The sequence below is a fragment of the Chelonoidis abingdonii genome, chromosome 1 (assembly GCF_003597395.2).
Source record: "Chelonoidis abingdonii isolate Lonesome George chromosome 1, CheloAbing_2.0, whole genome shotgun sequence".
Classification (NCBI taxonomy): Eukaryota; Metazoa; Chordata; order Testudines; family Testudinidae; genus Chelonoidis; species Chelonoidis abingdonii.
The window spans coordinates 372,090,840-372,147,191 of NC_133769.1; the positions used below are offsets into that span (position 1 = coordinate 372,090,840).

At 46.2% G+C, this 56,352-nt stretch overlaps 2 protein-coding genes and 1 pseudogene across 2 annotated transcripts; 2 read left to right on the forward strand and 1 right to left on the reverse strand.

Moving 5' to 3' along the window:
* The first annotated feature begins 13,635 nt into the window (after positions 1–13,635).
* Positions 13,636–14,764, forward strand: LOC116825128 (olfactory receptor 52K2-like). Its single transcript, XM_032780871.2, has one exon. The coding sequence runs from the start codon at positions 13,636–13,638 to the stop codon at positions 14,629–14,631; it is 996 nt and encodes a 331-aa protein (XP_032636762.2). The 3' UTR covers positions 14,632–14,764.
* Positions 14,765–33,190: 18,426 nt separating this feature from the next.
* Positions 33,191–34,319, forward strand: LOC116825132 (olfactory receptor 52R1-like). The gene is given in 1 exon segment (XM_075063382.1): positions 33,191–34,319. A coding segment is annotated over 1 exon segment (996 nt). The 3' UTR covers positions 34,187–34,319.
* Positions 34,320–42,861: 8,542 nt separating this feature from the next.
* Positions 42,862–50,551, reverse strand: LOC116825129 (olfactory receptor 52E8-like; annotated as a pseudogene).
* Between the last annotated feature and the right edge of the window lie 5,801 nt (positions 50,552–56,352).

Below are 56,352 nucleotides of genomic sequence, written 5' to 3' on the forward strand. Positions count from 1 at the left end.
CCCTCAGAACCCCCAACTCATCCAACTCCACCTGCTCCTTGTCCCCTGACCACCCCCTCCCAGGGCCCTGCCCACTATCCAAACACCCTTCTCCCTGTCCCCTGACTGCCAACCCTATCCACAAACCCTCCCTTGGCAGCCCCCCCAGGACTCACACTCCCAACTCTTCCTATTCCTCATCCCCTGACCATTCCCCTCACAGGTCCTCCGCCCTCTCCTCTCTGACTGCCCCCCAGGATCGTCAGTTCCTTTACTTAACCCCCCCACTCCCAATCCCCTTACCAGCAGCAGGAGCTAGTAGCTGTAACACCTGGCTGTGGGGGGAAGAAGGACAACGGTGGAGGGGCCGGGGACTAGTTTCCCTGGCTGTGGGCTCATGGACTGGGCAGAAAGTTCCCGCAGGCCGGATGTGGCCCGTGGACTATAGTTTGGCCAAGCCTGTTTTACAGTGTGAGAAGAGCAAACAATCTGTTTGACCCATGAGAACAGCTTCCAGTAGTAACATTGCGTCTCCATCCAGACACTTCTACTGTGACTATTGTCTTAGACCCTGGGCACATAAAGGAAGTGAGGAGACTATAACCCGGAAAATGAGAGAATCAGAGTCAAATCCCTGCTCCATTGAACGTTTATTTGTACAAGAGCTCCAGCTGGAGATACTGAGAGCTCAGTTCAGAATAGCCATTTGCCTGGTGCTCAGGGGACTCACATGGGTTGCGGAAGTCCTCTGTTTATGTCTCTTCTGCAAATCGGGTAGAGCAGAGATTTTAGATATGGGTCCCCCACATCTCTCTCGAGTCTCTCACGAGAAAGTGTTGATGCACCTGGCTCCAGGAGAGGGCTCACAGCTCTCAATCCCACATGGAAATAGTCACCTTTCTCCAGTCCCTCAGCCAGGCCCCTAGAGACATGAAGTGGGGGTTAGGTGCTTAAGGACCTTTCTGAACCACTAGAAAATCTCTTGTTGAATGATTCCCCATGGACGTCTCCGTGCTGAGCTCTGATGGTGGTTCAGCCGGGATCCCACTATTGTTGGGCTTGTTGAGCTGGCACACAGAAACACATGGAGAATGGAGTCTTTGGTTACGAGATTACCATTTATTGTAGCAGGGACTTAGCCAAAAGTGAAAGTAAAGCTGTATCACTCGTTCACCTCCCCCACATCCCAAGCAGTGATCCTGAGGTGTCTTTGCATTTCCCCTTTATTGTAAGGATTAGCCCTCCCCCTACCCAGGCAGGCAGTTCTGGCCTTGGTCTTGGCCCAATAATTATCCTCTAATTACCCTGCTAAATTCTCCACCCCTGTTTGTATTTTCCTTAGCTTATGCCAACTGCTGTCTTATAAGGGCTCCAATTGAGCGCTTCAGCTGTTTTTGTCAGTGCACACCTGCAAGCTTGTGGTTTGAGGGTTTTCCACGTGTGTCACAGATCGTCTCTTTCAGCATTTTACCAGACAGACTCAATGAAGCCTAGAGAAAACTCCCCACAAGATCCGTCAGTTAGCCAGTTCTCACTCCATCTAATGAGTGCTCTAGTGACACTGGCTAGGTCTAGTTTGGTCATCTGAATGTCACGTGGTGTAAAGCTATTCCATCTCCCCACTTCCCTTTATCATCCACATTTCTGATTCCCTAAAACAATCGTGAACTGTAGTACTCCTTCAATTGCTTATTTTCTAAATATATTTTTCCATTATTATGCCCAGGACCGATGTCAAGCTAGCCACCTTTAATATCTAAAGTCATCCCTTTTTGAATACTTTCATAACATTAGCAGTCTAGCAGCCTTCTGCGATGTTCTCTATTATTTATTAAAAATGAACTTCACCAGTTCAGAGATCTCCTCAGAAAACACTTTTAGGACTCCTTGGATGCTTTATATCTGGGAATGCTGATTTAAAAATACCAATCCCTAGTAGGTGCTATTTACCATCCACCATATTACCAGTGGAAGGAAAAGACATTCATGTGAACTGAATGCATCATCCTGCTTCTTTCCAAATGCAGCATAGAAAGCTTTATTGAATTTTTTTCCCATTTCTGCATCATTATGAACAGTGTTACCATCCTCATCTAGTAAAAATCTATACCACTCTGTAGATTTCCTTTGTTTCTAATAAACTAAAAAATATTCTCCTTGTTTCCTAAGCCCTGCCAGCCATGGATTTGTCTCTGATGTCTTTTGCTTCCCTTATCCATTTTCAGTATTTTATAATTTCTCCTTTCTATCAACTGCTGTCCACTTTGCCTGGTTTAAATGCACCAATGGACAATCTCTTCCTGTCAATAGATAGAGGACTTTGTGTTCATTCTCCTGGATTTCTTTGCATTATTTGACTCTGTTGGCAATGAGATACTGCTGTGTCACCCAAGAGGCAGCAGGAGTCTAGAAGGATGCACTAAAATGGTCTGAATCCAGGGAGGGACACAACCAATTATTGGTAATGGGAAACTGCAACTGCAGCACTATATCCCTCCTTGGTGGAGTCCCACGAGGATCAGTTCCCTCTCTGGGGCCTTTCAGAATCTCCAGGCAGCCATTCTGGGAAATGATCACACAATATGGACTCAAATGCCAGCAATGTGAACATGATACCGAGCTCCTGCTCTCCTTTTTGTACAACACCACCAAGTTCACCAGGATGGAACAGGGGGCTGAAGCTGAAAACAAGAACGACAGAGGCAATGCCAGTGGGCAGAGCAAAGCATTTTGAAGGGTTGGCAGCCCCAGTACAGCCTCTTTTGGATGAAGTTTCAGGCAACATCTGAGCAAGTATTTTCCTGCTGTGATAATTAAACCATCCCGAATGAGCAGCAGTAGCTCTATCTCCCACTGACATAACACTGTCCACACTGGTGCTTTTACCAGTGAAAAGTTTGTTTGTCAAGGGAGTGTTTTTTTTCACCCCGACCAACAAAAGTTTTACAGACAAAAGTCCTAGTGTAGGCAAAGCTTGAAGACTTTCAACTCCTTGGGGGCTTTCAGTTATTCCATCTCCAGGGTGGCTCCTTCGTTCTTTCCCCACAGCCCCGTTACCTCTGCCCTCTCCTCTGGTCTCCCCTCCAGAACTGGGGGTTCTCCTGGGAATTCATGAGAAGGAGGCTCAGTCTGCACTGGACGGAGGGAGGCGTGAGTAGAACTAAAGCAGGTTACAAAAGCTAAGGGAGGCACTCCCAGCTGTGTGTCTGCTGCAGCCGCCACTCAATGGCCGGTTCTCGCTCGCCCCAGTCTAGTTCCCCAAACACGTGATCTGCTCTTAAAGGCCCAGGAGACACTTCCAGCAGCCAGGGCAGAGCTGTGCATTTCTGCTGTCTCACACCCACCCAATAGCCTATGGAACCACCCAGTCTCAATGCTGTTACTCCCCCACCTTCCTGCACACTCCTTTTCCGGTTGGTTACACACAGTAGCTGTGTCTTCAATAAGCTTCTTGGGACAGGGTGTGCACCATACACCAGTAGAAAGAAAAAAAAAAGTCTGCTCGATCCCAATGGATCAAGCCCAGGCCCCGTCAATATATTAATTCAAGTTTTCACCAACAAATCACGCTGTTGACTCAATCTTTAAGACTTATACTGAATATCTAGGTTAGTCAAAAAGAAGAAATATAGATTGAGTTAAACAGGTTAAATGGAAACAAAACACACAACAAATTGTGAATTCTAGTTCAGGCTTGTTTCAGCTGGATGGGAGTAGTACTGCTGATGGATTAACCGAGTCAAGTCTCATGGGTACAAACATTTCAGCTTGGATGGGTTCTCAATCCTTTAGTTCAGAGATCAGTTTGTTAGTAAGTTCCTCCAGAGATCAGAAGGTATAAAGAGAAATGGATGGGTTTCAAGGGCCTTTATTAATCCTCTGCATTGGAAGGAAACCCTTTTATTCCTTACGTGGAAAATCTACAGCAGCAAGATGGAAGTTTGGAGTCACACTGGGCAAGTCTATGTCCATCATGATACGTTTGCGGTATGAAGAGCCATTGCTCACCTGCTGACCTGAACTTCCAGGAAGGACTCCTAGATCGTGGATTGGAGTCTCCAAGATCCAAACTCAGCAGTTAAGTTCTTGACTGACGGCATTTACCCCAAATCGTCCTTCTCAAGAATGACTGAACCAAAAGAACTTCACGCTAATGTTACTCAGAATGAAATTATGTGATCAGAAGTAATAGCCAATTATCATAACTTCAAATACAAACTAGATACACAATTACAGACGATAATTCCTAACCAGCAAATACAACTACCTTTCCAACAACCTCCTTTGTACAATAGCTTGGGGTAACTATGGGATCTTCGGTATGCAACAATGTGTCTATACAGTCACGAGTTCCTGTCATGAACAGTCACACTGAGAGGGCTGTTTTCTCTGAGTGGCAGATAGGGCACGCACAATGGGCCCTGAACTGCAGCAGGGCTGGAAGTTCCAACACCAATAGCGATTAAGAGAAGGCTGCTAATTGCACGTATCCTATGTGCCAGGAGCACCGCCGGAATACCCCGTTGTGAAAAACACTTCAGCAGTATGGAACGGAACGAGCCGACCCATCTAAAGCACGGGTCAAAAGGATAAATATTGAGGGATAGACTGGTTTGCTTCGAATCACAATGTGCAAGGAGGACGGCTGCGCACCACAACATACAGAGGGTACTGTCAATATGTCAGGATAGAATGTGTAATATTACTGTACCTGTGTATAAATAACATCCGTCCCTGGGCAAATTCTTTGTTCCCAGCTCTGGCGGCATGGAGAGTCTCCTGCCAAAGACTGAGCTGAGTTCCATGCAGCTGAGCACATTTAGACTAGAACTGTAGATAACTGATCCGGGAGCTAGGAGACTGGTTTTTTGACAATAACCTGGCGAGTGCTCATCACTAATGGGATTGCTGTGGTCATTGGGGGATTCTCTCGAGATCTGCTGTTTTAAACTTCTGATGCAGAGCCGAAGCGTACGTCAGAGGATAATACTACGCAGTAGCCATTGTTACAACATCGAGAAGAGCAGAGCAGCCACACCGGTTGACATCTGCAACAACTCACCAAACCCAGTAGTGTCTGAAAACTTCGGATTCACCTTCAAGGACGGGGTAAGCTCAGAGGTGATCTCCTCCTCTTCCAGCCTTTCCTCTGCATCTCCACCGCAACAAGACAGTCTTAGCAAGAGCGGGAGTTATTTCCCTCCTGGCATGGAGGGCACCGTCATTAAGCAGGGATCAAGACAGTGCTGGGTTCTGCCTGTCTCCTGCTCATTCAAGATCTATGTGACCTTAACGCGTACGTTCCTCTGCCTCGGTTTACTTATCTGTTATAATGGAAGTTCACACTTGACGTACTGATGTTTCTGAATCTCTTAAAATCCTCAGTGAGAAAGTTGCTGCACAGCATGATGATAGTTTCTGAGGAGAATTACTAATCTCTGATATCTTAGCAATAACTCTGTGCGCCTGCAGAGTGTTTGTGTCTCCCCTCAGGCATCTGTCTCCAGATCTATCTGTCTATTATCTACCCCTCCATCCTGGTTATTGACAAGGTATCAGACTCTATGGAGATCTAGGACTAATCCCTAGTTTTTCTTCCTAATCAACTATAATTTTTACATATATACAAACACACAGAGCAGCAAATTTCTCTCTGACTCAGGGGAGAGCCCAAGAGTTCTCAACTCCCTTTGGGAAAGTCCCTTAATTACTGTTTACTCCTAAAGCTGGATAATTAGCACAGAAGCACAGATCAGCTGATCTCCAGCCTGTTTGCATCCAGATGCTGCTTCTCCCCTGGAGGCTGAGCGAACCCCCCTGAGATTGCACAAAGCTATATTATAAACTGTGCACACCCGCTTGTCGGCTCTCAGCATAGTACGCTGCTGCAGGTACTGGAATGAGAGAGATGCGGGACATGGCTACCTGAGGGCGATTTCCAGGGAAGACACTTCCATCTCAGCATTCACAGGTACCATCTCTTGCTGAGGAGCTCACCTCCTTGACAAACCTGGTGCAATGTGGGCATGATGAGATAGACTCTCTGCTCTGCATAGCCATTAAACATCCCAGGGCCTTTGCCACAGTGGATGAGTTTGCTCCAGTATTTTCTATGCACACCAGTCCGCCCCAGCGGAGGGCTTCCAACCCAAGGTGAATGCATGTTTTCCAGCAGCCCAGTGGATCCCCCAGGAGAAAGATATTAGTAGATGTATAATACAAAGCTGAATTCTGGGGCCCTGGCCCATAGTTTGCTCAGGCTCCACTGAGGAAAAACTCCCCTGGAACAAGAAGTGAGTAAAGACCTTAAGAACCAGCTGTGTGTTAACGTACGGAGACTGTCACCTCCTCCTCTTGTGTTTCAGGGCTCTAGTTGTTAAGTGGGGGGAGGTGGCTGGTACCTGACTTTTGTCCGCTGGAAAACATGCAGGTGGAAATGCTCCTCACTGGAATAACATGGCCAAGACATTGTCTCCTAACTTATGTCTGAAACTTTCAAAAACAAATTCACCTAGCGTAGGAAATTTCACTCTGAACACTTACAGTTTGGAAAATTTACATCCAACTGAAAATGAGGTCATCTTATTGAAGATCTCAGACAGCTTTAACTAAAGATAGTGCCACCAGTGCCACCTACAATGGCCAATCTATCTGTGAATTCCATTTAGCTAAGCACTTCACTCCAATAATGTCTGTGGCAAGGAGTTCCACAGGCCAATTGTGGAATACATAAACAATTTCCTTTTGTCGGTGTTACATGTTCAGACTTTCAAGGGAACTGAATTACCACAGCAAATATAAATGCCTGGTCTGCTTTCTTTATCCATAGATTCACAGAGTTTAAGGTGAGAAAGGACAAATGAAAGGATTTTGTGCCTCTGGCCAGGAGGGATTTTATAGTACTGTATATAGAAAGGTGGTTACCCTTCCCTTTATATTTATGACACGCCCCCCCAAATCACAAATAGTGTTGGACAGCCGGTTCCACGCTGGCTGTGATTTCTTCCTGGAGCTCTAGGAGAAACCAGAGTTAATAAGACACATGCACCTCTAGATATCCTACTGACTATGTACAAACTAACAATACTTTACACATTTCAAGGATGATTTTAACCAGTTATTCTGGGAAAATTTCACGGAAGACTGCATCAGCCATTTTGTTAGAAGCTCCCGGAATGTGTTGAATTTCAAAATCAAAACCTTGGAGAGTTAAACTCCACCAAAGAAGTTTTTTGTTATTGTCCTTGACGATGTGAAACCACTTCAGTGCAGTATGATTGGTTTGTAGCTGGAAACACCATCCCCAAACTTATGGGCAGAGCTTTTCCAGCGCGTACACAATGGCGTAGCATTTCCTTTCACTGATTGACCGGTGGCTTTCCCTCTCAGACAGTTTCTTGCTGAGAAACACGACAGGATGGAATTCTTGATTCAGTCCTTCCTGCATTAAAACTGCTCCCACACCATGCTCAGACACATCTGTGGTTACTAGGACCAGTCTGTCAAAGTCTGGGGCCCTTAGCAGAGGATCATACACGTGTGTCGCTTTAAGCTGGTTAAAGGCCTTCTGACACTCATCAGTCCAGTGAACTGCATTTGGCTGTATCTTTCTGGTCAGGTCTGTCAGTGGGGCAGTGTTTTGGCTGTAGTAAGGTACAAATCACCTGTAATATCTAGCCAAGCCTCAGAAAGATTGGACGTGTTTCTTTGACTTTGGGACAGGCCACTTTTGGATAGCATCCACCTTGGTCTGTAGAGGTTGACTGTTCCTTAACCCCTGTGGTGTCCAAGGTCAGTCACGCTGTTTAGGTCTATTTGACACTTTTTAGCCTTAACAATTAGCCTTGCCTGCCTTATGTGCTTGAAGATTTTTTGTAGATGCTCCAGGTGTTCTGCCCATGAATCAGGAAAGATGGCCACATCGTCAAGGTAGGCGACTGCAGATTCTCCCAATTCCTGTAGGAAACCATCTACAAGCTTTTGGAAGTGGCAGGTGCATTTCGCAGCACGAAAGGGAGCATATTAAATTCATACACCCCTGCATGGCTGATGAACGCTGACTTTTCCTTGGCGGGTTCATCTAGCAGTACTTGCCAGTACCCCTTGGTTAAGTCTAAGGTAGAGATGAACTGGGCACATCCCAGTTCCTCCAATAGCTCATCTGTGCATGGCATTGGATAGTTGTCTGGGCAAGTTACAGCATTTAGTTTACGATAGTCCATGCAAAAGTGAATCTCTCCATCTAGTTTGGGAACTAGAACCAATGGAGATGCCTATGCACTGTTAGAGTGGAGGATTACCCCCATCTGTAGCATGTCCTGGATCTCTGTTCTATAGCAGTTTTGGCTTGAGGAGACAGCCAGTAGGGTTGGGCTCTAATTGGGTGAGCATTACCTGTGTCAATGGAGTTGTCTTAGGTTTCACCCCCACTCTGAACCTTAGAGTATAGATGTGGGGACTTGCATGTGAACCTCCTAAGCTTAATTACCAGCTTAGGTCAATAGGCTGTCACCATCCAAATATTTGAGTCATTTGGAAAACTCTGTCTTCTCCCCCAAAACCTTCCCCTCCCTGGGTAGCCTTGACAGACACCTCCACCAATTCCCTCGTGAACACTGATCCAAATCCCTTGGATCTTAAAACAAGGAAGAATTACTCATTCCCCCTCCCTTTTTCCCCCACCAATCCCTGGTGAGTCCAGATTCAATTCTCTTGGATCTAAAAGACAAGGAAAAATCAATCAAGTTCTTAAAAAAGAAGGCTTTTAATTAAAGAAAAGAAAGGTAAAGGAAAAGAAAAATCCTCTGGGAGACAGCATACAAGCTGATCTCACAGACAACAGATTCAAAACACAGAGGATGTTCCCAATTTGATTATTCCTCTAATGCCAAGACAAGTTGCAAAAAGAAAATAAACATAAGCCTATTTATTACCTTCCTTCTTACTCCCTACTCTGGTAAGAGGATGATTCCTTGATTTTTTCTACTTTGGCTGAAACTGAAACTGACTTTAAACAAAGGAAACTTCCCTCTTTCCTTTTGAAACATCTTGTTCTCCCATTGGTTCCTCTGGTCAGGTGTCATCTAGGCTAGGTGAACTTCTTAACCCTTTACAGGTAAAAGAAGCATTAACCCTTAACTATCTGTTTATGACAGGAGTGGTATGCACATTCGGTCCATCCTGGGGTGGCTGAGAAAATTGCCATGAAGCTAGTGCACAGTTCCTTGATCTGCTATTGCTGCATGCGTCCAAGGATCATGGAGAGGTTCACCTCTTCCACACCACCATCACTTTTTCCTTCGTACGAGACACCTTAAGGCCACTCAGCATCATCGCCTCCCTGGGCTGTAAACTGAAAAACCTTTAACTCTCTGCAATAAAAGGGCTTGAGAGAATTAACATGATACACTTTAGGCTTGAGGTTTGAGATGGGGGATGCTATGAGGTAGTTAACAGCTCCCAGGTGCTCTTGGACTGTGAATGGGCCTTCCCACAACGCTTCCATCTTATGGGCGTGGAGTGCCTTCAAGACCATGACCTGGTCCCCTATTTTGAAGGAATGCTCTCCGGCATGTGTTTCATACCAGACTTTTTGCTCTTCCTGAGCATCCTTTAGGTTTTCTCTAGCAAGGGTTAAAGAGTTTCGGAGGGCGCTTTGTAGGTTGCTTAGAATGTCTAGAATATTAGTCCCTGGAGAAGGCGTAAACCCCTCCCATTGCTGTTTCACCAGCTGTAATGGCCCCTTAAACTCATGGCCATACACAAGTTCAATGGTGAAAACCCTAAACTGGGATGTGGTACAGCCCTATAGGCAAAGAGAAACTGCTGCAACACTAGGACCCAATCATTGGAGTGTTCATGTACGAATTTACATATCATGGCCCCCAAAGTTCCATTAAACCTCTCCACCAGGTCATTGGTTTGATGGTGGTAAGGGGTGGCACCAAGTGGTTCACCCCATGAATTTTCCACGGGCTTTTCATGGTCCCTGCCAGGAAATTAGTTCCTGAATCTGTAAGGACATTAGAGGGCCACCTACTCTGGCAAAAATGTCTGTTAATGCCTGGCACACACTTTTAGCCCTGGAGTTGCTTGAAGCTACTGCTTCTGGCCATTGGGTAGCAAAATCCATGAAAGTCAGTATGTACTGCTTTTCTCTGGGGGTCTTCTTTGGGAAAAACCCAGAATATCCACAGCTAGTCATTGAAAATGGACCTTAATTATGGGGAGTGGCTGGAGAGGGGCTTTGACCTGGTCTTGGGGTTTTCCCATTCTTTGGCACACCTCACAATACCGGACATAGGTAGAAACATCCTTGCCCACTCTCTCCCAGTAGAATGACTTCACCAAGCCGTCTTTGGTCCTGTTCAGCCCAGGATGGCCACTAGGATGATTGTGGGCCCAGCTCAAAAGCTTTACCCTGTACTTAGTTGGAACTATCAAATGTCTCTGAGGATGCCAGTCTTCCTGGTGCCCACCATAAAGAGTTTTCTTGTATAAAAGTCCCTGTTCTACAACAAACTGGGATCGGTTTGAAGAGCTGAGAGGCGGTGGGTTGCTCCGTGCCACCGTCCAAGCTCTCTGGAGACTTTCATCTGCTTCCTGCTTGCCCTGGAACTGTTCCCTTGATGCTGGAGACGTCAGTTCCTCACTGGATTGTGGACCAGGGCTTGGTCCCTCTGAAAGTGATAGGTGATGGGGTTGTTTCTGTTGACTGTGAACCACTCTCTGCTGGTGCACAATGTGGTATTTCAGGCTCTGACTGAGTCTCTTGTGTAGGGTTATCTGCTGCTGCTTCCAGTCCAGGCCAGCTGGTGCTCTCTGGTGTTGAAATTGTAGATAGGCTTGCAAGCACTGGACTCAATGCGGGCAATGGTGGAAAGCTCAGGAACAGGGATAGGTTTGAAGGCTTGCTTATCCTGGCTGTGGGTGACCATTCCCACCCTCTTGTCTAGCTTCAAATGGTTAGCCAAGTCTTGCCCCAGCAGCATAGAAATGGGATAATCTTCATAGATTGCAAAAATCCACATTCCTGACCAGCCTTTGTACTGGACAGGCAACTCGACTGTAGGCAAGTTTAGAGAGTTTGATTTGAAGGGTTGAATCATCACTTGGGCCTCTGATTTGATGAATTTAGGGTCCACTAAGGATTGGTGGATAGCTGACACTTGTGGTCAGTAGAGATACTGTACCCAAGACAGGCCCTTTTGAAATTTTCTAAGAAGGCCTCAGTATCATCGCCTGCCTTGTAGGTGGAGAACTTTCTGGGATGGGAAGCGGTACCTGGAGAAGGATTGCCAGGGTTGTCTGGTACATTCTGCTTAGCCCTTGCCTTCTCTAACTCCAGTTCATGCTACCTCTCTTTTTCTAGTAACTCTAGCGCTTTCTAGTGGGCTGCTTCCTGCGCCTTTATTTCTAGTTGTTTTAATTTGATCAGTCTCTTATGTTCTTTCTCTTTCTCTTTTGCTTCCAGTCGAGATAGTTCTAGTTAATTAGCTGTTTCACTGGTAGTCATGTTTCTGCTTTTTGTACTTAACCTAGCCTAACCCAAGAGCTAGAAAGGGAAAAAGAAAACAAACTAGCTTGTGAATTCCCTTGTAGAAAGTTAACTACCCTGCCCTCAGGCAGAGACAAAAATCTCCAGCTGCTCACAGCTTAAAAAAATCCCTTTGTCACAAGGACCTGATACCTCTGCTTCCAGGCAAAGAGAGATAAAATCTCTATCTGCTTTCTAACCAGCCAAAAAGAAAAAAAAATGTCCTTTTAAAATTCTACTGGGCTATTGGTTCAAAAAGATCTCTGGTTAAAATGATCCCACCGCTCTGCCACCATGTCAGGGTTCCATCCCCACTCTGAACTTTAGGGCACAGACGTGGGGACCCGCTTGAAGATCCCCTAAGCTTTTTTCTACCATCTTAGGTTAAAGACTCCCGAAGGCACAAATTCTTTCTTATACCTTGGATTAGGTAATGCTGCCACCACCAAGTGATTTAAACAAACATTTAAGGAGGGCCACTTGGAGCCTCACCCTCCACAAATATCATCCCAACCCCCTTACACCCCCTTTCCTTGGCAGGCTTGAGAATAATATCCTCACAAATTGGTACAGGTGAACACAGACTCAAACCCTTAGATCTTAAAATGATGAAAAAACAATCAGGTTCTTAAAAGATGAATGTTAATTAAAGAAAAGGTAAAAGTATCACCTCTGTAAAATCAGGATGGTAAGTACTTCACAGAATAACAAAAGACTCAAGAACCTAGAGGATCTCCCTCTAGACAAGACCTCCCTCTAGACAAGACATCCTCTAGACAAGGAAAATCACAAGCCAAAATAAAAGTAAGCTAACACGTTCCCTTATTATTACTTACTAATTCTAATGGAGTTGGATTCTTGCCTTCTTGATCTGTCTCTGGCAGGCACACAGAACAGACAGACAAAGAACAGACAAATCAAAGCCTTTTCCCCCTCCTTTGGGTCAGGTGCCAGCCAGGTTACCTGAGCTTCTTAACCCTTTACAAGTAAAAGGATTTTGTCCCATTCGCCAGGAGGGATTTTATAGTGCTCTATACAGAAAGGTGGTTACTCTTCCCTTTATATATTTGACAACACATCTGGAAAATCAGGGTGTTGCTAGATATTAAAAGAGCAACTGAAATCATTAACACCCAAGAATGCCTTCCTTGGGGTCCAGTTTAAAGGTTACAAAGAAAACAGAAGCTCCTGTGTTTAGCACAGAAGACTCCACAAGCCCGAAATAAAGCGATAAACCTGATCACGTCTAAGTAAACATTTCCTGTTCTACTTACTTATCTGTCGTTCCAAAGGAGTAATTTTTAGGTATAAATGCTGATGATTTTTCATATCCAGCCCAATCTTTACAGGACGCCTGCTGCTCTCTGTCTCTCCAGCCGAGAGAAAACAACAACCCACACAAAGACAGGAAGTTGTTTCTCAATTTTAAAAGTTTCTAGTCTTCCCATTGGTTCTTTTGCTCAGGTTCCTACTCACTTCCCCTTATCTAAGCATTTCAGTGGGACGTCTTACAGCTACTAAGAAGGATTTTTATAGCTAACTGACTGGCTGGGTGGGTGTTCATAAAAGAGGTTCTACCCCCCATCTTTTACCACAGCAGGTGTTTCCACTGAGTTGCTACCAGTGATGCCCAGGTCTTTTCCGTGCGGTGCATCTAGCTGGGATGTTCCCCCCGGAGCACGACTTGGCAAAAGTTTGTGGGTTTTTTTTCCCATTCTAAGGTTTTAAGCAACCGGGTGAATGGGAACTCCCTACAGCACAGACTCCCCAGCCTGGGTTTCATTGTATTAAGGAACAATGATGGAAAACCAGTACCCAATGTCATGTTCCTGCTATTGCTATTAAGCTTTACCACACCACGAAATGTAGGAATTGTTGACACATGCCATAACATATAGAATTGGCATTACTGGGTCAGTTGTTCATAATTTATTTCTATCAATAATGAAAATGTCTTTTTTTCAGTGTGTGAAGAGACCAATCTGCTTCACCAACAAGAACAGCCTAAAGTAGTGTATGTAGTGTCTCACATTCATATTGTCTCTCCATCCAGGCATTTGTACTGCGACCATCACCCTTGACCCTGGGCACATACAGCAAGTCAGGAGAACATACAGTGCATGCAGGAAACACCGTTCTACCTCAGAGTTGGAGACCTTCACTCATACTCCATGTCAAATTCCAGCACAACTGATTTCACCAACCCCTCCACCTTCATCCTGCTGGGCATTCCTGGCCTGGAGGCAGCCCATGTCTGGATCTCCATCCCCTTCTGCACCATGTATGCAATAGCCATCCTGGGGAACTCTGCCATCCTGTTAATTGTGAAGATGGAGCCAAGCCTCCATGGGCCCATGTACTATTTCCTCTGCATGCTGGCCATCACTGACCTGGTCCTGTCTACATCCATCCTGCCCAAAATGCTGGCAATCTTCTGGTTCAATTCCAGGGAGATCGATTTTGATGCCTGCCTTACCCAGATGTACTTCACTGCCTGCTTCTCAGTGATGGAGTCCGGGTTCATTGTGACCATGGGTTTTGATCGCTATGTGGCCATCTGCCATCCCCTGAGACATTCCACCACCCTGACAATCCCTGTGGTGGCCAAGATGGGCTTGGCCGTGGTGCTGCGCAGTAGCATGCTTGTACTGCCCTATCCCTTCCTGGTAAGACAGTGGCAATACTGCAGAACCAACATCATCCCCGAGCCATTCTGCGCACACATGGCTGTGGTGAAGCTGGCCTGTGGTGACACCCACGTCAGCAGTTACTATGGTCTCTTTGTGCTATTGTGTGTAATGGGTCTGGATGGGATTTTTATCACTGTGTCCTATATCCAGATCCTCAGGGCCATCTTCAGTCTCTCCGCAAAGGAAGCCCGGCTCAAGACTTTTGGAACCTGTGTCTCTCATCTCTGTGTCATCTTAACCTTTTGTATCCCAGGTCTCTTCTCCTCCCTCACATACCGGTTTGGAAAGAATGTGCCCCTGCATTTCCATGTTCTTATTGGCAACATGAACCTACTGGTGCCCCCCATGCTACACTCCATCATCTATGGGGTGAGGACCAAAGAGATCCGGTACAGGCTGCTCCGGTTCATTACTTATAAGGAATGATTTAGTTGGGGATTGGTTCTGATTTGAGCAGGGGGTTGGACTAGATGACCTCCTGAGGGCCATTCCAACCCTGATATTCTATGATTCTATGATTCTAACTAAAGTTTTGTCCTGGTGCTCTGGTTCCGAGACTGAGCTCCGTGAAGCACTGGCTGGTGACATGGTGCTGGGCCCTCTTCCTTCAATCCCTTACTGGGGAGTGAAAAAGATATTAAATCCTTTCCTGACCTTACTGTGCTGTGTCAGCATGACAAACTGGGGAATTGATCTGTATAGAACTTATTAATTCTTTGCAGTTAGAAAGGTGGCAACAACTGGACCCTGAGACCCTGCCCTCTGCCCTACCTGTTCCCCAAGGCCCTACTCCTACCCCACCTGCTCTAGATCCTGGATTCTCTACTCCCCTCCCTCACTCCTTCAATCTTCTCCACTTCTGTCCCTGCCTCAGCTGGGCTTCCTCTACTCTGGGGCTGGGCTGGGAGCTGCTGAAGCCTGAATAAGGGGCCTGCCTGTTGGTATGATGTGGACCCAGCTGAGCAGGGGCAGGTTAATGACCTTAAACCTCCCCCCTGCCCTTCAGGAACCAGACACAGTCCAATCCCCTTCTTGGCTGGACTTTCTAGTCCAAAACCAAGTACCTGACAACCCTGCATGGCATCCAGATACAGAAGCCAAAATTCAGAGCATCTGGATAAAACCCTAGATGGGGGAAAACCCTATTACCTCATCTTTTGTTATAGGAACCATGTGTATTGTTATGTCTTTGGGATTTCCTGTACTCTTCACTCACATACCTTGTACTAAGAGACAGCAGGTGGGGTGGAGGCATCTGTTTATAATTACATTGGTCATTAAAGACTATCAGCCCTAGCGAGATCGTACAGAGATAGAAGAAGGGAGTAAACACATTCTAAATTTAATGTTCTCCAGTTTCTCTGCAGAGGGGCGGGTGTGGAAGGAATGGAACCTCTCCAGAAGGAGGAACAGAGAGAGGAAGGGCTCATCCAGCCCTTTAAAACACAGAGACTGGTTGAGCTGGAAGAAATTGAGGCAGGAGAGAGATAATCTATAGTTGCAGCAGAGAGACAGATTCCCACTGGAGGAGAAGTTCGGCGTTGCAGAAGGTGGCCCCCGCAAACCCTAGAAGGTTCTGACCAATCACAAAGTATGTTCCAGGGTGACGTGGATTGTAGCGGGGTGGTCACCTACACCGGTCATGAAAGGGTTACAGCCAGCCCTGGGAGAGGGCTGGGGCTGAAGGAAAAGCAGAGGCTGGTTGGGGAAGTAGCCACAGCTGGGGCCACACCCTCATCAGGCCCATAGCTGACCCTATAAAAGGCCAGGAGCCAGGAGCTCAGGCAGTCTCGTTCTAGCTATTGAGAGAGACAGGTCTGGCTGCAGAGGAGCTGATCAGGGTACCTAGAGTGGAGCAGGGATAGGGGGAAGGGCCAGAGGAGCTGGGGAGCTCCAGTCTGGAAAACCCCCAGGCTGCGGGCCTTGCCAAAGGCCAAGAAGGTACTGGGGTTGCAGAGGGGCAGCCCAAGGGGAGGCAGAGGCAGCAAGTCCAAACCCTCCTTGCCGATGATGGGTGGCTTTTACACTGCAGTCCACCTCAGAGAGCTGGGGGTAGATGGGGACCGGCAGCAGCCCAAGACTGAGGTGAGGTGGGGGTTCCCCAGGGAGCAGAGACCCAGAAGACTGTGAGGTGCTGCAGGGGGCAGAACCCCGAGAGAAGGAGTATCGGGTTCCAGGAGGGATACGGGGGCCAATGGCAAATGAGACACCAGCCTGCAGAGGGCGCTCTGGAGGCTGACCAGCAGGAGGTGCCACGCCGGTGAGCCGTGGCATCTCTACAGATTGGTGGAGAATGTGGGCAGAGGCTGTCCACCCCCGATACAGGGGGCAGAGCAAGGACTGTGGACCGATCATCCAGACATTAGGAAAAGTGGGACGATGGATCCCGGGTATACTGGGGCTTTCTTTGTGGAGGGCCCAGGTGTTATCCCGGGTAGGACCCCGGTGTCAGCGCCCCGGTGGAAGGGGGTGCATGACCTGTGAGAAATCCGGGAGGCCCAGGAGGGAATATGGGAGGTGCAGAGGGCCCTCCATGAACAGATGGCCCAGCTGATGGAGAACAGTGCGCCCTAGTAAAACACCTTCAGAGGAAGTTTGGAAAGAACCGCCAAGGGCTGGGGGAGAAGCCCCGCACCAAAGCCAGGAGGCTGGGGGCAGAACTAAAGATGGGTTATCCCTGTACAAGGCACGGACCTATAAAACGGGAGACTGGGACAAGTCCCAAGGACAATCCTCCAGGCGAGAGAGTCCAGGTGTCTGCCAACTTATTGCACCTGTGGACAGAGAAGACACCTCTGGTGGGAGTGCCCAGGCCCAGTGAACCCGACCAGGGCAGCCCAAGGGGGGCTAGGCTCAAGAACAAGGATAAAAGGCCCAGGGCAGCCTGGAGGTGGGCATGGGGCTGTGTTCAGCAATACTGCCCCATCAAGAGCAGGGCGGAGGTGGCAGAGGCAGTGAGGAAGATGGAGGGGACCCCACGGAAGGTTAGGACCTACACCATCACAGAGTCAGTTACCGAGCAGGAGACCCAGACCGAGTGGGCCCAGCAGGAAGCCAGGACCCAGGTGGTTGTAGTAAAAGAGACGAAATGGACACAGATCCCGAGGCTGGAGGGTCCAGGAGATACAGACCTGAGGGTGCGGCTGGAGGCCGAGGGGTTGGCCCGCCGGAAGGTGGAGTCGCGCTCTTGAGAGATGGCCCGAGGCTGGGAGGCCTTGGACATGAGGTAAGTGGGCTGGGGCTGAAGAAGAAGCCTAGGCTGATTGGGGAAGGCAGCCACAGCTGGGCCACGCTCCAATCAGGCCATAGCTGACCCTACAAAATGCCAGGAGCCAGGAGCACAGGCAGGAGAGATGGCCCTGGTTGCTGGGGAGCTGAGCAGGGTACCTAGAGTGGAGCAGGGCTGGGAGAAGGGTAGAGGAGCTGGGGAGCTTCGGCTGGAAAACTCCAGGCTGCAGGCCTTGCCAAAGGCTGAGAAGGTACTGGGGTTGCAGAGGGGCAGCCCAAGGACAGGAAGAGGCAGCAGGTCCAAACCCTCCTTGCCAATGATGAGTGGCTTTTACACTGCAATCCACCTCAGAGAGTGGGGACTAGATGGGGACTGGCAGCAGCCCAAGAATGAGGAGAGGTGGGAATAGGGGTGTGGTGGTTCCCAGGGGAGGGGAGACCCAATGAGGCTGCAGGGTACTGCAGGGGGCAGAAACCGGACAGAAGGGGCACTGGGGTCCAGAAGGGACATGAGGCCAGCAGCAAGGCGAGACAGCAGACTGCAGAAGGCACTCCGGAGGCTGGACAGCTAATTCACTGGATGACCAGCAGGAGGCACTGTGCCGATGAGTCTTCGCCTCACTACATGGATAAAGTATATGTACTGGAAAACATCATCCCAATGATACAGAGAAAATGATGGGGTCTAAATTGTATCCAATGATTTTAGTTCATTATTCATTTTTTCTGTGATGTTATTATTAATCAATAAGTTATATTTATCTGTATATTAATTAAGGTTAAATTGTGGGATTATGGAAGTGCAAGGCTGATCCGTATTTAGAGGAACCAAATACCAGACATGAGTAGGAGAATCTGGAATGCAAGAACCTGTAGGTTGAGGTCTTCAAGACTTTAGCTTAGCTACTGTAGGCCGTGGAAACAAGAAATGAAGGCATAAGTGACTGGAAAATAATCCGATGCCCTAAAATAATGGGAAAAGAGGAACTAAGTAATAATATTGCACAAAATTACTCAGAAGATTAATATTATGTTATAAACATGCCGTAAAAGCACACCTGTCTCAGACATGTGTCTTAATCACAGGGTACAGGTTTTGAGAATGATAATGAGAATAAAGGGAACTTACCCATCCTATAGAAAATTGAGATCCCTTAAGTTTCCAAGAGACACAAACTAATAAGATAAAAAATCCACTTTTATGGACACGCACAGAATGTAGGTATAGACACACTCACATTATAAAGAGGAGATGCCCAGAGTGGGAAAATTGAGCTCCCTATGGAAGACTCCAGCAGGAATCACCTGTCTACTCATGATCAAGCTATGAGAGACCCATCAGACCCTAACACTATTGTTAAGGATGGGAATATAACTAGATTTGTAACTGGTGCATAGGTGTTGTGACAGACCCAGTCCAGTGTGGTACAGGAGTCTGGTAGAGGGCAAATATACTGGTCACTGGATGAGTAGTTTACTGTTCCCTGAGTGACTAGAGCAGGGGCTGCACTAGAGTAATCAGGAACCTGCTAGAAACAATTAAGGCAGACAGGCTGATTAGAACTCCTGCAGCCAGTCAAGGCAGGCTAATCAGGGCACCTGGGTTTAAAAGGAGCTCACTCCAGTCATGGAGGGGGGAGCCAGAGGAGAGGAAATGCGTGTTTGGAGCTGGGAGCAAGAGGCACAGGGAGCTGAGAGTGAGAAGCTGTGCTTCTGGAGGACTAAGGAGTACAAGTGTTATCAGACACCAGGAAGAAGGGACTGTGGAGAGGATAAAGAAGGTGTTTGGAGGAGGCCATGGGGAAGTAGCCCAGGGAGGTGTAGCTGTCACACAGCAGTTATAGGAGGCACTATAGACAGCTGCAATCCACAGGGCCCTGGGCTGGAACCCGGAGTAGAGGGCGAGCCCAGGTTCCCCCCAGACCTCCCAACTCCATGATCAGACACAGGAGGAGTTGACCCAGACTGTGGGGAAGATCACTGAGGTGAGCAAATCTGCCAATAAGCACAGAACCCAACAGAGTAGAGGAGGAACTTTGTCACAGTGTGTATAGAATTTCTATATGCTTGAGTAATTGTAACTTTAATAAAACTTATCAAGTAGACTAGGCCTTGTACGGATAAATGTATGTATGGTCACTACTTTGGTCTTTACGTGTTTCTAGAGACTCCAAATTTGAAGCAGGCAGCAGAGGTGACTTTCACTCTGTTAAGATTGAAACTGTAGCCACCAGAGCCAAAGCCTTAGTGGTGTAACACCACGTTAGAAAATTTACTTTAAATAAAGTAAAAGGCTACAAAATCAATTTTTCCTTTTATTTTTCCCATCCATGTGCACAATGAATTTTGTTATGTACATCAATATTGAGGTGATTTTCAGATGTGTGCCCAGTAGAAACAAAAAGCATAAATATAATATAGTTTTAAAAAGTTGCCATTGGGCTAATTACTCCAGCCAGGACAGGTTAAGTATTTTAGAACTCAGTCACTATTCGAAGAGGTCACGGGCTTGGGGAGGTATCCCGGGGGCATGGTGGGTGCTTGGTAGGGCTGCATCTGGGGAGTGGCCTGGGGTTGCCACAGGTGCTTCGGCAGGCAGTGGCTTGACAGAGTGGCCCGGGCAGCAGCACAAGTACTCAGGGGCCGCCCAGGAATGACTGCTGTTGCTGGGAGAGAGTGTTGGCAGGGCTGTGGCAAGCTCCCTGCCTGGTGCCTCAGAATCAGTGACATGTCCTTCCGTGCAAAGAGTGACAAAGGTATCTCATGAAACAGGGTCACTGGACAACACAAATGCAGATGAAATGCAATGCCAATAAATGCAAAGTATAGTCCATGGCAAAATATAATCCCAACTGTACATGCAAAATGAGAGGGTCTAAATTAGCTGTCACCCATCAAGAAAGAGAGCTTGAAGTCATTGTGGCTAGTTCTCTGAAAACATCTGCACAATGTACTGTGGCAATCAAAAAAGCTAAGAGAATGCTAGTAACCTTTAAGGAATGGATAGATAATTAAACAAAAAATATAATATTGTGTCTATACAAATCCATGATACATCCACATATTGAATACTGTATGCAGATTTGGTCACCCTGTAACCCAAGTTTTCAGAACCCTCAGCCGGGGTAACTTAACTATTGCACTCCTGGTGGTGTCAGGAATAAATCCGTGGGACCACAGCAATTCTGTCTAATAAAAGACTGAGGCAAGTAAATGAGCTGTAGACTAACATTTCAGTTCATTATATATAAGTGGACACAGGCATAAGCAGTAGGTTTAGAACTTGTCAGATGTTTACCTAAACTCTGGAATGGTACTGAGTAATTAACCAAGGGTTTGAAGTGGCTAGTTCCTCACCCACTGGGGAGAAAATGTGTAAGGAAAAGTGTCTCTCAAGATGGTGTCAGAGGACTGCTCCAAAGTACATTCTATAGCTAATCATTTTTATAACTAACTTCTACAAAATGCATAGGTCATAATGAACCCTACTGAATCCTCACTTTTCCTCACTTCCAAACGCGGCATGCCGTCCTGCTTGGGGCGGCGAAATGTCTAGAGCTGCCCCTAGATGGGAGTCTCCCAAGGTCCAATGTCAGTTAAGTGTTTCTTGACTGGGCACTTACCCAAAATAGTCCTTTCTCAAGAAGCTGACCAAATGCTTCACTTATGTTACTCAGAATGAAACACATTGGGATACAAGTACATAGTCAATATTCATAACTTCAGATACAAACAGGATACACACTTACAGACAGCATAATCCTAACCAGCAAATTACAACCTTTCCATAGACACCCCCTTTGTAGAAGCTTTGGGTAACTATGGGATCTTTGTTGCAACAATGGTCTATACACTCACAGTTCCTGTCAATGACATCACACAGGGGCTGTTTCTCCTGTGTGCGCGAAGGGCTCAGCACAATGGAACCTGAACTGCAGCGGGGTCTCTGGAGGCTTCCACATAAATAATGATCATAAATAATCAACACAATAATCCACACAAATTGGGGATTAGGTCCCACCACCCTTCATTGCATTTAGCTACAGATTAGATCAATCCATGCTTGCCAGCTACAGAGCGTTAGTCACTTGAATACAGGAGGAAATGTCCCCCTGTTCAGCTCAGAGAGGAGAATTTGTTCAGCCTCATAATAGTGCTTAAAAACCCAGGTGCTCCACACCAGAGAAATACCCCCAACTAGCCAGATGATCTGGCTGAAAGCTCAGCTGTGGAAATCCAAATGCTCTCCACCACGGCAGTCCTGGAAAGTCTGAGTCAACCTGGAACATTCGATTTCAATTCCACCTGGGAGGGACTGGGAGGAAATGAACCGAGAGGGAGAGAACAAACCCAAAGCAAACACTAATCCAATCTCTATCCCACCCATAGGGCCTGCCTTGTTTCAGGGCAGCTTTGTGGAGGGACACTCCACCCATAGGAACTGTCTGTTGCTGTTGCTTTTACTAAGCCAGTTCCCCGATAGTGACTCCGGTGGTTGTGATGCGTTGGCAGGTCTCTGAGTGGGAATGGAAGTGGAGTCCCAGAGTTCACACCTCACAGGAGCGGGGAGCCTACTGTAGTAAGATGAGGCCCTGAAACATAAATCCTTGTATAAGAGGCCCGGTATGAGGCCTGAGGCCTGAACTAAAGTAATGGTCAAGACTTTGTTCACATAAAGCAAAATGAAGCTGTGAGCCAGAGGCAGGCCCTGCTCACAGAAGCTGGCAAGAAGAAGGCTGCTTCTTGCAAGTATCCATGTGTCAGGATGGCACTGGACATCCCGGTATGAACACATTCAACAGAGATAACAAGGAACAGGCCGACCCATCTTAAAGACAGGGTCAAAAGGATAATATGATGGATAGACTGGTTTGTTCGTATCACCATGTGCGAGGAGAGAGGCAGCACCCCAACATGCAGAGGAGTTGTACCTCAATACATAGGGAGTGATATGCAACTTGTTTGTACCTGTGTATAAGAATGCATCCCTCGGGCAGTGTCTTTGTCCAGCCGAGGGGGCAATGGAAAGTCCCACCAATGACTGAGCTGTGTCCATTATTAGGGAGCACATCTGTACTAGCAGAACTGTAGATATCTGATTCAGGGAGCTAGAGACTGTGTTTCATTTGACAATAAATCTGGCCGGGTGCCTTTGTACCTTATGGGAGTCTGTGGTCATTGGGTGGTCCTCTCGGGATCTGCTGTGTTAGCTCTCTGTGCAGAGCCAGAGCAGTACGCAGAGGAAACGCACACTCTTAGCCAACTGTTATCAACACTGGATAGAGCAGAACACCATACCGGTGACACAGTAGCGTAGCTAGCAGGGTGCAGGGGAAGCAGTCACTTCCCTTCAGAACATTTTTCAAAAACGTCATCTGGGCAGGGTATCTGGGAGCTGCCGGAGTCTGGGTTCTTGTGCAGCGCGGCACGGGTCGGCTCAGTGGCGGGAGCCGAGAAGGCTGCAGTGGCGGCAGCTCAAGATATTCCTGCACTAGGCAGACTGCCAGTGGCTTCAAGGCATGGAGGGGCTGTAATGGGGCGCCCGGCTCGGAGTGCGGGAAAAGAAAGTCAGAGACAGGAGGAGGCGCTGCAGCTGTCCGGCACAGGTGCTGCTGGTGCTCCAGCTCTCCAGTAAGCGGGGTGCAAAGTGCCCCCTGAGCAGTGCCGCCCTCAGGGGGATGTACTGGCTGCTTTGTGGGTGCAGGGGACAGCAACAGCGAGGGCTGCAGCGACCGCTGTGATGGGTAGGCGAGGAAGCGCGGGTCTCCAGCCTCCTCCTAATCTCCCCAGCAGCGCTAATGTGTGCACACGGGTGGGGGTGTGCAAGTGGTGAGACTCCCTCCCAGCTCCTCTCCACGGGCGCAACTAGAGCCGTGCATAGCAGGACTCCATTGCAGCTGCCCACGCCTGGGCAGGAGCGCTGTATCCTGCCATGTGGGGCAAACGCGCCCTGCACGGCTGCTGCGAGAAGTCTGGCCACAAACAGGGGATTATCTTCAGCGTCTTCTTCTCCTCCCCATTCCCGCTCTCCCGCCAGAGCTGGACGGCCGGAGCACGGGCACCTCAAGGTAAAGACGCACTTTGGTGTTGGTGGGGGAAGAGGGGGTAGCTCATCAGCGGCACCTCGGCAGCCAGGTAAGCACAGACCAAATGAGCTGGGTGTCTGGGAGAGGGGGTGCAGCATGGCCACAAGGTGGCCAGAGGAGCCAAGGAGTGGGGGCGTGGAGTGGCTGGAGGAGGAGCCAAGGAGTGAGTAGCCAGAGGAGTAGCCAAGGGGGGGATGCCTTTTTTATGTTTGCTTCCCCTGCACTTAGAACCTGGCAATGCCACTGCGGCAACATCTGACAACACTCACAAACCTCAGCTAGTTCTGAAAACCTCAGATTCGCCTCGAGAGGATGGTGAAGGCTCCAGATCCCTCTTACAGCCCTTACTCTGCATCCCACCCAATAGACAGTCCATGCAAGAACGTGAATACCTTTCCTTCTTGGCATGAGAGAGGGACGGTGGTTACGGCAGGGAAGTCAGGACTGCTGGGTTCTGCCTGTCATCCTGCCATTCAAGATCTATGTGACCTTAACCGGTCACGTTTCCCTCTGCCTCAGTTTACTTATCTGTATAATGGAGATATGTTCACACTGACGTACTGATGTTCCAGAGCCTTTTTGAAATCCTTCAGTGAAAGTTGCTGCACAGCATGATGATAGTTTCTGAGGAGAATTACTAATCTCTGATATCTTAGCAATAACTCTGTGCGCCTGCAGAGTGTTTGTGTCTCCCCTCAGGCATCTGTCTCCAGAACTATCTGTCTATTATCTACCCCTCCATCCTGGTTATTGACAAGGTATCAGACTCTATGGAGATCTAGGACTAATCCCTAGTTTTTCTTCCTAATCAACTATAATTTTTACATATATACAAACGCACAGAGCAGCCAATTTCTCTCTGACTCAGGGGAGAGCCCAAGAGTTCTCAACTCCCTTTGGGAAAGTCCCTTAATTACTGTTTACTCCTAAAGCTGGATAATTAGCACAGAAGCACAGACCGGCTGGTCTCCAGCCTGTTTGCATCCAGATGCTGCTTCTCCCCTGGAGGCTGAGCGAACCCCCCTGAGATTGCACAAAGCTATATTATAAACTGTGCACACCCGCTTGTCGGCTCTCAGCATAGTACGCTGCTGCAGGTACTGGAATGAGAGAGATGCGGGACATGGCTACCTGAGGGCGATTTCCAGGGAAGACACTTCCATCTCAGCATTCACAGGTACCATCTCTTGCTGAGGAGCTCACCTCCTTGACAAACCTGGTGCAATGTGGGCATGATGAGATAGACTCTCTGCTCTGCATAGCCATTAAACATCCCAGGGCCTTTGCCACAGTGGATGAGTTTGCTCCAGTATTTTCTATGCACACCAGTCCGCCCCAGCGGAGGGCTTCCAACCCAAGGTGAATGCATGTTTTCCAGCAGCCCAGTGGATCCACCAGGAGAAAGATATTAGTAGATGTATAATACAAAGCTGAATTCTGGGGCCCTGGCCCATAGTTTGCTCAGGCTCCACTGAGGAAAAACTCCCCTGGAACAAGAAGTGAGTAAAGACCTTAAGAGCAGCTGTGTGCTAACGTACGGAGACTGTCACCTCCTCCTCTTGTGTTTCAGGGCTCTAGTTGTTAAGTGGGGGGAGGTGGCTGGTACCTGACTTTTATCTGTCGGAAAATATGCAGGTGGAAATGCTCCTCACTGGAATAACATGTCCAAGACATAGTCTCCTAACTTATGTCTGAAACTTTCAAAAACAAATTCACCCAGCGTAGGAAATTTCACTCTGAACACTTACAGTTTGGAAAATTTACATCCAACTGAAAATGAGGTCATCTTATTGAAGATCTCAGACAGCTTTAACTAAAGATAGTGCCGCTTGCAATAGCCAATCTATTTGTGAATCCCATTCAGCTAAGCACTTCACTCCAATAATGTCTGTGGCAAGGAGTTCCACAGGCCAATTGTGGATTACATAAACAATTTCCTTTTGTCGGTGTTACATGTTCAGACTTTCAAGGGAACTGAATTACCACAGCAAATATAAATGCCTGGTCTGCTTTCTTTATCGATAGATTCACAGAGTTTAAGGTGAGAAGGGACCATTAGATCAGCCAATCTGACCTCCTATATTAAATTTCACACAAGGTTACAGATCCCCCTGGCCTTGGTAGTAGTGCTGCAACCAGCCTTCCCTCAGGGAAGCTGAGAAAGAAAAGAAACAAAAGAAAACTCAGATGTTGTACCAGTTGATCTTGGAACCTTTATTCCACTTAACTATTTCAGTAGCGTGTGCACAGACCTCTTGCTTTCAAAAGTAAAAAATCAAATCATATTCTTAAAAAGATGATTTTATTAAAAAAAATAAAGCAAACACATGTCAGAGTTCCCTCCCCACTCTGAACTCTAGGATGTAGATGTGGGGATCCGCATGAAAACCTCCTAAACTTATTTCTAGCAGCTTAGGTTAAAAACTCCCCTATTCCTTGGATTAAGTAACGCTGCCACCACAAAGTGATTCAAACAAACATTTAGGGACAGCCACTTGGAGCCCCACCTTCCCCAAGTATCTCCCCAAGCCCCGACACCCCTTTTCAAGAATAACCTATGTAAAATCGGGATGGTAAGTACTTTACAGAATAACAAAAGTCTCAAGAACATAGAAGATCTCCCCTCTAGACAAGGAAAATCATAAGCCAAAATAAAAGAAGCTAACACATTACCTTCTTATTACTTACTAATTCTAATGGAGTTGGATTGCTTGCCTTCTTGATCTGTCTCCGGGAAGTACACAGAACAGACAAACAAAGAACAGACAAAACAAATCGCAAATAGTGTTGGACAGCCAGTTCCATGCTGGCTGTGATTTCTTCCTGGAGCTCTAGGAGAAAACAGAGATAATAAGACACATGCACCTCTAGATATCCTACTGACTATGTACAAACTAACAATACTTTCCACATTTCAAGGGTGATTTTAACCAGTTGATTTTGGGAAACTTTCATGGGAGAGTGCATCAGCCACCTTGTTAGAAGCTCCTGAAATGTGTTGTATTTCAAAATCAAAATCTTGCAGACTTAAACTCCACCAAAGAAGTTTTTTGTTATTGTCCTTGATGGTATGAAGCCACTTTAGCGCAGCATGGTTGGTTTGTAGCTGAAAACTCTATCCCCAAACATATGGGAGTAGCTTTTCCAGCGCGTACACAATGGCGTAGCATTCCTTTTCGCTAACTGACCAGTGGCTTTCCCTCTCAGACAGTTTCTTGCTGAGAAACATGACAGGATGGAATTCTTGATCCGGACCTTCCTGCATTAAAACTGTTCCCACACCATGCTTGGACGCATCTGTGGTTACTAGGAACGGTTTGTCGAAGTCTGGGGCTCTTAGCTTAGGGTCAGACATGAGTGTCACCTTAAGCTGGCTAACGGCCTTCTGACACTCATCAGTCCACTGAACTGCATTTGGCTGTGTCTTTCTGGTCAGGTCTGTTAGTGGGGCAGTGATTTGGCTGTAGTGTGGTACCTGTAATATCCGGCCAAGCCTAAGAAGGATTGGACCTGTTTCTTTGACTTTGGGACAGGCCACTTTTGGATAGCATCCACCTTGGCCTGTAGGAGATTTATCGTTCCTTGACCCACCTGGTGTCAAGGTAAGTCACTCTGTTTAGGCCTATTTGACACTTTTTCACCTTAACAGTTAGCCCTGCCTCCCTTAGGTGCTCAAAGACTTTTTGTAGATGCTCCAGGTGTTCTAGGTATTCTTCCCATGAATCAGGGAAAGATGGCCACATCATCAAGGTAGGCAACTGCAGATTCTCCCAATCCCGCTAGGAGACCATCTACAAGCATTTGGAAGGTGGCAGGTGCATTTCGCAGCCTGAGGAGCACATTAAATTCATACATCCCTGCATGGGTGATGAAGGCTGACCATTCCTTGGCGGGTTCATTTAGTGGTACTTGCCAGTATCCCTTGGTTAAGTCTAATGTAGAGATGAATTGGACACTTCCCAGTTTCTCCAATTGCTCATCAGTGCGTGGCATTGGATAGTTGTCTGGGCAAGTTACAGCATTTAGTTTACGATAGTCCATGGAAAGCATATCTCCCCATCTGGTTTGGGAACTAGGATCACTGGAGATGCCCATGCACTGTTAGAGGGCTGGATTACTCCCATCTGTAGCATGTCCTGTATCTCTTGTTCTATAGAAGTTTTGTCTTGAGGAGACAGCGGCTGGGTTGAGCTCTAATTGGGTGAGCATTACTGTGCCAATGGAGTGGTATGCCCATTCAGTCCATCCTGGGATGGCTGAGAACATCGGCATGAAGCTAGTGCAGAGCTTCTTGATCTGATGTCACTGCATACATCCAAGGATTATGAAGATGTTCACCTCTTCCACACCACCATCACTTTTTTCTTCATAGTAGACACCTTCAGGACACTCAACATCATCTCCTCCCTGAGCTGTAAACTGAAAAACCTTTAATTCTCTGGAATAGAAGGGCTTTAGACAATTAACATGATACACTTTAGGCTTGAGGTTTGAGATGGGGGACGCTATGAGGTAGTTAACAGCTCCCAGGTGCTCTTGGACTGTGAATCGCCATTCCCACAACTCTTCCATCTTATGAGCCTGGAGTGCCTTCAAGACCATGACCTGGTCCCCTACTTTGAAGGAACAATCTCTGGCATGTTTATCATACCAGATTTTTTGCTCTTCCTGAGCATCCTTTAGGTTTTCTCTAGCAAGGGCTAAAGAATGTTGGAGGGTGCTTTGTAAGTTGCTTACAAAGTCCAGAATGTTAGTTTCTGGAGAGGACGTAAACCTCTCCTATTGCTGCTTCACCAGCTGTAATGGCCCCTTAACCTCATGGCCATACACAAGTTCGAATGGTGAAAACCCTAAACTAGGATATGGTACAGCCCTGTAGGCAAAAAGCAATTGCTACAACACTAGGTCCCAATCATTGGAGTGTTCATTTATGGATTTCCATATCATGGCCCTCAAAGTTCCATTAAACCTCTCCACCAGGCCATTGGTTTGATGGTGGTAAGGGGTGGCACTAAGTGGTTCACCTCATGAGTTACCCACAGGCTTTTCATGGTCCCTGCCAGGAAATTAGTTCCTGAATCTGTAAGGATGTTGGGTGGCCAACCTACCCTGGCAAAAATGTCTCTTAGTGCCTGGTACACACTTTTACCCCTGGTGTTGCTTAACGATACTGCTTCCGGCCATCGGGTGGCAAAATCCATGAAAGTCAGTATGTATAGCTTTCCTCTGGGGGTCTTTTTCGGAAAAAGACCCAGAATATCCACAGCTACTCACTGAATAGGGACCTTAATTATGGGGAGTGGCTGGAAAGGGACTTTGAACTAGTCTTGGGGTTTTCCCACTCTTTGGCACACCTTACAAGACCGGACAGAGGTAGAAACATCCTTGCCCACCACCTACTAGTGGAATGATTTCCCCAAACGGTCTTTGGTCCTATTCACCCCAACATGGCCACAAGATTGATATTGGGCTAAGCTCAAGAGCTTTACCCAGTACTTAGCTGGAACTACCAATTGTCTTTGAGGATGCCAGTCTTCCTGGTGTCCACCAGAAGAGTTTCCTTATATAAAATCCTTATTCTATAACAAACTGGGATTGGTTAGAAGAGCTGAGAGGCAGTGGGTTGCTCCGTGCTACTGTTCAAGCTCCCTGGTGATTGTCATCTGCTTCCTGCTTGACCTGGAACTGTTCCTTTGCTGCTGGAGACATCAGTTCCTCACTGGATTGTGGACTGGGGCTTGATCCCTCTGGAAGCAAGGCAGGTGATGGAGTTGTTCCTGTTCACTGTGAACCGCTGTCCGCCGGTACACTACGTGGTATTTCAGGCTCTGGCTGAGCCTCTTGGGTAGGGTTATCTGCTGCTGCTGCCAGTGCAGGCTTGATGGTGCCCACTGGTGTTGAAGTTGTAGATGGGCTTGCAAGCGCTGGACTCAGTACTGGCCATGGTTCTGGTGATGGTTAATTCACCAGTTCTGGTTCTGGGACTGGCTTTGGCTGGGTCTCTGGGACTGGATATGCTACAGCTGTTGTAGTTGTTGGCAGGGGATCCGGGTCCACCACCTCTGTCTGGGTCTCTGGTAACACAGACGGGGCCCTGGTGGAAGGCTCAGGAACAGGGATGGGTGTGAAAGCTTGCTTAGCCTGGCTGCTGGTGACTATTCCTACCCTCTTGGCCAGCTTCACATGGTTGGCCAAGTCTTCCCCCAGCAGCATGGGGACAGGATAATCATCATAGACTGCAAAAGTCCACATTCTTGACAAGCCCTTGTACTGGACAGGCAACTCAGCTGTAGGCAAGTTTACAGATTTTGACATGAATGGGTGAATTGTCACTTGGGCCTCTGGGTTGATGAATTTGGGGTCCACTAAGGATTGGTGGATAGTTGGCACTTGTACTCCAGTGTCCCTCCATGCTGCAACCTTCTTCCTGCCCATACTCACAGTTTTCCTTCGCTCTGAGGGTACCTGGGAGGCATCTGAGCCTGAGGACCTTGGACATGACTCCGATGTAATGAACTGCAGTCTGTTGGGGTTCTTTGGGCAGTTGGCCTTCACATGCCCCAGCTCATTACATTTAAAATATCACCCAGATGACTGGTCATTGGGCCAAGGTGGGTGGCTGGAGAATGGTGTGGTGGGATGAAAAGGGGTTTGGGGTTTTCCTTGGGATGTAGGTGGGGCTTTTGGCTGCCTCCAGTGGTAGGGTGTTGTCTCGGGTTGCCCCTTCTGATATCCATTTCAGCTGCTACTCATTTTTTCTCTTTTCTGCCACCTCCACCCATTTGGTTCCAATCTCCCCCACCTCAATTACAGTTTTGAGCTTCCCATCTAGGATGTACTTTTCTATTTCCTCAGGAACACCCTCTAAGAACTGCTCCATTTTCGTTAGGAAAGAAAGATCTTCCAGAGATTTAATGCTTGCTTCTGATATCCAGGCATCCCAATTTTTTTCAATGTGGAAGGTGTGTTGGGAAAATGCAACATCCGGTTTCCACTTTAGGGCTCTGAACAACCAACAGGAATGCTCAGGTGTTAGCCTCATTCTGATTCTGGCCTTTTTTAAAAAAAAGTTCATAACTGTTCATGTGTTCCTTAGGCATTTCAGCCACCACCTCTGCTAAGGGTCCACTGAGCTGTGGTCTCAGCTGTACCATGTACTGATCTGTAGAGATGCTGTACCCAAGGCAGGACCTTTCGAAATTTTCTAAGAAGGCCTCAGTATCATCGCCTGCCTTGTAGGTGGAGAACTTTCTGGGATGGGAAGCAGTACCTGGAGAAGGATTGCCAGGGTTGTCTGGTACATTCTGCTTAGCCCTTGACTTCTCTAACTCCAGTTCATGCTGCCTCTCTTTTTCTAGTAACTCCAGCGCTTTCTTGTGGGCAGCTTCCTGTGCCTTAATTTCTAGTTGTTTTAATTCGATCAGTCTCTTATGTTCTTTCTCTTTCTCTTTTGCTTCCAGTCTAGATAGTTCTAGTTTTTTAGCTGTTTCACTGGTAGTCATGTTTCTGCTTTTTGTACTTAACCTAGCCTAACCCAAGAGCTAGAAAGGGGGAAAAAAACAAACTAGCTTGTGAATTCCCTTGTAGAAAGTTAACTACCCTGCCCTCAGGCAGAGACAAAAATCTCCAGCTGCTCACAGCTTAAAAACATCCCTTTGTTACAGGGACCTGATACCTCTGCTTCCAGGCAAAGAGAGATAAGATCTCTATCTGCTTTCTAAACATCCAAAAAGGAAAAATAAATGTCCTTTTAAAATTCTACTGGGCTTTTGATTCAAAATGATCTCTGGTTCAAAATGATCCCACCACTCTGCCACCATATCAGGTTCCATCCCTACTCTGAACTTTAGGATACAGATGTGGGGATCCGTTTGAAGATCCCCTAGGCGTATTTCTACTATTTTACGTTAAAGACTCCCAAAGGCACAAATTCTTTCTTATACCTTGGATTAGATAATGCTGCCACCACCAAGTGATTTAAACAAACATTTAGGGAGGGCCACTTGGAGCCCCACCCTCCACAAATATCATCCCAACCCCCTTACACCCCCTTTCCTTGGCAGGCTTGAGAATAATATCCTCACGAACTCATACCAGGTGAACACAGACCCAAACCCTTGGATCTTAAAATGATGAAAAAACAATCAGGTTCTTAAAAGAAGAATTTTAACTAAAGAAAAGGTGAAAGAATCACCTCTGTAAAATCAGGATGGTAAGTACTTTACAGAATAACAAAAGACTCAAGAACATAGAGGATGTCCCCTCTGGACAAAACTTCCCTATAGACAAGACCTCCCTATAGACAAGGAAAATCACAAGCCAAAATAAAAGTAAGCTAACACATTCCCTTATTATTACTTACTAATTCTAATGGAGTTGGGTTCTTGCCTTCTTGATCTGTCTCCGGCAAGCCCACAGAACAGGCAGACAAAGAACAGACAAATCAAAGCCTTTTCCCCCTCCTTTGGGTCAGGTGCCAGCCAGGTTACCTGAGCTTCTTAACCCTTTACGGGTAAAAGGATTTTGTACCTCTTGCCAGGAGGGATTTTATAGTGCTCTATACAGAAAGGTGGTTACTCTTCCCTTTATATATTTGACAACACGTCTGGAAAATCAGGGCGTTGCTAGATATTAAAAGAGCAACTGAAATCATTAACACCCAAGAATGCCTTCCTTGGGGTCCAGTTTAAAGGTTACAAAGAAAACAGAAGCTCCTGTGTTTAGCACAGAAGACTCCACAAGCCCAAAATAAAGCGATAAACCTGATCACGTCTAAGTAAACATTTCCTGTTCTACTTACTTATCTGTCGTTCCAAAGGAGTAATTTTTAGGTATAAATTCTGATGGTTTTTCATATCTGGGTCAATCTTTACAGCACACCTGCTGCTCTCTGTCTCTCCAGCCAAGAGAAAACAACAACCCACACAAAGACGGGAAGTTTTTCCTCAATTTTAAAAGTTTCTAGTCTTCCCATTGGCTCTTTTGGCCAGGTGCCAACTCACTTCCTCTTACCTAAGCATTTCAGTGAGATTTCTTAACTCTGTACAGGCAAGGCAAGTAGAGAACAGCTACTAAGAAAGATTTTTATAACTAACTGACTGGCTGGGTGTTCATAAAAGGGGTTCTACCCCCATCATTTACCACAGAACGTGTTTCCACTGAGTTGCTACCAATGACACCCAGATCTTTTCCATGGAGTGCGTCTAGCTGGGATGTTCCTCCCGGAGCACGACTTGGCAAAAGTTTGTATTTTTTTTCCCATTCTCAGGTTTTAAGCAACCAGGTGAATAGGGAACTCCCTACAGCACAGACTCCCCAGCCTGGGTTTCATTGCATTAAGGAACAATGATGGAAAACCAGTACCCAATGTCATGTTCCTGCTACTGCCCATTAAGCTTTACCACACCACGACATGTAGGAATTGTTGACACATGCCATAACATATGGAATTGGCATTAGTAGGTCAGTTGTTCATAATTTATTTCTATGAATAATGAAAATGTCTTTTTTTCAGTGTGTGAAGAGTGAGCAATCTGCTTCACCAACAAGAAATGTCTCCAGTAGTGCATGTAGTGTCTCATATTCACATTGTCTCTCCATCCAGGCATTTGTACTGCGACCATCACCCTTGACCCTGGGCTCATACAGGAAGTCAGGAGAACATACAGTGCATGCAGGAAACACCGTTCTACCTCAGAGTTGGAGACCTTCACTTGTACTCCATGTCAAACTCCAACACAACCGACTTCACCAACCCCTCCACCTTCATCCTGCTGGGCATTCCTGGCCTGGAGGCAGCCCATGTCTGGATCTCCATCCCCTTCTGCTCCATGTAAGCCATAGCCATCTTGGGGAACTTGGCCATCCTGTTAATTGTGAAAATGGAGTCGAGCCTCCATGGGCCCATGTACTATTTCCTCTGCATGCTGTCCATCACCGACTTGGTCCTGTCCACTTCCATCCTTCCCAAAATGCTGGCAATCTTCTGGTTCAATTCCAGGGAGATCGATTTCAGTGCCTGCCTCACCCAGCTATACTTCATTCACTGCTTCTCAGTGATGGAGTCCGGGTTCATTGTGACCATGGGTTTCGATCGCTACGTGGCCATCTGCCATCCCCTGAGACATTCCACCATCCTGACAATCCCTGTGGTGGCCAAGATGGGCTTGGCCGTGGTGCTGCGCAGTAGCATGCTTGTACTGCCCTATCCCTTCCTGATAAGACAGTGGCGATATTGCAGAACCAACATCATCCTTGAGCCATTCTGCACACACATATCTGTGGTGAAGCTGGCCTGTGGCGACACCCACATCAGCAGTAACTATGGTCTCTTTGTGCTATTGTGTGTAATGGGTCTGGATGGGATTTTTATCACTGTGTCCTATATCCAGATCCTCAGGGCCATCTTCAGTCTCCCCGCAAAGGAAGCCCGGCTCAAGACTTTTGGAACCTGTGTCTCACAACTCTGTGTCATCTTAACCTTTTATATCCCAGGTCTCTTCTCCTCCCTCACATACCGGTTTGGAAAGAATGTGCCCCTGCATTTCCATGTTCTTATTGGCAACATGAACCTACTGGTGCCCCCCATGCTACACTCCATCATCTATGGGGTGAGGACCAAAGAGATCCGGTACAGGCTGCTCCGGTTCATTACTTATAAGGAATGATTTAGTTGGGGATTGGTTCTGATTTGAGCAGGGGGTTGGACTAGATGACCTCCTGAGGGCCATTCCAACCCTGATATTCTATGATTCTATGATTCTAACTAAAGTTTTGTCCTGGTGCTCTGGTTCAGAGACTGAGCTCCGTGAAGCACTGGCTGGTGACATGGTGCTGGGCCCTCTTCCTTCAATCCCTTACTGGGGAGTGAAAAAGATATTAAATCCTTTCCTGACCTTACTGTGCTGTGTCAGCATGACAAACTGGGGAATTGATCTGTATAGAACTTATTAATTCTTTGCAGTTAGAAAGGTGGCAACAACTGGACCCTGAGACCCTGCCCTCTGCCCTACCTGTTCCCCAAGGCCCTACTCCTACCCCACCGGCCCTAGATCCTGGATTCTCTACTCCCCTCCCTCACTCCTTCAATCTTCTCCACTTCTGTCCCTGCCTCAGCTGGGCTTCCTCTACTCTGGGGCTGGGCTGGGAGCTGCTGAAGCCTAAATAAAGGCCCTGCCTGTTGGTATGAAGTGACCCCAGCTGAGCAGGGGCAGGCGTGGGTGAAAGACCCCAAACCTACCCCATGCCCTTCAGGAACCAGGCACAGTCTGATCCCCTTTTTGGCTGGACTTTCTAGTTCAAAACCAGGTACCTGACAACCCTGCATGGCATCAAGACACAGAAGCCAAAAATCAGAGCATCTGGATAAAACCCTAGGTGGAGGAAAACCCTATTACCTCACCTTTTTGTTTTATGAACCATGCGTATTGTTATGTCTTTGGGATTTCCTGTACTCTTCACTCACACACCTTGTACTAAGAGACAGCAGGCTGGGGTGGAGGCATCTGTTTATAAATACATTGGCTCATTAAGGACTATGAGTCCAAGCGAGATCATACAGGGATAGAAGAAGGGAGTAACTGAATTCTAACTTTAATTTTCTCCAGTTTCTCTGCAGAAGGGTGTGTGTGGAACGAGTGGAACCTCCCCAGAGGGGGGAACAGAGGGAAGAAGTGTTCATCCAGCCCTTTAAAACACAGAGACTGGATGAGCTGAAAGAAGCTGATGCAGGAGAGAGACAATCTATGGTTGCAGCAGAGAGACAGATTCCAACTAGAGGAGAAGTCAGGAGTTGCAGGAGGAGGCCCCTAGACACCCTAGAAGGTTCTGACCAATCACAAAGTATGTTCCACTGTTATGTGGATTGTAGCGGGGTGGTCACCCGCTCCAGCCCTGAAAGGGTTACAGCCAGTCCTGGAAGATGGTTGGGGCTGAAGGAAAAGCCGAGGCTGGTTGGAGAAGCAGCCACAGCTGGGGCCACACCCCAATCAGGCCATAGCTGGCCCTATAAAAGGCCAGGAGCACGGAACTCAGGCAGTCTCGTTCTAGCTATTGAGACAGATGGGCCTGGCTGCAGGGGAGCAGAATAGGGTACCTAGGGTGGAGCAGAGAAGCTGGGGAGCTCAAGCCTGGAAAACCCCCAGGCTGCAGGCCTTGCCAATGGCCGAGAAGATACTGGGGTTGCAGAGGGGCAGCCCAAGGGAAGGGCCGATGATGAGTGGCTTTTACACTGCAGTCCACCCCAGACAGTGGGGGCTAGATGGGGACTGGCAGCAGCCCAAGAATGAGGAGAGGTGGCATAGGGGGGTGGGGGTTCCCCAGGGAGGGGAGACCCAGTGAGGCTGCAAGGTACTGCAGGGGGCAGAAATCCAAGATAAGGGGCACTGGGGTCTGGGAGGGACACGGGGCCGGCAGCAAGGTGAGACACCAGACTGCAGAGGGCACTCCGGAGGCTGGACAGCTAATTCACTGGATGACCAGCAGGAGGCACTGCGCCGATGAGTCTTTGCCTCACTACATGGATAAAGTATATATACTGGAAAACATCATCTCAACTATAAATAGAAAACAATGAGGTCTAAATTGTAGCCAATGATTTTAGTTCATTATTCATTTTTTTCTGTGATATTATTATTCAATAAGTTAGATCATATATTTTCTCTGTATATTAATTAAGATTAAATTGTGGATTATGGAAGTACAAGACTGATCCATATTGAGAGGAACCAAGTACTAGACATGAGTAAGAGAAGCTGGAATGGAAGAACCTGTAGGTTGAGACCTGTAAGAGTTTAGCTTAGCTACTGTAGGCCGTGGAGACAAAAAATGATGGCATAAGTGACTGGAAAATAACCCGATGCCCTAAAATAATGGGAAAAGAGGAACTAAGTAATAATATTGCAGAAAATTATTCAGAAGATTTATATTATGTCATAAAATGCCATAAAAGTAGCTTGTCTCAGACATGTGTCTTAATCACAAGATACAGGTTGTGAGAATAGACTAGGCTTTGTACTGATGAATGTATGTGTGGTCACTACCTTTGGTCTTTACATGTTCTAAGAATTGTCAATTTGAAGCAAGCAGCAGAGGTGACTTTCACTCTGTTAAGATTGAAACTGTAGCCACCAGAGCCAAAGCCACAGTAGTGTAACACCACATTAGAAAATTTACTTTAAATAAAGTAAAAGGCTACAAAATCAATTTTTCCTTTTATTTTTCCCATCCATGTGCACAATGAATTTTGTTGCGTACATCAATATTGAGGTAATTTGCAGATGTGTGCCACCAGTAGAAACAAAAAGCATAAATATAATATAGTTTTAAAAAGTTGCCATTGGGCTAATTACTCCAACCAGGACAGGTTAAGTATTTAAGAACTCAGTCACTATTCAGAGAGATCACGGGTTTGGGGAGGTGTCCTGGGGGACACTGTGGGTGCTTGATAGGGCTGTATCCGGGGGGTGGCCTGGGCACCACAGGTTGCTTCGGCAGGCAGTGGCTTGAGGGGGTGGCCCAGGCAGCAGCACAAGTGCTCATGGGGCAGCCCAAGGATGACCACTGTAGCTGGGATGGAGGGTTGGCAGGGCTGTGGTAGGCTCCCTGCCTGGTGCCTCAGAAGCAGTGACTGTCCTTCCGTGCAAAGAGTGACAAAGCGATCTCACAAAACAGGGTCATTGGACCACACAAATGCAGATGAAATGCAATGCCAATAGATGCAAAGTATAGTCCATGGCAAACTGTAATCCCAACTGTACATACAAAATGAGAGGGTCTAAATTAGCTGTCACCCATCAAGAAAGAGAGCTTGAAGTCATTGTGGCTAGTTCTCTGAAAACATCTGCTCAATGTACTTTGGCAATCAAAAAGCTAAGAGAATGCTAGTAACCTTTAAGGAACGGATAGATAATTAGACAAAAATATAATATGGTGTCTATATAAATCCATGGTACACCCACATATCGAATACTGCATGCAAATTTGGTCACCCTGTAACCCAAGTTTTCAGAACCCTCAGCGGGGTAACAAATATTGCACTCCTGGTGGTGTCAGGAATAAATCCATGGGAGCACAGCAATTCTGTCTAATAAAGATTGACGCAAGTAAATGTGCTGTAGACTAACATTTCAGTTCATTATATATAAGTGAACACAGGCATAAGCAGTAGGTTTAGAACTTGCCAAATATTTACCTAAACTCTGGAACGGTACTGAGTAATTGACCAAGGGTTTGAAGTGGCTAGTTGCTCACCCACTGAGGAGAAAAAGTGTAAGGAAAAGAGACTCTCCAGATGGCTTCAGAGGACTGCTCCAAAGCACATTCTATGGCTAATCCTTTTTATAACTAACTTCTACTAAACACTTAGGTTATAATGAACCCTACTGGATCATCACTTTTCCTCACTTCCAATAAACTTCTAATATCAGAAGTGTCTAGATTCAAGATTTCCATCCGACTTACCCTCTTTATTCTCAGTTATTTAATTTTTTTTCTCCCATCCTCCTGTTATGATTAGCAGAAACTGCCAGTTAGTTTTTGGCCTTCCATCTGAAAGCGTGTTTTACAATTAATCCTTAACTATATAGTGCTCTATTTCATACATTCATGTTGTCTGAATGCACATATGGTTGCACTTTGCTTAATTACATTCTGGGATATAGACACCCCTCAAATCCAAGATTTGGAAAAGGTATAGAGAAGGGCAACTGGGACTATCCATTTGGAAAAGAGATGATTATGGGGGAACAAGAGAGAGAGGTCTATAGAATTGTGATGAGTGTGGAAAAATTGAATGAGGAAAAGTTTTTTACTCCTTCACACAACATGCGAACTAGGAGGCATCCAACTGAAATTAATAGGCATCACATTTAAAGCAAATGAAAGAAATTATTTCTTCACAGTCAACCCGTGGAGCTCTTTTCAAGGGGATGTTGTGCAGACCAAAACTGTAACAGGGTTCCAAGAAGAACCAAAAAAGAACTAGATAAATTCATGGAGGACAGGTCCACCAATGGCTATTAGCCAGGATGGGAGGGGATGGTGTCCCTAACCTATGTTTTTAAGAAGCTGGAAACGGGCGACAGGATATGGATCACTTGATGATTCAGTTTCTCCTCCCTTGGTTTTCACACCTCAACTGCTAGAACAGGGCCTCATCCTCCCTGATTGAACTAACCTCATTATCTCTAGCTTGCCTGCATATATATTGATACTGCCCTGGAAATCCACTTACATGCATCTTGACAAAGTGCAGTATTCACCCACGAAAGCTCATGCTCCAAACGTCTGTTAGTCTATAAAGCGTTGCCAACAGGATCCTTTTTGCTGCTTTTACAGATCCAGATAAACACTGACTTACCCTCTGATAACTTGACACCATGCAATGGATCATTTAGTGGTATGGAGTGCCAAACTATCCATCAACCTTTCATGGAGAAAACTTGCAACCAAAATACAGACAGATATATCTTCCTTTTCCAAATGCAAATTGCATGACATCTAACCAAAATGGACTAAAGGTAAAAATTCCACTGCTATTTACATACTTACACAGACCCACAGTTGAGAGATTATGCACACTTACTCCTATCACAGAAAACTGAGGAACATTCTGGTCAGCATCCTATACAGCACCAGGAAACATCAAAAAGCTCTCCAACCTGGAGAGGACCCATTAATAATAAACACTTCCATACAAAAGGACTTCCACGAAAATAAGACCAGTGGATCTACATTACTCACTCACTTCCTCTACAAATGGAAAAATGATCTGTAAGCCTGTTCTAAACTCCTACCTGCCTCATTGTGCCACATACCGTTGGTACCCCCAACCCACCAGAATATCTCATCTATCCAACTACACTTCCAGGCCCAGAAGAAAAGGACTGATCCTTCTTTGGGGACTCTTTTTTCTTGCCCTGTACCCCCACAAATTGATACAGTTCTGTGGGATTCTTGGAAGCCTACTTTCGCCGTCTCAGGACTCAAATACTTTTCAGGACAAAACTGAATGCTGCAACTGATATCCACAGGTACCCCTCCATCAAACCAGCACAAGAAGAATACATCCACATGGACTCCTCCTGAGGAGTCAATAAACATGATAGTTCTGAACCTCATTATTAATGGGAATGCTCTCCACCAACGTGCCAAGCAGAAAATTTGTGGGAAAAACAACATTCCTTGTCTCATAACCTAAGTCGTGCAGAACGCCCCATGCCATCCACAGCCTCAGGAACCACCCAGACATTATCATCAAGGCGGTTAATCAAGGAGGTGCTGTTGTCTCATGAACCGGTTTGCTCTACTACCCGAAAAGGAGGCCGCCAGACAACTCTCCAATTACCAAATTCTCAGTGGCACTTCCTCATATCCCATGGCAAGGAATACACCTTAAGAAACTGCACCATCTTACTGATGGACCAACCCCTACCCACTAACACCGGAACAAATCAACATACCCTTAAGCCCGACCAGGGTTCTTCTATCTACTACAAGATCCACAAACCCGTAATCCTGCACGCCAATCATCTCGGGCCATTGGCACTGCTCACTTTGAAGGACTGTCTGGATTATGTGGACTCTCTACTCAGACCCTATTGCCATCCAGCACTCCATCTATCTCTGTTGCCACCACTGATTTCCTGAGGGAAACTACAATTGCATTGGTGACGTCCAGAAAAAAACACCATCCTAGCCACCATGGCGTAGGCTCTCTAACACACATCCCACCAATGGTAATACACAGCTGTCAGGAACAGGTATCCTGATGATGCGAACAGCCACATTGGTTGCTGAGCTCTTTTGTGCCTTTATCCTCATCACAAACTATTTCAAATTTGATTAACGATATATATCTCCAGCCATGGCACTGCTATTGGGCACCGCTTGGCCCACAATTGCCAATATTTTTTATGACCGATCTGGAACATCGCTTCCTCAGCTCATCGGTCCACTCACGCCCCTTCCTCTACCTATGCTACCTGATGACATCTTTCATAATCTGGACCCACTGGAAGGGACTCTTGAAAATTCCACCATGTGGATTTAACAGCTTACACCCCCGACATCAATCCTCACCCTGGACCTATTCTACACGGAAGTTCACTCTAGACACCCCGGTGCTAAATAGTGATCGGTCACATTAACACCACCCTATACCGAAAATCCTATCCGACCGCTATGCTACCTTTATGCTCCAGTCTTTCCATCCCGGGCACATCACTACCAATCCATTGTTCTACAGCCAAAAACACTGAGGTACAACCAATCTTTTGCTCTACCTCAGACAGAGAACCAACACCTATAAAATCTCCACAAGTATTCTCCACAAAACCCACATGAGGAAACAAGGAAACAGATCACAGAGCCAGATGTACCCCAGTAGCCCTTCTACTGCCAAGGACAACCCAAGAAAGAAACCAACAGGACTCCACTGGCCATCCAATACAGCCCCCAGGCTAAAATCCCTTCCAACGCTATCATTCAGGGATTCTACAACCCTCCTTGGACCAATGTCCCTCACTTTCATAGGGCACTTGGGTGCAGGCCAGTCTCGCCACAGACCCTGCACCTGAACATATTCTCAACAGTAACTTACACACGGCACCTTTGTAACTTCTAGGCTCAGACCTATCCATGTAACAAAACCTCGAAGCCAAACTCTGCCCCACATATCTACACCAGGTGATACCATCACAGGACTCTACCAGCTCAGCCACCAACACTGGTTCATTCACCTGCATGTCCCCAATGTAATATACGCCTCATATGCACAATGCCCCTCTGGGCTATGTACCTCGGGCCAAATGGATAGTCCGTACGGGAAAAGGGATAAATGTGACACATTTCAGATTTAGGAATTGGATATACAGAAACCTGTAGGAGAACACTTCAACCTCCCTTGGCCACACGTATTAGCAGACCTTAGTGGCCATTCTGCAGCAAAAAACTTTCAGGACCCGACTTCAGGAAAACTGCTGAGTAAGCCCTCCAGTTCTCTGCAAATTTGACACCATTAGTCTCAGGATTGAACACGACTGTGAATGGCTTGCAAATACAAACCGGTATTTCCTCCCTTGTTTTTCACCCTCAACTTGCCTAGAACAGGGCTCTCCTCCCTGACTTGAACTACCATTATCTCTAGCTTCCTTGCATATATATACCTGCCCCTGGAAATTTCCACTACATCCATCTGACAAAGTGGGTATTCACCCACAAAAGCGCATGCTCCAAAACGTCTGTTAGTCTATAAGGTGCCACAGGACTCTTTGCTGCTTTTACAGATCCAGACTAACACGGCTACCCCTCTGATACTTGATGATTCTGTTAATTCCCTCTGGATAATGAGATAGATGGACCTTGGTCTGATCCACTATGGTCATTCTTATGTTCTTATAAGTTCATGGAGGATAGATACATCAATGGCTATTAGAGACAGTTGGCATGGATGCAACACCATATTCTGCATGTCGCTAAACTCTGTTTGCCAGAAGCTGGGAAAAGGAACAGGGGATGGATCACTTGATGATTACCTGCTCTGTTCATTCCCTCTGAAGCACATGGCATTGGCCTCTGTTGGAAGACAGGATACTGAAGTAATTAGACCATCGGTCTTACTCAATATGGCCATTTTGATGTTCTTATGCAGAACCCATATTTATCTGCTCCCTTTCCCCACTGTAATCCACATGACCCATCTCCACTCTCAGAGCTGAGATGGAACTCAGTATGGGTCTCTCTCTCCACAGACTTAGTAACAATGAAAGAATATACATTAAATTTGTAAACCTAACCAGTGGCTCTTAAGTGACTCGCTACAAGATGTCAGAACATGTTAGTAATAGAGCTCAGTGGTTCTAATATTATTTTGTTGCTCTTTCCGTTATACGAGAATTAGATAATGTGCTCCTGTCAGCTAACTGCGAAATTATCTGGTGGAAAATCTAAAGTTTTCAAGAGCCTAGCTAGCCCCTCTAATCACAGTTAAAGTTACCCGCCGAGCAAAATCTGGAATGCTGCTTCTGCAGCAGGCGGGGGTGGTGAAGAGGATCCAGGGAGTGATGGGGATGGGAGTAAAGGAGGGAACAACAGAGACACAGCCTTGGGGGAAGATACAGGGCAGAGGGTGGGGCCTCTGAGTTCCAGTTACCAGCATTTAAAAAGGTGACATTCCTATGAGTTAATGAAGAGAACACAGACCAATTCCCCAATTTATCACACTGACACAGCACAATAAGCCAGGAAAGGATTTAATGTCTCCTTGACTGCCCAATCAGTGATGCAGGACAGAGGGCCCAGCTCCATCTAACCAGTCAACTCTGCACAGAGTTCGGTCTGAGAGTCAGAGCAATGGGAAAAAATAGGTCCCTTTATGAGTAACAAGCCAGAGCAGCCATTTCCGGATCTGTTTGATCCTTATCCAATGGATGATGGGGTTTAGCATGGGAGGCACCAGGAGGTACACATTGGCAATGGCAACATGAAACCATAGGGCCACATTGTGGCCAAAACGGTATGTGAGAGAGGAGAAGATAACTGGGATGTAAAAGGTTAAGATGGCACAGAGGTGGGAGACACAGGTCCCAAAAGTCTTGAGCCGGGCGTCCTATCTGGGGAGGCTGAAGATGGCCCTGAGGATCAGAATATAGGACATGGCAATAAAAAAACATCCAGACCAGGCACAAAGAATGCCACAAAGAGACCATAGTAACTATTAACACGTGTTTCGGTGCACACCAGCTTCACCACAGCCATGTGCTCACAGTACGTCTACAGGATGATATTGGTTCTGCAATATGGCCAACACCTTGTCAGGAAGGGATAAGGTAGTACCAGCATGGCACCACGCAGCACCACGGCCAGGCCGATCTTAAACATCGTGCGGTTTGTCATGATGGTGAAATGTCTCATGGGATGGCAGATGGCCACATACCGATCCACTGCCATGGCAACAAAGATCCCTGACTCCAGCACAGAGAAGCAGCGAAGGAAGTACATATGAGTGAGGCAGGCACTGAAATCGATCTCCCTGGAATTGAACAAGAAAATGCTCAACATTTTGGGCAGGGTGGACGTGGACAGGACCAGGTCAGTGATGGCCAGCATGCAGAGGAAATAGTACATGGGCACATGGAGGCTTGGTTCCCTCTTCACGATTAGCAGGATGATGAAGTTCCCCAGGATGGCTATGGCGTACATGGTGCAGTCTGGTAATGTGCCGACAGAGAAACACAAGGAAGACCTGAAACCACAAGCTTGCAGGTGTTAAACAGCTAAATGCTCGAGTATCTCTGGTAAGGGCTGACAGACACAAACACGGAAAGTCCCGTGACACAAGCACACAGAAACCTGCCAAATCTACCAGACTCAAATACTCAGTACAGCTCCTTGTATGGCAACAAAAGGTCATAACAGAGGTAAACATAAATAGAGGTGAAGAATTTAGCAGGACCTTTAAGGAATAGTTACTGGGCCAGGACCAAGACCAGAACTGCCCCCTAGATAGTGAGGAGGGCTATTGCTGACAGTAAAGGGGAAATGCAAACACGCCTCGGGGCTGACTCCTCAGGGTTCAGGAGGAGAGGGATGGGTGCTATAGCTTACAAGCTTTCAGGCACCTCTAATGCAATAAACACTGACCGTAGACTTAACGGTCCTGTCTCTGGAATCGATCCTTCCCTCCCTATCAAATTCTACCCCCAGCAGTTAATATGAGATACTGTATACGTTACTGGAGGCTGTTCTCATGGGTGAAGTGATTGGACCTTCTTTATACACTGAAAAATAACTTTTTCATTATTCAGAGAGATGAGTTATGAACAACCGACCCTACTAATGCTAATTGCATATTTGATGGTGCTTCATGCATCAATAATCCCTACACGTTCTGGTGTGGAAAAGCTTAACTGTCACGAGCAGGAAACACAGGTGTGATACTGGTTCTCTCTCACTTCTCAGTAGTAGGCAAAACAAAGACAATGATTTGTTTCCTAAAGAATGGGATGGAGAATAACCTGCTTTGAAACATGTTCAGTTTTGGTCACTCATTCTCTATAAATATATAGAAGATAGAAAGGGTTTTCCAAGACAGGCTATGGGAATGGGGAATACTGCCATATGCAGAGAGACTGAAAAGTCTGGGACTGTTTAGTTAAGAGAAGGAGGAGGAGAACAGCAGAAAAGCATGGAACTGATTACATTCAAAAGGACAAACAGAGAAGACTTCTCAAACAGTAATTCTATAGAACTTAGTGCTTCAAAAACTAATACCCCAAAGCTGAGGAAAATTATCAGCACAACTGATTTGGAGGAACAGTTTAGACAGAAAGTTGAAAATGAAATAAAAATTTGGAGTTCTTTAAGAAGAATGTATTTGATAGCAAAAAAAAGCAGTGATTACACTGGTCTACAATTTTTGAGAAGTCATCTGCTTCAGAGATAAAATGTGGTATTTATTATGTATTCTGATGTGCTGAATTCAAATATGACAATTAAAATAACTGATTGGCTACTGTTTCTAAGATATTTAAGTTTTTACATTTTATGTCTATGTATATTGTGTAGATAGTAGAGTTTTAATCATAAATTGTAAACCTAGGTCTTTTCATTGTGTTTATAGCTGCTTTACATGATAATATTTCACCTGTCCTGTTTATGGTAAACACTTTAAAATCAGCAAAGGGTTATATAAATAAAATTTATTATGAAAACAAAAGGCAAAAACTATTATGTACATAGTTTAGTCCTATTCAGTGTCTACTCTGGGCTTCTTGGCTTGTCTCTTGCATTCATTAAATGGAGCATCTCTTGTCACTGTCCACAATAGTTGCAAGCATTGATGGGCTCCATTTGCCCTGATAGCGTTTCTCCATTGTTGCAATGTCCTGGTGAAATCGCCTCGCCGTGCTCGTCGCTCACTGCTCCGCAGTTTGGTGAAAAAAATCTAGATGAGAGTGCAAAAATGTATCTTAGTGACATGTTGCAACCAGGCTTTTGTATGCCTTGAGGAGGTTTCCACCAACAACCTGTAGTTGTCTGCCTTGTTGTTTCCGAGAAAATTTATTGCCACTAATTGGAAGGCTTTCCATGCCGTCTTTTCCTTGCCACGCAGTGCATGGTCAAATGCATCATCTCGAAGAAGTTCACGAATCTGAGGACCAACAAAGACACCTTCCTTTATCTTAGCTTCACTTAACCTTGGAAATTTTCCACGGAGGTACTTGAAAGCTGCTTGTGTTTTGTCAATGGCCTTGACAAAGTTCTTCATCAGACCCAGCTTGATGTGTAAGGGGGTAACAAAATCTTCCTTGATTCAACAAGTGGTGGATGCTGAACACTTTTCCTCCCAGGCTCCAATGACTGTCGGAGTGGCCAATCTTTCTTGATGTAGTGGAATCTCTTGCACGACTATCCCATTCGCAGAGAAAACAGCAGTACTTTTGTGTATCCAGTCTGCAGACCAAGCAAGAGAGCAACAACCTTCAAATCGCCACAAAAGCTGCCCACTGATGTTGGTCATAGTTATGCACCTCAAAAGTTGTTCATGTTGTCATAGGTTTCCTTCATATGGACTGCATGACCAACTGAATTGATGGCAAAAACATTGCCATTATGCAGCAAACAGCTTTAAGACTCGTCTTCGATGAATTCAATGAACAGTCTCCACTCATCTGGATCGTGAACGTGTTGAGGGCTGCCATCACACCATCGATGTTGTTGCAGGCTACAAGATCACCTTCCATGAAGAAGAATGGGACAAGATCTTTTGACGGTCACGGAACATGGAAACCCTAACATCACCTGCCAGGAGATTCCACTGCTGTAGTCTGGAGCCCAACAGCTCTGCCTTACTCTTGGGTAGTTTCAAATCCCTGACAGGTCATTCAGTTCACCTTGTGTTATGAGGTGTGGTTCAGAGGAGGAGGATGGGAGAAAATGTGGGTCCTTGACATTGATGGTTCAGGGACCAGAAGTTTCATCCTCTTCCTCTTCCTCGTCTGACTCAAGTGAGAATGATTCTGGTGCATCAGGAACCGGCAGTCCTTCTCCGTGGGTACTGGCGTATAGCTGATGGAATGTTTGGATAATGCACAGTCCATTTTTCTTCTTTGACACACCTTTCCCAACTGGAGCACCATGCAGAAGTAAACAATTGCTGGTATGATCTGTTGGCTCTCTCCAAATCATTGGCACTGCAAAAGGCATAGATTTCCTTTTCCTGTTCAACCACTGGCGAAGATTTGTTGCACAGTTGTTGCAGCATATGTGTGGGGCCACCTCTTGTCCTGATCTCCAAGTTTTGCAGCCAAAATAAAGGTGATAGGCTTTCTTAACCATAGTGGTTATACTGCACTTTGTGATGCAAAGTCACTTCACCACAAACAATAGCAGAAGTTATCTGCACTGTTCACACAAGTACGAGGCATCTCTGCTCACTTTGGCTAAACAGAAATGTGTCCCCTTTGCAAAATCAAACACTGACAAATAGAGAGAGCACGACACTGTATGATTTCTAGAGCTGATATAGGGCAATTTGTTCAGCAGAGTGATGTAAGCTTTGTTATGATTGCATCATCCATGACTTCTAGGAATAACATGATGCAATTCATATCATGTATGACGCAATACCAGCTTCAGATTGCATCATTCATTGTTTTGCCTAAAAAGCAAGTACTGTCCAAAACCAGTCATAGATTTATTCGTAGATCCAGTCAAAGATGTATTTTAGTCATTTCTGGTTTAAATTGAGATTCCTTCCCTTTATAAGTCACTTATCCTCCGTCATTCCCAAGTCAAGGGTCGTATATACAGACTCAATAACATAACTTGAAAACTAGAGCCAATCAACACTTTTAAGCATCATTTTCGTTCTCAGTGACCCAGAATTAGTAAAGTTTGACTACATTTATTTCAGAAGCTTTTTGGCTGTAGAGCAGTGTAATTTTTAAACGCACAGATCAGCCAGTTCCTCTCTGACTCAGTCTGAATATTCTCATCTCCCTTTGGGAAGGTCCCCAGAAGCACAGACATGGAAACAGAGACATTGGCTAGAGTGTCCCTGATCTCCTGCCTGTTTACATCCAGATGCAGCTTCACTGCTAGAGGCTGAGCGAACCCCACTGGGATTGGCCAAAGCTATATTAGAAACTGTGCTCACCTCTGTTTTGGCTCTCTGTGTAGGATGTTGTTGCAGATGCTTGGGTGACAGAGATGTGGGACACGGCTGCCTGCGGGGGATTCCCAAGGAAGAAACTTCCATCTCAGAATTCACAGGTATCCATTTCAAGCTGAGGAGCTCACCTTCTTGATGTGGCATGAAAGAGAATGAGTCTGAGGGCCCTTCCTACAGGGGATAAGTTTCCTCCAGGATCACTGGCCAAAATATCAATGTTTTCTGTGCATCTCTGTCCTCCCTGGCTCATGGCCTACAGCCCCAAGGTGGATGCATTTCAGTAGCACAGTGGATCTTTCTGGATGAAAGCTTTTAGTGGATAGAATATTAGGGTTCAAAAAGACCTCAGGAGGTCATCTAGTCCAATCTGCTCAAAGCAAGACCAACATCAGCTAAATCATCCCAGCCACGGCTTTGTCAAGCAGGCTTTAAAAACCTCAAAGGATGGAGATTCCACGTGTTTCCTAATAACCAATCTAAACCTCCCTCACTGCAACTTGAGAGCATTGCTCCTTGTTCTGTCATCTGTCACAAGTGAGAACAGATGAGCTCCATCCTCTTTGGAAACCCTCTTCAGGTATTTGAAGGTTGCTATCAAATCCCCCCTAACTCTTCTCTTCTGCAAACTAAACAATCCCAGTTCCCTCAGCCTCTCCTCATAAATCATGTGCCCCAGTCTCCTAATTATTTTTGTTGACCTCCGCTGGACTGTCTTCAGTTTGTCCACATCCCTTCTGCAGTGTGTGGTGGGGGGAACGAAACTGGATGCAATACATCATCAGTGCCGAATAGAGGGGAATAATCAGTTCCCTCAATTTTCTGGCAAGGCTTCTACTAATACAGTCCAATATGCTGTTGGCCTTCTTGGCAACAAGGGCACACTGCTGACTCATATCCAGCTTCTCATGCACTGTAATCCCAGGTCATTTTTTGCAGAACTGTTGCTTAGTCAGTTGGTCCCCAGCCTGTAGCAGTGAATGTGATTCTTCTATCCAAAGTGCAGGACTTTGCACTTGTCCTTCTTGAACCTCATCAGAGTTCTTGTGGCTCAATCCTCCAACTTGTTTAGGTCACTCTGGACCCTTTCCCTACCCTCCAGCACATCTACCTCTCCTCCTAGATACATTCATGGAGGATAGGTCAATCAGTGCCTATTAGCCAGGAGGCGCAGGGATGGTGTCCGTAGCCTCTGTTTGCCAGAAGCTGGGAGTGGGTGACACGGCATGAAACACTTGATGACTCCCTGTTCTGTTCATTCAGCAACTGACCAGGAGGTAGGAGTGGGGCAGGGGAGGAGATGAGCGAGCATCAGGGAGGTCTTGCAGGGAAGAGGCAGAGCAGGGATGGGGCCTTCGTGGAAGGAGTGGCAAAGTGGGGGCCTCGGGGGTCCAGTTACAAGTAATAAGAATGGTGGCAACTCAATGGTTTGTACATCGACTGAGTCCTCCGTTTGTCACACTGACACAGCACAGTAAGGTAAGGAAAGAGTTTAGTGTCTCTTTGACTATCCAGTAAGTGATTCAAGCAGCAGGGTACAGCATAATGTCATCAGCCACCTTTTTGCAGAGCTTTTAATAGGCAGCAGGTTTAAAACAAATAAAAGGAAGTATTTCTTCACACAATGCACAGTCATTGAAACTCATGCCAGAGGATGAAGGTCAAGACTATAAAACTTAAAAAAAGAACTAGATAAATTCATGGAGGATACGTCCATCGATGGCTATTAGCCAGGATGGACAGGGATGGTGTCCCTAGCCTCTGTTTGCCAGAATCTGGGAATGGGCAACAGGGGATGGATCACTTGATGATTCCCTGTTCTGTTCATTCCCCCTGGGGCACCTGACACTGGCCACAGTTGGAAGACAGGATACTGGGCTGGATGCACCTTTGGTCCGACACAGTATGGCCGTTCTTCTGTTCTTATGAGTAAATAGTGAGAGCAGCTGGTCCCGGATCTGTTTGGTCCTCATCCCATAGATGACGGGGTGTACCAAAGGGGGCACAAGGCGGTGCACATTGACAATGAGAACAAGAAAATGTAGGGGCACTTCATGGCCATACCGGTGCGTGAGGGAGGAAAAGAGATCTGATATGTAACCGACTAAAATGGCACAGAAGTGGGAGCTGCAGGTCCCAAATGTCTTGAGCCGGGCATCCTTTGTGGGAAGGCTGAAGATGGCCCTGATGATTTGGATATAGGACAGAGCAATAAAAAACACATCCTCACTGGGCACAAAGAATGTCACAGAGAGGCTGTAGTAACTACTGGGGCGGATGTCGGCGCAGGCCAGATTTTCCACAGATGTGTGCTTGCAGTATGTGTGGGGGATGATGTTGGTCTTGCAATATGGCCACCGACTCATCAGCAAGGGATATGACAGTACGGGTAAGCAGCCACACAGAACAACGTCCAGACCAATCTTCACCACCATGTGGTTTGTCAGGATGGTGGAATGTTTCAGGGGATGGCAGATGGCCACTTAGCGATCCAAAGCCATGGCCACAAAGATCCCAGACTCCATCACTGAGAAACCATGAATGAAGTATATCTGAGTGAGGCAGGCACTGAAAAATCGATCTCCCTGGAATTGAACCAGAAGATGCTCAGCATTTTGGGTAGGGTAGACGTGGACAGGACCAGGTCGGTGATGGCCAGCATGCAGAGGAAATAGTACATGGGCTCATGGATGTTCGGTTCCATCTTCACGATGAACAGGATGGTGAAGTTCCCCAAGATGGCTATGACATACATGGTGAAGAAGGGGATGGAGATCCAGACATGGGCTGCCTCCAGGCCAGGAATGCCTAGCAGAATGAAGGTGGAAGGGTTGGTGAAATTGATTGTGTTTGAATCTGACATGGAGTGGGGGAGAAGGTGTCCAACTCAGAGGCAGAATAGAGTCTCCTGCTTGTATCGGACGTTCTCCTGACTTCCTGTATGTGCCCAGGCTCTAGGGTGATGGTCTTAGTACAAATGCCTGGATGAAGAGACAATGTTAGTACGAGAAACTACATGCACTCCTGGGGGCTGTTCTCATGGATAAAGCAGATTGGTGGCTCTTCACACACTGAAAACTGACATTTTCATTATTCAGAGAAATGAATTATGAATACCTGACCCAACTAATGCCAGCTCAATATTTTATGATGCTCTGTGAGTCAGTAATTCCTACCTGTCAGGGTTGGGAAAACCTTAAGAGGCACCAGCAGGAAAGAGGAGTGTGGATACTGGTTATTCATCATTGTTTCTTAATGCAATTAAAGCCAGGCTACAGAATCCATGATCTTGGGAGTTCCCAATTCATCTTGTTGATTAAAATCTGAAAGTGGAAAAAACCCAAATCTTTGGCGACACGTGTTGGAGTAAACATCCCATCTAGAATGTACCTCAGGGGAAAGACCTGGCTGTCATTTGTACCAGCTCAACTCAGGGCCACCGCAACACATTAAGCGACCTAGGCGCTCACCTAGGGCACTAACATTTGGGGAGCGGTAACCGCAGTGGCTGGTCTTTCTGCCGCCTCTGTCAGGGGCGCCATTTCGGGAGCAGAACCTTCCGCCTCCTCTGTCAGGGGCGGGACCTTTCACCTCCTAGAGTGGCAAAAAAGCTGGCGGTGCTCCTGGCTCAACTGAAACACCTGCTCAGTATCAGCACTAAGCAAAAGAAATACAATTTTCAGATGCGAAAGAAATAGGATAGAGAATAACCTGCTCTGAATATGTGCTCAGTTTTAGTCACCCGGTCTCTATAAAGAATATAGCAAACATAAAGCGGATTTCCGAGACAGGCAATAAAAATAGGGAAGCTGCCATATGTGGACAGACTGAAAAGTCTGGGACTGTTTAGTTTGGAGAAGAGACCAACAAGGGGGCATATGTTAGAGGAGAGGGAAATAAGGAATGGAACTGATTACATTCAAATGGACAAAAAGTGAAGTGATCTCAGCCAATACCATCTATGGACATTTAGCACTTCAAAATCTCTAGTTCTCCAAAGTTGAGGAAAACTATCAGCAAAACTGATTAGGAGGAAAAATTTAGACAAAAAATGTAATGAAAACTGAGAGATCTTTAGGAAGAGATTATTAGATAGAGAGAAGGTCACAATTCCATCGTCAAGAAGGTGGACAACTTCTGCTAAAAACTCACTTCAGTTGCAAAGTGGGTAGAAATTACGGGCGAGGGGAAGCTATATGTAACAAATGGGAGAAAGAGAACATAAACAGCCAGCAATATAAACTGGAAGTTATGAAAATTGATATGGGATGTTAAAGACATCAGGGAAAAATCCATGGTTGGCAGAACTAAGAATCAAATCAAGGAGGTTATTATTTATATGCAAAGCAAAAGAAATCTTAGAAAAGTTTTAGAGTAATTCCTGTGTTAAATGTAAACTATTAAAAAAAATATTTGAAAAGATTAGGAAACTATGGAAAAGTTGGTATGGGATTAGTTGAAGAAAAATGTTCTTGGAATATAAGTAATGCCAGTCACCAACAGGGTTCATGCAAAACTGGTTTTGTCAGATAAACCTGATTTCATCCTTTTTTTAGAGTAAATGTTTGGCTGATCAAGGGAACTGTGCGGATGCAATAACATTTTTCTAAGGCATTTGATTTATTAAGGGAAAACACTGAGAGAAACTAGTTAACACTCTATAATATCAGTAGAGCACACATAAAATGGATGGAAAACTAGCTAACTCACAGATCTCAGAAAGCATTTGTCATGGGACCACTTTCAGTAAATGGGGCTTTTTCTAGCGGGGATCTCCAGGGATTAGTTCTAGGTCCGATGCTATTCAATATTTTCATCAATGTCCTGAAAGGAAATAGAAATCAGTGCAGCTAATATTTCTGGATGGCCCTAAGATTGGAAGTGGTGAAAACGAGGACAGATCAGGCATACTGATTGATCTGAGGAATTGGTGTGGGCATCCTATTCAAGCACAATGTTTTAATACAGTTAAATGCAAACTTATCCTCTCGAATCAAGGCATGCAGTCCGAACCCAAAGTCTGGGGCACTGTATCATGCAATGCAAGGACCTGAAAAGGATTTAGAAATCATTGTGTAAAACCAACTTGTGAGCTCCCAGTGCAATGCTGTGGTCGTAAGGACTGATGTAATTCTTGGATGCATAAAAATGGGCGTGGTGATTTAGAGCAGGAGAATTTACCTCTGCACATGGGATTGGTGAAACAGAATACTTTGGTTTCTCTTAGCTGGAGTGTCCAATTATGGTCACCAATGTAGAGGAAGGATACAGAGAAACTGGAAAGGATCCAGAGATGAGTGACAAAGATGACAAAAGAGATGGAAAACAAGCCATATCACCAAAGGCTGGAGGAACTGGGTATGTTTAGTTTGGAAAGAGGATATTAAGGGGGCAGATGATAGCAGTCTGCAAATACTTGAAAGGCTGCCATAAACTCATGGATGAATGTTGTTCTGTCTTACCACAGCGGGCAGGACAAGAGTCAATGTGTTCAACCTCCAGCATAGCAGATTTCAATTAAACGTCAGGAAAATTTCCTTAACTTTAAGAACTTGAGGACAATGGAACAGATGCCCAGAAAAGTCATGGGAGCTCCTTTAATAGAGGTTTTACAAAGAAGTGTGGGCAGCCATCAGTCTTTGATGATTAAGACACAATGAATCCTGCATCTTGGCAGAGGGATAGACAAGCTGTCCTTTGCATTCCCTTATAACCCCATGGCTCTATGATTCTGTGATGTAAAATACTAGTGTAGACCCAGCCTTAGTCACACACATGTCTTTGGGCTCAGTACAGAAGTATATGGGTCACTTGCTGGTGGATTCTCTGCTGGAGGTCTTCAAACCACAATATGAAGACTTCAATAACTCGGACATAGGTTAGGGGTTTTTATAGAAGTGGATGGGTAGGGTTCTGTGGCCTGCTTTGTGCAGGAGGTCAGACTAGATGATCAGGTTGGTCCCTTCTGACCTATGAGTCTATGAGTCTATGAGTAACACATGGACAAGGGAACATTCAGTTACATTGAAAATCTGAACATATAACATAATCAATATTTGGCCTGTGGAACTCTTTGCCAATGATATTATTGGAGCAAAGAGCTCAGCTGCATGGGATTCACAAATAAAATGACCAGAAAGGCACCATCATTAGTGAAGACTGTCTGACACATTAAATAAGAAGGAGGCATAAAGAAGAGTGACATTTTGCCCAGTGATACTGGAGTAAACTCATCACCTGTGGCAAGGGCCCTGGGATGTTTAATGGTTGTAAAGAGTGGAAAGGACACAGACTTACTCTCTACCCCATCACACATATGCTGCACTCGGTTTGTCAAGCAGCTGAGCTCCCCAGGAACTCATAGGTACCTACAAATTCTGAGATGGAAGAGTCTTCCCCTGGGAACCCCCTTAGGAAGCTGCATCCCATGTCTTTCTCACCCAACATCTGTAGCAACATCCCACACCAAGAGCTGACACAAGGGTGTTCACCATTTATAATATATCTGTGTGCAGTCCCAGTGGGATTTGCTTAGCGTCTGGGGAGAAGTAGCATATGAATGCAGGAGACAAGCTTCTGTGCTAATTATCCAGCTTTCAGAGTAAACAGCAACTAAGATACCATCCCCAACGGAGGTGAGAACTCTTGGGCTCTGTGCTGAGTCAGTGAGGAATTACCTGCTTGTGCATTTGTGCATATTTAAAAATTAGTTGATTAGGAAGAAAACTAGGGATAATGTCCAGCACTCCATTCGGTCTTATACCCTGAAAATGCTCAGGATGGCTGGGTAGATAATAGTCGGACAGATCTGGAGAGAGATGACTGAGCAGAAACACGAACGCTTTCTGGAGGCACTCAGGGCTTTCACTAAGGGATCAGAGATCAGTAATTCTCATCAGTAACTATCATCCTGTGCAGGACTTTTAACTGAAGGATCTTCAATTCACCTAGCAAAGTAGAGTCACTATGATCATATCCCCATTGTACAGATAGGTAAACTGAGATACAGAGACATGTGACTTAGCGGAAGTCACACAGAGAATGATAGACAGGATCCATCATTCCTGACTTCCCTGCTGTAGCCACAGTCTCTCCATCAGTAACTGAGCCCATGACAAGAGGAAATGGGCTCATGGTGTAACAGGGCTTGTTCGTTGGATGGGTGTGATGGACACCCCCAGGGTGCAATCTGGATGTGGGGTTCCACCGAGCTGCATGACATACCAGTTCGGAACCCCTCTTACACTGTGAGGCTGTGACAAGCTGCAACCCTCTCTGGTCTTTCACTTACACACTCATACACAGGCAGCTACACACCCAGCTGTAGTTATACGGAAGCTGTCACTGGCCACTCATGAACCGATAATACAGAGGCTCCAGCCAGTTCCACTCAGCTCCCCAGTTCAAGTCACCAGAGCTGCACCATCTTACCATGGTCAAAAGTCTGACTAGTGTAAGATTATTACCCAATCCACCTCTCCCTGAATGTGGAGAGGACACTGCAGCAGCCCCAGTTCCTAAGCAGGATTCCCTTATAGATTTCACACTCTCTTAGGTAACATATAGTGATAGACCCAGGCCAGTGGGTTACAGCAGAGTAGTAGAAGGCAGATATACTGGCCACTGGATAAGCAGTTTTCTGTTCCCTGACTGACCACAGCAGGGGCTGCCCCAGGCTACGGTGGACACATGACTCTAATTAACCTGCTAAGAGTCAGGTGAGACTGTTAAGCTAATGTGAACACCTGACTCTAATTAAGGCCCCTCTGATACTACTGGGAGTATCAATTCAGGACAAATTGCTTAGAGCAGGGCAGTCACAGCCCCAGGCTGGGGTCCTTCAGTATTAAGGTACCAAACCAGCCAAACACAGAGGACTTGGATCTCACCCCACTGGCTAACCACAAGTCACACAAGCAATTCCCTTAGACACTCTAGTTTCCCAGTATCACCACCAGTGCCGCTCGTTATGGGGACGAATGGTTATGAAAACCAATTCTCATAAACAAGCTAGAGAACTGCAACCTAGATAGAGTTACTGTAAGGTGGATGCATAACAGGTTGGAAAATTGTTCCCAAAGAGTAGTCGTGCTGGAAGAGCATAATGAGTGGGGTCCCTCAGGGTTCAGTTCTGGATACAGTTATACAGTTCTGTTCAATATCTTCATCAATAATTTAGATTGTGGCATAGAGGGTACATGCATAAAGTTTGTGGATGACAAAGGGTTGCAGGTGTTTTGGAGGATATGATTATAATTCAAAATGATCTGGACAAAAAGGAGAAACGGTCCGAAGTAAATAGGATGAAATTCAATAAGACAGCTGCAGTGGTGCAGGAGCCAGCAAACAGAGCTGCTAACAGGGGAGTTTCAGTGGGAGTTTCCAGGGGGAGGGTGCAGGGGAGACTAAGGCGGAGAAACCAACAAGTCAGATAAGGGAGGGGGCAGGGGTCTGCCAGCAGCCCAGTGCTTGTTGGGGGCCTGTGGTGCAGTGTGTGGCGTGGACTGTCAGGCACAAAGTTGGAAGGCCATGAGTGAGACAGAGGCAGCAGTGAGAGACACACTGAGGATGACCGGATGTGGAAGCTGTGGCATGTACATGGTCCTGGAGGGGGCACCTGAAAGGAGTTTTGTCTGCATGAAGTGCCGCCTGATAGAGCTGCTG

Bases quoted from the DNA above. Each gene is read 5' to 3' on its own strand.
- LOC116825128 (XM_032780871.2), top strand. From the start codon at position 13,636: ATGCAGGAAACACCGTTCTACCTCAGAGTTGGAGACCTTCACTCATAC.